This window comes from Ictalurus punctatus, chromosome 1 (genome assembly GCF_001660625.3).
Source record: "Ictalurus punctatus breed USDA103 chromosome 1, Coco_2.0, whole genome shotgun sequence".
NCBI lineage: Eukaryota > Metazoa > Chordata > Actinopteri > Siluriformes > Ictaluridae > Ictalurus > Ictalurus punctatus.
The window spans coordinates 23,104,095-23,176,183 of NC_030416.2; the positions used below are offsets into that span (position 1 = coordinate 23,104,095).

At 39.2% G+C, this 72,089-nt stretch overlaps 4 protein-coding genes across 9 annotated transcripts; 2 read left to right on the forward strand and 2 right to left on the reverse strand.

Moving 5' to 3' along the window:
- Nucleotides 1–3,085: 3,085 nt before the first annotated feature.
- On the reverse strand, nucleotides 3,086–53,915 carry rragca (Ras-related GTP binding Ca). Of its 3 annotated transcripts, XM_053679596.1 has the most exons (8): nucleotides 53,912–53,915; nucleotides 17,353–17,719; nucleotides 16,138–16,341; nucleotides 9,356–9,555; nucleotides 7,624–7,738; nucleotides 7,339–7,481; nucleotides 6,939–7,087; nucleotides 3,086–6,375 (listed from the first exon to the last, which is right to left on the reverse strand). In XM_053679596.1, the coding sequence occupies exons 2-8, from the start codon at nucleotides 17,530–17,532 to the stop codon at nucleotides 6,221–6,223; spliced, it is 1,146 nt and encodes a 381-aa protein (XP_053535571.1). In that variant the 5' UTR covers nucleotides 17,533–17,719; nucleotides 53,912–53,915; the 3' UTR covers nucleotides 3,086–6,220.
- On the forward strand, nucleotides 15,721–28,761 carry rrp15 (ribosomal RNA processing 15 homolog). Of its 3 annotated transcripts, XM_047157451.1 has the most exons (7): nucleotides 15,721–15,756; nucleotides 15,870–15,918; nucleotides 23,594–23,650; nucleotides 24,169–24,491; nucleotides 24,684–24,781; nucleotides 25,122–25,311; nucleotides 28,260–28,761. In XM_047157451.1, the coding sequence occupies exons 1-7, from the start codon at nucleotides 15,736–15,738 to the stop codon at nucleotides 28,413–28,415; spliced, it is 894 nt and encodes a 297-aa protein (XP_047013407.1). In that variant the 5' UTR covers nucleotides 15,721–15,735; the 3' UTR covers nucleotides 28,416–28,761. The 3 variants fall into 3 exon arrangements, with proteins under 3 accessions (XP_047013407.1, XP_017331720.1, XP_017331729.1); XM_017476231.2 differs by lacking the exon at nucleotides 15,721–15,756 and having other exon boundaries at nucleotides 15,825–15,918; XM_017476240.3 differs by lacking the exons at nucleotides 15,721–15,756; nucleotides 15,870–15,918 and adding an exon at nucleotides 22,889–22,990.
- LOC108269985 (uncharacterized) lies at nucleotides 18,990–22,999 on the reverse strand. 2 transcript variants are annotated; one of them, XM_017476206.3, is made up of 2 exons: nucleotides 22,873–22,999; nucleotides 18,990–21,693 (listed from the first exon to the last, which is right to left on the reverse strand). In XM_017476206.3, the coding sequence occupies exons 1-2, from the start codon at nucleotides 22,889–22,891 to the stop codon at nucleotides 20,204–20,206; spliced, it is 1,509 nt and encodes a 502-aa protein (XP_017331695.1). In that variant the 5' UTR covers nucleotides 22,892–22,999; the 3' UTR covers nucleotides 18,990–20,203. The 2 variants fall into 2 exon arrangements, with proteins under 2 accessions (XP_017331695.1, XP_017331686.1); XM_017476197.3 differs by having other exon boundaries at nucleotides 22,837–22,927.
- On the forward strand, nucleotides 33,624–55,476 carry tgfb2 (transforming growth factor, beta 2). Its single transcript, XM_017476217.3, has 7 exons — nucleotides 33,624–34,845; nucleotides 46,336–46,499; nucleotides 49,130–49,262; nucleotides 50,323–50,433; nucleotides 50,757–50,895; nucleotides 51,017–51,170; nucleotides 53,131–55,476. Exons 1-7 carry the CDS (start codon nucleotides 34,500–34,502, stop codon nucleotides 53,287–53,289), a joined length of 1,206 nt encoding a protein of 401 aa, XP_017331706.2. The 5' UTR covers nucleotides 33,624–34,499; the 3' UTR covers nucleotides 53,290–55,476.
- Nucleotides 55,477–72,089: the final 16,613 nt, after the last annotated feature.

The following is a 72,089-nucleotide window of genomic DNA, read 5'->3' on the forward strand; positions in this document are numbered from 1 at the left end:
GAGCAGGGAATACAGAATCTGATCTCTACAGTGGATATTAATTGTAAGATTACACCAGGGAAATCAGCTTCAGATTCTTGTTTTGAGCAAACTGTGGCCATGGAAGATCACTCTTCTACACTAGCTCTTGATGAAAGTTACCAGTGTGAGCTGAACATATTGCTGAACAGCAATCCTGCTTACCCTTCTCTTTACTTTAGCATGTAATCATTCACTTATTTGTCAAAATAATTATTAAGTTTAGGTTTGCTGTTTTTTTTTTGTTTTGTTTTGTTTTGTTTGGGGGGGGGGTCACATTATCACAGCCTTTACTTATTCCTTACTTACTACTATCTTTTATATATTGTTTTAATTTTGGTCATAATTTAATTGAATACTACTACTACTACTAATAATAATAATAATAATAATAATAATAATAATAATAATAATAATAATAATAATAATATATGTAGATTTTTATTATGTGCTGATTTTTTGTTTTGTTTTGCCAGAGAGCCAATGCTGGGTCTGAAAAATAAATGTAAATGCATATAAACTCAGCAAAAAAAGAAATTTCCTCTCACATTCCACTGCTTTTATTTCCAGCAAATTTTTTAACGAGAGTAAATATTTGTATTAACATAAAAACCTTCAACAACTGAGACATAAACTGAACAAGTTTCACAGATTTGATGAACAGAAATGGAATAATGAGTCCCTGAACAAAGAGGGGGTCAATATTAAAAGTAACAGTCAGTATCTGGTGTCCTCCAGCTGCTTTAAGTATTACAGAGCAACTCATCCTTATGGACTGCACCAGAATTGTCAGTTCTTGCTGTGAGATGTTACTCCACTCTTTCACCAAGGCTTCCACAATTTACAAGTTCTTGATCACGTCTGGAGGGTCACATGGTTACATGTAATTTTCCACTGCAAGGATGATCAGCTGTCCTTCCTGTCTCCCTGTAGCACTGTCTTAAGCGTCTTACATTACAGACATTACAGTTTATTGCTCTGAACACATCTGCACTCCTCATGCCTCCCTGCAGCAGGTCTATGGCTTGATCACGCAGGTGAGCAGGAACCCTAGACATCTTTCTTCTGGTGTTTTTCAGAGTCAGTAGAAACGTCTCTTTAGTGTCCTAAGTTATTGTAACTGTGACCTTAATTACCTACCGCCTGTACACTGTTAGTGTCTTAAGGACTGTTCCACAGGTGCATGTGCAATAATTGTTCATGGAACAAGCATGAAAAACATTGTTTAAACCCTTTCCAATAAAGATTTGTAAAGCTTATTTGGATTTTACAAAATTATCTTTAAAATACAGTGTCCTGAAAAATGGGACATTTCGTTTTTTGCTGAGGGTGTATTGTGTAACTTGCCAAACTAATAGCAACTCAACACCCAATCAGTAAGACAAGAACAACTGTTAATAAAATTAACTCTGAACTATAAATCATCAAAGACTTTGAGACATGACAACATACGTATATAAACACTTCATATAACTAACTCCATGACATTTGATTTAAATTGGTTTATTTCCATGCTTTAGTAAGAAATTAGTCATTCTAAGGTAAACAATACTGCAGGCAGGGCGAGACAATGTGCAGTGAAACAGCATGCTACTTGAGGGCAGCAGGAAGCCATTTAGAGGATCTATTGCTGAATATTTACCAGAAATTAGTAGCTTAATGAAGTGGATAAAATTCTGTCACTGTTTCATTGCATCTAAATTGTGTGGAAGTGGATTTTAACTGCCGTGCCTACTTTTCATAATGACTCGTGACAATAGCTGCGAGGCTTATTGGCTTCACCAGCATCTTACGTTCCAAATGCCAGGCTCGCATTAAAATATGCAAACTATTCTGTTACACAATGCAGTATACACTTGTGCTAATTCATAGCCTGTTAATATTATTAGTTGGAGAACGTTGAATTCAGAAGCGTTTTCTCTTGCCAGAAAGGTTTGTCCGCACTGTTAGAGCACACTTACAGGGCTTGCATTAAATCTCTGTGGTTGTACCACACAATTTGGTTTTAAAAAAGATGAAAAAAGAAGAAGAAAAGCTTGTGAATTCTGCATTGTCTTTTGTCAGATGTCTCCATTATCAGTGGGCTAGCTGAGATCAGCAGTGTTTCATTAACTCCAGACTGAAGAAAAGCCAGGTTCTCCAAAGAACATAGTCACCTCATAGGTCTCGACTCTCTCTCTCTCTCTCTCTCACACACACACACACACACACACAATCCTGATCTACATATTATGTCAGATAATCCCAGGAATGTGAGCAGTTTTTCCCCCTCAGGTGGAACCAGCCTGCCAGAGAAATGTTTTATTCTACATCACATCAGCAGATATTAGAATATAAAATCTTTAGTACTCAATGTTCTAAAGATTCTACAAGGTGTCCCAAAAGTCTCCATACATAGGGGAAATTAACACTTTTTAGCAAAATGTCTTCCAGAATTTTTTATACTTGGTTTATATCAGTTATTTTTATTTTATATATATATATATATATATTTTTTTTTTTTACAGATAGCCTTTAAGAACGCCTTTGACGAAGAACATATTGAAATCATTCTCGTGGCTGGATCGAGAAGCTGTTGCTCGATTGCGATGGACTTTAACAGGAAACATGGCGAGCACATCACACGCAGCACTGTTGCCAAATTTATTAACAAATTCAAAAACACTCTAAGTATTGCAGATTAAACGAGAAGTGAACGTCCATGAACATCTGCTGGAGACTTTGTGGACACCTGTATATTAGAGCCTAGTTATCTTTAGTCACGGTCTTAATAGTAACACAATGCACAACACCTACCTTAAATTCAGATGTTTTTACTAAAACATTATTTCATAATTAACATTAAATGTATAATTTCAATCTGTATATTTCATTACTAATATGGCTCGCTCAAAGCTTTTACCTCAACCCCTTCGCTTTTTTCAGTGTCCCCGCTTGTTTAGTTCTTGTTCTCGTGATGCTCTTCTCTGTATTGGATTATTCTCCTAATGTAGGGGTTCTCACACATTTTGTAGCCAGAGACCAACTACAAAAATACAACTACACAAAAAAAAAAAAAAATCCAGACTTTCTCATATACATATTTATTGAAACATTATTTAAAATTGTACAATAATTTGTCTATTTTTGAATTCATTATCAGAGTTTTATGATGAGAAATCTTTTCAACATGTCAAAACACAAGTAAGTACAAGGTGATATTATTTATAGCCTGCTTGTTTTTGAGATCAAGTGACTAATCAAACAGGCTAATAATGATAAGAACTCAATAATATCTAGGAGCTTTGATAATAGTGGGCTATGACTTCTACTGCTGTAACTAAATAAATAAATAAAAAATCAACCACTGATCACCTGGTTTTGCTTCATGGACCCCACAGTCAGTCATTCAACTAACTAATAGACAGGGTGTCCCAAACGTCTCCATACGTAGGGGACTATGTTTGCCAGCACCACGTCGATTGTGCCTTCATCAGTGGATATTCATGGATGTCCACATCCAGTCTTTTTGAATTCGTTAAGAAGTTTGGTAACAGTCATGTGTTTTGAGCAGGATGATCAGTGTAAATTGTTATTTTGTTTAAAGACCCCCCCCCATTTAGTACTGCCCTTCAGACACTAAATAAGATAGTTATATGTCTCCCAGAAGACAACATACTAACAATTTACACGATCATTCTGTTCAAAAGTTTACACACCCCTGGCTCTTAATGCATTATGTTGCCTTCTTGAACAACAGTGAATGTTTGCACCTTATGTAATAGTTGTGTACGAGTCCCTCAGTTGTCCTCACTGTGAAAAAGATGGATCTCAACATCATATAGTCACTGTTGGAAAGAGGTCAAATATGCAGAAGATGCTGGAAAAGCAGAGAATGTGCAGGACCTGGAGAATTTTTCTGAAGAACTGTGAGCAGTTTAACTGCTCAGGACAAACAAGTGACTCATGAACAACTATCACAAAAACAAAAACAGGCGTGGATCAGCCAGGTAAAAAGACACAGTATTAAGAATCAAGGGCATGTCAACTTTTGAACGGGGTAATTTTTTAAAAATAAATTCAGTTATTATTGTGGCTTGCGGACTATATGCAATGTGAAATAGCTTATTCAGGACAGTACCAAATAAAAAACAAGGGATTTTATGATCCATCTTATTTTGTTAACAATATTAAGATTAACATTAAGCAAGGGGTATGCAAACTTTTGGGCACAACTATATTTTATATATATATATATATATATATATATATTCGAGAAAGAATTTGCTAAAAAGTGTTAATTTCCCCTAAATATGGAGACTTTTGAGTCACCCTGTATGAATTTCCCCAGGTCTTCTACACTGCTCATTCATAACATCCAAACCACAACCTCCATAAAGTAAAAGTAAGGTACAACAGCCTAAGGAAAAGTATTATTGCCAGAAATCTGAGTGAACAGCACTCTAGATGGGATCATACATTTCATGAAGAGGCAATGGGTTTGCAAAGTGAGGATCTGTGTTTATATTGGTTTGTATTGTGTTCAAAACTGACACTGACCAATATATCTGATGTGCAAGGTAGCTACAGTACACCAAGCAGCATGACTTCAGTGCATGTTTTATTTCTTGTGAATGGTAACATTTGTAGCAGAACATAGGCCAGATATAATCTCATATGCAATCTGAAAAGCAAGAATCACAAGAGGTCTGGAGAAATACTCTGGTAAGGTTAGAATGAGAGATTTGGTTGTTCCTTCTTTGATTTCATTTATATTGGGTTAGTGCACATCCCCTAACACCTCAAAAAAAAATTTTTTTTACATGGATTCAGCAGACACGCTTGGAATGAGTGTGACGGATTATCGGCTACAACGTGGAATCTTATGATCAATTTTTACCCCAAATAAAATACTCGTAATTCTGTGAAAAGAGTGAAAGTGAATACGTCAGTGATAGAAGATACTGGCACCACACAACCCGGAATGTAGTTCATTCAAACGTTCATTCTGACTCGAACCACCGTGAGCGGAGATGTACAGAGTCTCCGAGACCAAGCAGCTAAACAAAAGTGAGTGCAATCACAGTGTCCTACCGCTTAACTGTACAATTATTTCCCTGTTTTGTAACATTCGGAGTGAGAGATGAGGGCTGCACAGCTAAACCGCTTAATAGCAAAAATAACAGCTTTGGACTCAAAGGAGTCATTTCATGACTCAGCTTTGGAGTCATTTCGACACAAAAGACTGTGATTCCACTTTAATTATAACGCAGCCGACTACTAAATCCTTATATCTATGACAGCACGACACTTTTAATGAGTGCTCTGTGAACATTCCATCATTGTTGTCTGACAAAGCATCAGGGTTTCTCTGGAGACAAGAATAACTTTATTTCAATTAGTTATTAATTTTTTAAAAATACAATTATTTTGTTACAACTGTGCAGCCCTGTGTGTGAGGTCACATCACCACTGTGAGCCTCAACAGGAAGGAAAGGAACGCACATACATAAATACACACGCGCACACACCTCCTTCACACAAACAGGCTACACAATGCACTTTAATCCCTTTTCACACTCCCTGGAAAACCTTTAAAAACGCAACAGCTTAGGAAATTGGATTAGGTAAATGTTGTAAGCAGGTACTTGCATCATGCAAGTCTCCTCTATATAAGGCTTCACAAGCATTGTTGTGTACACATAGCCAGCTCTACCATCGGTGCCCAATAGCAAGTACCATCACATTTTCTGCCATTGGATTAAACCAGATGCTTTGTAGAATCAGCTCATGAGGCCAGGAGTATAACAGTACAGGGTTCATTCAGCTGCTGTTGCTCAGGTAGCGGTCAGTGTGTGAAGGCTTTGTGCAGAGAGGGCCACACTGCGTTCCCCTCGGTTTGCATTTCTTGTCATTTGATTGCGGTCTAGTATTATTCTTTTCAACCAGTGTGTTAATGCCATTTAATAACACAAAAAGGGCTAACTTCTTGTGCATCTTCCCTTCTGTCCTATTGCTTACCCCGTTATGCTGCAAACGTCCACCCCATTGCTCTGTGTTCTCTTTCAGAGGCTTTAGAGTCCTTTGCTCTGTGTATAAGGCATTTGGGAGCAGGCAGAATGGTTGGCATGGCAGTGTGCCTCCCATTTATTGTCTTTCGGTCTCTTTTTCCACCGACTCCCTCTTCCTCTCTATTCTTTTCCTCCTCTCATCTTTGCATTCTCTACACGGTGCTCCGGGGGGTGCCATTCAGTGCCACCGTCTTCATCAAGCAGGGCGTTCCAGCAGCCTGAGCTCCCATCCTCGGTGTGGACAGACCAACCTCAAACACTTCATGAATCGCTTTCCGGAAACAGTGGAAATTGTAGTCTATTAAGCCTATAATTCAAAAGAGAAGCATGTGCTAAAATGACTTACAAAATAATTTCTGCCACTGTGTAGAACTAATACTGTATATCTGAACAGAATAGAGTGGGGATCAGAATCACAGTTGAATAATTCATTCAATTATTCAACTGTGATATTGGTGAGCTTAGCCAACGTTACACTTTCTATACGGTTGTGTAATAATTATTTATGCATAGATTTTTTTATTTAAAAAGACAAAGAAAATGTAGACTTTAAATCATGCAATAGGGGAAAAAAAATGCTCTAAAGGTACAATAACTGCAATAATATAATTCCAAGATTTAAGTCAAATGATTCAATACAGGGGAGATGGGATTCAGATCTAGAGGGCCACTTTATGGCAGAGTCAGCATTTTACTGCATTTAATACTCTGCAACGAATTTTGAGTGCTGGAAGTGTGAATACCACAATGGGCTGTGATCCTCCAGGACCGGAGTCTAACACTCTCATGTAAACCATTTAACAGGAATATTTAATGCCACTGGTGAACCTTAATTAAAGGGTTAAATGAGGGGGAGGAAAAGCTGTTAACCTTTGCGCTCGAAGCTCTCTTCTCTAAGAATACAGACAAGGGCAAGAAACTTGGTGACTTCTTTCAGGTAGAGGACAGTGGTGTTATTGAGTTTAATGATCGCCATTGACTCCTTGTCATAGGCACTGCCACTGCCATCTTCCTTTAATCTGTACAGATAAAACAAAAACCTGTTAGACACCATTACTACCAGATAGAAAATGCAACATACCGTAAATGTGAAACTGACATTTTAGTCACATATGCACATTAATAAAAAAAATATAGAAAGACAGAAATAATAAGACTGAGGAGAATACTGCAACACTGATGCACTACATGTGAGTATGCACACATATTTAAGCTAAAGCAGTGTATACACTATGAATTTATGAATTAACTCTGAAATCTGCAGTTTTACCCATAGATGCACGACACGTCAATGACCACGTCAATCATGTCACAGCACAGCTCATAGGACTGCATGTCTACCGGTGAACTGTCTGTGGCGATGTAGATCTTACTAACCACATCGAACAGGAAAGCCTTTTCAATCCCTGAATTCTGTCAGCAAGAAAGCAGAAGAGGTGTAGAGGAAGACTGTGAGACACAATGTCAAACAGGTCTCAATGCAGCATTTTCTATATGAAAAATAAAAAAAAGATTCAAAGCTTATATTTTATAAGGAGGATAATAAAGTACATACAGAAATAAAAATGTTGAGAAGGTTCTCCAGGGTTGGCAGCTGGGGAATGAGCTTCTGAACCACTTTACTGAACGCCTCAAATATAGAGTGGTCATAGATACTTGTCAAATAGAAGCTGCCCAAAAAAACAAAACAATCAAAAAACACACGGACAAGATAAGAATTAGGTTTGCAGAAATCCAGCACTTTCAAACTGATTTCTGATTACAGTTCCAATTACCCTTTAAAACGACTGCCGCTTGCAACAATAAAAGAATAGCAAAAGTCACGTAGTTAAACTAAAGCATGCATGTACCTGAGTGCAAGACCATGAAAACTAATACAGATGGAAAGCTATTTTCCAAAAGATGTGAAGTGAAAACAAAAGCTGGATCAAGTGAACACACTTCACATCTAATGCATCTAGGCTACAGAGTCATTTAACTCTCACACACCCAGATTAATTTACACAGAGCAAAGGGTTTGTAATGGCTTACAGTGCTGTGTAAATGTTTCAAATACTATGAGGATTGGATATGAAAAAATGACAAGCAGGCCTATCATCAGTTATTATTATTATTATAATTACTATCATTACTACTACTACTACTACTACTACTACAACAACAACAGCAACATTACTACTACTACTACTACTACAAAACATTAATTTAATTAACACATTAATTTAAATATACTTTAATACAATTTAATAATTATAACATAAGACAATAGGAAATACGAAAAATTATCAAATTATTTACTTTTTTTTTATACAAAAAAGTAAATAAGCTGAAATAATATAAAAGTAAAAACAATGCTAAACGAAAATGAATAACTTTTTCAATGAACAGCATTTGACAAATAAATGCATTAAATACTAAAGTACAGAACCAGGTTTGGAAATTGAGGTGCCCTTCTGAATATCGGAGGATTACAGTATCTCAGCAGCCCTACTGAAATCCCATTTTGAGCAGTTAATGTTTAACGCTCAGCGCTCACACACACACACACACACACACACATCCCATTTGATTCGGTTTTCTTTATTTGTAGTAAATTTCAGTTTGTATTTCAATCCAACTTTAGCCTGTTCATCTTGAGCCATCTTTGGACAAGGGCCTAAGGGGAATGTGGCACTGTTGATCAGAGCATGCAGAACATGTGGTATGTATTGTACTCCTCCCCTCTGGCCAAAACAAGCCATGAGCACACACTCCCAAGTCCTCGTCAATTCTGTTGCTGAGCTGTACTCACAGTGATGCCAAAGCACAAGAACTTCTGCGTTATCTTTGTGTAAGCTTAGCAAATGATAAATATTTGCTAAACCTACTAATCCATTACCCTGTTTAACATACCAAATAGTTTTTCTTTTCTTAAATTATATTACAAGTAGAACTGCAAAGCATTATTGGTATTTTACTATTGGTTTACGTAAAGTTTATACTGTGTTTCTCAGGAAAGACTTTCTTTTTTATTTTTACCACTGTGCAAACCTATGACCCAATGAAAGTAGCAAATTCTATTGCAATACACTATTTATGCAATAGCGGCACTGTTTAGCATGTATTAAATTTTTTATAAACTTAATATTGCAAAAGCCAGCATCACATAGGGCAGCTGGAAACTGGGGAGAAGGTGATGAAAAAGCAACAGTAATGCTTTTTGTGAAGACACTTGATTTGCTTAGTATTTCACAATTCACAGAAAGACAAATGCACTGCATTCAAGACAAAAAGAAAAAAAAGCTTACCTAAGATGCAGTTTCTCCAAGCTGGCATCAGCCAGGTCATCATTAGCCCTCTGGTGAATATCCCTCTGCGTCTCAATTTTGTGGTCGTCAGACAGGCCGTCAACTTTATGGATGAACACTTCAAAGTTGATTTCAGGGTTGACGCGATAGGCCCGAGATACCGTTAAGTGGAGTCTGCCAAGAGCCTCCACGTAGTCATCCTATAAGAGAGAAAACAGATATAAAACAAGACCATGTCCCCATGGTTTATTTGATTCCCAAGAACACAAAATGTGGTCAAAGCAGGGTGACAATAAAGCATATGATGTATGTGGCACATTTCTCAGTATGGCATTCTATAGGACTGGGAAACCTAAGCAAAAAATTTCATATAGTATTTAAAATAATGTTTGATGATAGAAAGTGTGTGTACATCATTTCACATTTTTATGAAAATGAAACCTCTTTTGGGGATTTCCTCAATCGTGGCCATTTCCCGATTTGATGGATGACGCTGGTCCTCGAATGACCTTTGTCACAATCTTATACGCAAGGAATAATGCATGAAGGACCGTGCTGTTATACAAAAATAATACACGTTGGGGTGGTGTGACACATTATCACCCTCAAGTGGATTTACATTCCACTCACACCACAGAAATTTGCCAACTGTTACAATTTTTTAATTTATTAACAAATGACTCATTGTGTTTTGTTGTTTTTTTTAAAACTGTTTATAGTTGCATTTAATGTTATGGAACTTCTTGAGACAAGTTAGTTCTTGCTATCACTTACAATATACACATCTAACAGAAAACTTCACAATATCAATGATTATATGTTTTTCTTTGTTCAACACCACCACACTTCTTTAAACCCATTCATTATTAGCCTTATGTGGAACATCAATCATATATGATTAGATATGTCCCTGTGAATAAGCTTAGACTGTAAAAACGCTAGTATTACGTTTATATTACTGCGCTAATTCTGTCATCTATGTTACAGTTGGAAGTACAGTCAGAGCTGTGCTGTTATTCAAAAACTAATGCACACCTCCTGATCCAAGAATGCAACTGTGCTGTGGCATAGATAAAAAGAGATAACTGGTGAAGCTTCATTATTTGCACTGTAGTCAAGGTGTCATAACTATTCATTGGCTATGGCTGTTTATTTGCTAGGATGCTCCGACTAGATATTAATTGGACAAGTATTACAAAAAAGGTGTAAAATGAGTCTCATAGCTCTCCCTTCCACATATAGAGTAAATAGAAATAGTTATTATTATTATTATTATTCATTTTTAGATTAAAAGTAATTAATTGCTATTAATTAATAGCTAATTAATTGCTAATATGAAACAATTGTGCTAAGATAAACAAGCAAGTTAAGAGTTAAAAATAAAAAGTATCCATCACCAAGACAGAATGTGACTGAGACACTCCTGCTTCACTCCTTTCTGCCAAAGCCACCAGCGTATGTGGAAAAGGAAACGCAACCAATTAGAAAACAGCTATGCTGTAGGGCAAAAACATGAGGTGCTTATCAATTAATTTTGAGGCACTAGTATTTTTGTTCTTAATCAGGAGATACACTGTACCAAACTGCAGAAGTAGGTGTGATTTGCAAGCATTACGTCTGTGTTGGTGCGATTAATGATTGCTGTGAGATGTTGCTAGATTTCAGGATTTACTTTTTTTTTTTTGTTTGTTTTTTTTTTTTAAAAGTCCTTAGATCATTAAATAAAGGTCATTAATCAATTATCAAAGTTTAGGTTTAGGCCTGCTTACAGACTACGTAACATGAAGACCACAAACACGGATGCAGAAAAAGGAAGCAGCAGAGAAGCATCTTTCACAACATACAGTACAACACCGGATTTGGTTAAGTTAAAGTGGAACATCTCATCCGTAAATACCACTGTAGGGAAGGACGTCATAAGCTGACCTATTCATGAAAACCGATTTGTGAGCATTCCATATGACAGGAAAGAAGTCACCGAGGGTTATATTTGGAAAAAGAGACATTTCTATAGTGGAACAAGAAGCTAGAAGATAAATGCTGACATCGGACAACGAATCATGAATTGCCAAGCCACAAGTACTTCTCAAACAGCTCTGAAGCTGCTACTCAAGATCAAATCACTCAAAGGCTGCTTCACTTTTCTTCTACTCATTTGTCTTCTAACTTAAGAAGTAATTTAAGGCAAAAGTCAGTATCTGCTAGGGCTGCACGATCGTTTTTAAACGAAAATCACGATTTGAAAGCGTGCAATTTCCAAATCGCAAGCGCTGCGGTTATTTCAATTAAGGACCATCAAATATGTTAACAAGCCTTGTTGACGGTTTTCTTCCGGAGCATTTTACGTTTGACACAGAGTTTAACCAATAGGGGGCATTAACACTGCACATGCTGAGTGAATGAGTCAAGAACGTCATTTGGAAAAGATGAGCAGGAGCTAGGCTTGCTGCGATAGTCTGTGTTCCCAGAGTTACACGGTGTTCGACTGCACACTGATCACCCACTGTCGTTTTGCTTTTTTATAGTAATAAAAATCATTTAGTTCAGTTAGAGAACGGACGCTACAATTAAAACCTGAACACGTCTGCTCAGTTCAGCATGAGCCGAAAGAGTCGCAGCACAGATCAGATTTCATTTATCACGTGACAAGTGTGAGGCGAGCTGACTGACAACACGACAGCCGAAGATTTGGTTTCAAAAGTTTTAGATTTAATCTAAGTGAGTTTGTCATTGTACTGCTTTGTTGTGTTAAGAATAGTCCATTAAGAATAGTAATAAACCCACCATTCAAGCAATTGCCGCCTCCGAATTGCCATTAATTTGAACGCGAAAGGGAAATGCGCACGGCAGCATGAGCATTCATAAGCGATTTAAAAGCGAGGGGGGAAAAGTAGGAAACACTCCAATGGGATTCATACTTTCCCACTGGCCATACAGGAGAAAACATCGCTTCTGGATTGAAAGATGCGTTAGCTGACTGGGATCTGAACGAAGAAGGCCAGGTGTGCATCACCACAGACAATGCAGCCAAAATAATACAGGCAGTGAAAATAAATAGATGGAGCAGGCTTCAGTGTTTTGGTCACAGACTCCTCTTACTATATATATAAATTTTATAATCTATATTCATATAGAATACATAATCATATACACGTGTCATTTTGAACAATTAGAATTCAAACTGTTAACATAGCTAATGTTGAATATTTAATTTATATATAACAACAACAGTGATAATTCTACAGCACTGGTTGAGCTTTGTTAACAGAATTTTCTGCATATACTATTATTTGTTTCAAATTTCAGTATTCAGCTTGTTTTAAAGAACTTTGTATTACGAACAAATATAAATTATTAATGAACAGTGGTGTATGTGTATAAATTAACATTAACTTAAATAAATGCTGGGGTTATTTGCTTGATTTGTCATGACAGATGGTAGCATCATGACAGCTTTATTTGAGGGAGGAGAAAAAAATTAAATAAAATTTGCCACAATGTTGAAGTGGTTTTAAATAATCACTAACACTAGAAACGGCATTGTTTTGTTTGTTTATTGTAGTGTTGGAAGATAAATTTGTGATTATTCTTTCCCAAATTTCTCTGTCTGGGGATTAATAAAAAGTATTATCTAATTATCTTATCTTTCTTTGATGCTGTTTTCCTTTTTTTTTCTTTTTTTAAATAGTCAATCGCATTTTAAATCGCACATAATTTTGATCATAAAAATCACAATTAGATTTTTTCTCTAAATCGTGCAGCCTTAGTATCTGTTAATTGTATCAAAACTGGATGTGTTGTTTTTGGCGTGCCATGTAATGGCAATGGATTAATCAATAGCCTTAAAATTAACCATCAAACCACCATCTATTTAATTATATTTTTGTTTCCCTCTATAAACAGTTACTACATTAGTCGGTCAGCAAAAATATATATGGGTTGTAGCATCGGTGAACATGTACATGCTACTAGGGTGAAATATTAACTGACAAAAGCAAAACAACAATCATGAGGAAAATGTTGTACAGTTTAAGGATAATGTATTGTTCAATGAAGCACTACTCTTAACCTAAGGAATCTAAAATATTTTTTATACCACATGACGCTTACACATAATATCATCTTAAGGTCACCTAAAAAACACAATACAATTATCTGTCATGAGATGAATGAAATGATCTTATTTCAGAACCACATGCGTTCTAATGCCTATTAGCTAATCAGACGATGTTCTCGAGCTTGAAATGAGTCATCAAATATAAGCTGCAAAACGTCATGCTCAAAGTAAGAAAATGGTACAGAGGCCGTGTCACATGTTTCAGCTTTATATATCAAGGCTTGAATTTCCAGGCTTTATATAGAGTGTGAATTACTGACCAAAGTCCCAGTTAAGAATCAACAGCTTGAGATCAGGTTTAATGTCAGTGTTGTTATTCTGTTTATTTTGTTATCAAGGCATTCATTTTGATATACTGATTTGAATAACTGTAAGGATTTATAGTGTGCAGTTTTTTTTTGTTTTGTTTTGTTTTTTAAGGGTTTTGTATTTTAAGAGCTGTCTCAATAACAAAATCTTTTGAAATGCACTGGAACATTCTCTCCCTAAAAAAAAAAAAAAAAAACACAAAAAAAAAACAAACAAAAAAAGCACAACTAAAGTCAGGGAGCATCGATGCTCACTTTGTTCCTTTACTGGAAATGACATCATATTTTTTGATATATATGAACTCTCATCCAACTTCGTCTACTTTGTAAGTAGTTTGTTATCGTTGTTGTAGCTCTCAAATGATTACTTACACTTGCAATTTTATTTGATGTTCTACATATGGTTTTTCTGAGTCTAACAACTTTTTAGTGTTTAATGATTTTTTTTTTTAAATCCACTAGCTAGCCTATTGGTACTTTTCCACTGCACAGTACGGCTCGACTCTGTAGTACTCACGATGGACGTATCGCCGGCAAATGTCTATTTAGAAGGTGTACAAATTGAACAAGTGCAAGACTTAAAATATTTGGGGTCCTTGGTCCAAGAGAAGATTTTGCCTTGGTCGCAGAAGTCCTAAGCTGAATCAGCCAAGCTACAGCAGCAGTTGCGTCGCTTAAATGGTGCCTGTGGCAAAAGGCTAACATCACCATTGTGACCAAAATGCACCTCTTCCGGACCTTGATTATTCCAATATTGCTATACACTGCAGAGACTTGGACCGTTCTCAAGTCCAAAATTAACAAGCTCGAGGTCTTCCAAATACGATGTCTCAGACAGTTCCTAGGTGTCTTCCAGCATGATCCACTTCGGAATGAATTTATTTGGCATGAAGGCGATGACCAGCTAACAATTGAAGAGGCGATCCAGAAAAGACGTCTGCAGTGATTCGGGCATGTTTGCCGAATGGACAATGACCGACTACCGCTCCAAATCCTCTGGCAGCAACATCCACAAACTTGGAAAGTGCACTGTTCCACACCCAAGAAGACCTGGGCGAAACAAGTTGAAGGTGGCTTTAGAAACCAGCGCCTCCGACTTCCTAGCCTCCTAACCACCGACTGATCAGCATGGAGACGAGTCATGAATGAAGTCTGTAACCCTGCAGCACCTACAGCAGCATACGTGCTCCGGAGGCGACCCTGGCATGATGCCAGCTAAGGAAGATAATGAACAAGTGTGCCTCCTATTTGGCTGGAATGAAAGCCTGCAATCACACTGGTCCTTTGCAGAGTAGTGTGAAGACACCTGATCTACTTTTCTTTTTTTTTCTACTAAAGTGGCTTTACATATCTGAGCATTTATCCAAAATTTATTTTCAGGCCTCTTCCGCACAAACATCTTCCTCATACTTGTGAATTTAAAGATCTTTACACTAGAAAACACCTAGAATGTTTTGAATATTCAAGGAATTTTTCATATTTCATAACAGTAGTTTACCAAGGCCGTCTACAGGTGATCCACCCGAAAATTGATTTGAGTTGGAGAAGCCAATGTTTCTCTAGGCAGACAGCAGTGCCGTTTTGTCTACAAACAACGCTGCTCGGAACAGCACTCTGAGCACCAAGGTGTCAAATAGAAGCAAAGTTCACTCAAATTCAACTTTGACCTGGTTTTCGCCATCTTTTTCACAACCAATAATATGAGTCCTCATGTGACATAGCAAGAACGCATGTTTTCTCCGGTCTTCTCCAAAGCAAATCTAAGCTGGACTTTAGAAACATTCAGAATAAGCCAAGCTTATGAATAATCTTTACCTAGTGGTGAAAATGCTCGTCATTTATACAGTGCACCTACCTGATCACATGAAAGCACAGTGTGCCATTTTTGTCCAATATCTGGACTGATGAGACGGTGTCCACTGGAGTTTGTTTGAAGGGGACGTTAGAGGATATACATGCTCATGATTTTGCTGGATGTAAGGTTCACAAAATTCTTAGCTTATAATCAAGTAATAGTCTTCATGGCCAGTGGTTTCATGTTTGATTTCCTGCTTTATATATGTATTCTTTTTCAATCATCCAACACAAGAATTGCTCTGGCCAACCACCAACTGACCGACCAGCCTTAGACCAGTGTGGTAAGTGTTAATGTGAACCCGATCTCTTAGTCAAGATGATCTTAAAACTTGGATACTTTTGGAAAGCCCAGGTCTGGTAAATTAAAAACATTAAAATTGCATCTCTTGTGCTACAGAATAGGCTTAAATAACAAGACAGTGGAACAAAAGTGAGGAATTGACAGATAGTATCAAGGGACAGAGTTTTAAACGTGTTTCTTTAAATATTCCTCACTATACCTGTGCATCAATGACAAATATCAAGGCGCCGGTTCCTCTGAAGATCATTTCATAATCAAAGGTCGGGTCAAAAAAGTCTACTTGACCAGGAAAGTCCCAGATCTGAAAGTTGACAAAGGAGCTGCTGGAGAGGTCATCCTTGTAGATTTTATTTGTGCTCTCCAGAAACAGGGTCTCATTAGGGGACATCTTATGAAACACGACCTGAGGAGGGAAACATTATTCACGTTATTTATATTACAGCACAGTTCAATGAATTCATGTTGCTGGGGGAAAAAAGGTTTTAAGTAGAACTATTGAGTAGTACTTTACTAGCAGATCATCAGTAGGTTGAGAAATCAGGCATAAGTCAGTCAAATGCACCGGGATTCAAGCCCTAAATGATTCGAGCGGCTCAGTCACGCACATTACAACGTCTGTCTTGAAGCAGGGACCGCTGATGTGAGGTTTGGTGGAAGGATGAGTGTTGGATTTTCTCAGGAGGCCAAATATTTATAACCTTGACTCCGACCGGCTTTAGGTTCAGCACCATTCATCTGAGGAGTGACCTTAGACATGCTTTTTCTATAATACGAACACGATACTAAGCATCGGTATAGAAAAATAACTAACAACTTACTCTACATAAAACAACTGCCCCCCCCCCCAAACCCTCACCCCACTTCCAGACTATTCCTTTATGAAAATGTTTTTTGGTGGTTGTAGTAGTAGTAGTAGTAGATAAGATAACATTACCTAAGCGTACTTCTTACTACTTTCAAATAAATAAACAAATAAATAAAAATAATAGGATTAGTGACATATCCTGGACGTCAAATGTAGAGACAACTAGCTAATACAAAAACAATATAAATACTCTTCATTAGCGCTTCATCATGGTAAGTTAAAGTATATTTTTTAGTTAGCTTGTCAATTTTAACCTTGAAATAAATCCTGAAAATCCATTTCAGAGAACCTTTAGTTGTTTAGCTAAATAGCACCTTTGCTAACTCAGCACGTCTATGGTGTCTATCGCTTAATCCCAATTGGCTGCTTGCTCCCTACATAAGCACACTACGTCGCGCATTAAGCAAAAGCTTTTACAACCAGTGTAGTGGACTATCTGTCCAATAGAGAGGCATTTGGATCTGAACTTTCGTCTGAACGCCTACAGCTGTTTGGCGGTAGGAGTTAGCCCTGAGGAATAAATCTGTCCAGTCTCGTTTTCACTCATACCTTCTGAATGGAGGACTTCCCGCTCCTTCGCAAGCCCATTAGTAGTATTCTCGGCTTGCTGTCGGAGGGTGCTGGACTGTCCTCCATGTCTGTCTCCTCTTCTCCATAACCGAAATCTTTGGGGAACGAATCAGCCACCCCATAGCTATCTGCCAGTGTTTCTCCGTACTGAATCGACATCTTGACCCAAACGACGCTTTCTCCCCGAAAATCCCCCACCCCTTTTACTCTACACTCATCTGCTTTAACACACAGCTGTCGCTCATCCAGCACACACACGGTGTAGCATAAACAAGCACAAAATGCCTCCCTATCTATTAATAGAGAACAAAGTCGTTCAGAGACATTCGTCTTCCCCAATGTTTCTCTGTAGCGAAAGCTTTACTTTAGTCCCGCCCCCTGTTTGCATATTGGACAAGCTTCTGGATAGTTGCGTTACCATTGGCTGAACCCGCTGTCAGTCTCCAAAGGAGGCCGAGGATGCGGGGAGATCCGTTAGAGTCATGTGCTTGACAGTCACCTGACTGCTCTGGCGTGCACGCGGAAATGCAGTGTTCAAGAAGCCAAACTGTCTGATTTTCAGTTTCCTGATGGGAAAAGCTTAGACGTATTACCACATTTATTCCATGTTCAATCCCCTCCGCTTTCCCCCTGCTCCAACACACCCACTTCAGCTCCTAAAAGGTTGTTAATTAGCTTATTAGCTTAATCAGGTATGTTGAGAGCAGATACTCCAGGCCCAGGGTTGGGAATCTCTGCTCTAGATTTGTGCAAGCTCATTAAAAATAAATAACAGGGAAATAAAATGGTTCTGAGCAGACTTTGAAAGAATTGAGAGCACTGGCACTCAAATATACAGAGGCATTGGTTCTTTCAGTCTATCTTTACACACACTCACATATACACTCAGGTTTAGGGGCAATTTATTTTTAGAAGGTCGGAAGCAACCAGAGAACCTGGAGGAAACCCAGGTGGGCAAGCAGGGGGAACATGAAAACTTGTATATTTTATCTCGTAATTATTTTCAGTGGTTCTTCAGAACTGTCATTGCTAACCACAAGATGGCGCTGTTTGGTAGTCTATGACAGTTCTGATAGATTACTGAAGATAAATAATAAATGCAGTGGTGTTAATTTAGGCACCGTCTATACTTCTTGACTAAGGCTTATTTCAGCCTCCATCTCGATTTTAACACTAAACTGGATTCGGACTCATGTGTATACAGTGGACTAGCATGACATTTTGTGTGTTCATGGGATAAAATGTGCTGCTGTCACATAGTAATGAGTGAACCCATGTAATGTTTAGATTTATACTGCAGTGTTGTCAATTTCTCAATTCTGATTTTCAGAAAGTGTTGAAAAAATTTCTGTAACAGCACAGCCTTGATGGTTCTGACTGTACGGAAAAAATCACGTTTTTATTTAAGTGCCTGTTCTAATAACTTATTGTTTCTATAGAAAAAAAGGCTGCCCATAAATGGAGATATATATATATATATATATATAATGTGTGTGTGTGCGCACGTGTTGTTTATTTAGCACTGGATGGTGTCCCAAATGTCAGTGCTTTGTAACAGGCAGAGGTAAACCTGAAACCTTAGGTTTTCCAGTATGGAAAGACTTCAGGACAGAGGACAAGATTAAATTTATATATTTTTTTTTTCATAATGAGTACATTTTGAAGATCTAAATAAAAACACAAGGAGTAAAACTCAAGGGAGGTTGGGGGTTTTTTTTTGGGGGGGGGGATGAAATTAAGTAAGAATACAAGTATTCAATGTCAATTTTACTCAAGTAAAACATGCATACACCAAAATAATACTTAAATATAGCAACCAAGTAAAATTACTTTATTTAAATATTTACATTTTGTACTTGGTGCATATTGTTCTAAAACAACATTTTATTTTTCGATAGCAAACACTGGCTAGCTTGTGACATGTAATGATTGTAATGGTTCAACCACCTGAAGCGAACTGTGGTGTTTTGGCACATTTGGACAAAACTTACAAATTTGCGCTTTCAACAGGGAAGTCAAACACACAATAGTCCCTGGTTAACATGCAGGACAAAAGCTACTTAATGGCTGAGGCTAGTAATTTATCTAACTAGCACATAATGGGTTACTGTAGTAACAGAGGATTGTATGAATTCTGGGATAATTAAAAATAAGTTTAAAAAAAAACATCTTGTTTGATGTATTTATACGTGTCCAACAAAAGGTGTTGGACACATCTGTAAATAAATGGGTAATACAGTTAAAAGATACAGAAACATGCTGCAATTACGAACTGAAAAAAAGGAAAAATAACAGAAAATTGTTGTCTTGTCAGTTGTTGAGTATCTATACCTCTATATGTCCAACTAATGGCACACAATGTGACCCTTGGTTCATATTCTCTCCTTCTCCTCATTGTCTCTAACTTCTTATGGGTCTCCCTGTGTGTGACAACTCATGTCAACTGTGTGTCTTTGCTATAGAAAATGACCATATTTTAGACAATAAAAAAGGTATTTAAAAATATTTAGTCCATACAATTAAAACTGTTTATAGATGTATTTAATAAAATGATTCTGCTGGTTAAACATTGTGCATCTGTTTAGCACACACGTGAAACAGTAAAGTGGTAAAAACGATATCTTTGAACATAGATTACTGAAAGCTGGTCTTTTGGTGGCTGAATTTGAAATTACGCTACTGGGGGGATTTTTTTTTTTTTTAATGTTTTGCATCAATTCAGAATTGCACTGGAACAGCATCGTGCTGAGCAGCAGTTGAATTATGTATATTTTTAAATGCCATTCATTAGGCTATGGTTAAAATCCTCAGTCCTAACAACAGAAATCATTCAGTAAGGATTTATAATAGCAAACATGTAGGCCACAAGCATCTGCAGTCCAATGTTAGTGATTTCCCAGTTTCCAATGGCTAAAGCTCCAGATAGCATCCCAGCTGTGATGCTTATGGTTCCTACCCATGAGGAGCACTGAAGTGCTAAAGCTGCAGCTGCCCCCATAGACACCCCAGCTGCCCCTAGTGCCCCCAGCAATGCCCCTGTCACACCACCAATCCCAAGAGCTATTGACGAGGTTTCAACTATAGAGAGAAGTGCTATTGTTGTAACAGATGCTCCCACTATAACTTTATCCAACACTTTCTGATCCAATAGACCTCCAACCATGGCACCTAAAGCAATCTGGAACATTTTGGATACAAAAAACCCTGATGCTATGGCTTCTAATGAAGATTTGTGGTCCATGCTGGCAGCAATATTCTCCTTACTTAGCAACTGTCCAGCCTTCCGCATTCTTACAGACATCTCCAGTACTTCCTGTCCTGCATGCACTGTGAGCACAGCAATGGCGAATGTGGCAAACATTCCTACACAAGCTGTGAACATCCAGAATTTCAAATGCATCAACCTCATTAACATGAAGGCCATGCAGAGGACTAGGGCTAATAGGACAACAAAAACAAATCTGTAGTCACCGAATCCAAAGATTCCAAAGCCAGCAGTTACAGCGGCAGTCACTGTCATTGGCACGCTGGAGAGAGTCAGTAACTCCAAATATTTTATTACAACATTGGTCAGACGCTCCTGAATGCTCCTTTTCTCCAATGTCATCTCTCTTGCTTTCCTTCGCTGTTTCTCCATTTCCTGTCTGTTCTGTCGCTGGGCCTCCCAAGCAACTCTGAAATCCAGCGCATTCTCTCCATTAACACTTTTTTCTGTCTCAAAAGCTATCATCACTTGTTCAATCTCTACAGTGACTTTCTCTCTCTGCTCAGCCTCCAAAATGTCCAATCTCTCGGAGTATTGCTGCTCAGTCTGAGTGGCAAATATGCTACAGCATTGCCGTTCTCTGAATGCCAGCTGTACAACAGTATGAATGAATGCTTTCAGCAAAGTGAATATCCCTAGAGCCCAGAGTAGTGCAACAACCCCAGAACTCATGATGTGTTTCTCTATAATAAACCCAAGTGCTGCTCCACAGGATGTTGTGGCAAGGGCTGCAGCTACCCCGGTTGTAATCCACACAAATCCACTCGTCAACTTGTTTTTCTTTTGCGTTATGAGCAGCAAAGTAACTAAAGCAGCTACAGTCACTCCTGCTGCAGCTGAGGCCATTGTTGTGGATATTGCAGTTGCCCCCAGTAAAGTCCCCAAACCCAGTGGCCCCACAGTCCTCACTCCATCCATGACTGGTTTCAATAGTGACCCTGAGATAATCTCAGTCATGGTCTGGTGTACTGGAGTCACAGTGGCTCCTAATGCACATCCTCCAACCGCTCCCAGCACAAAGTAAATAGCTCCTTCCCTTACTGCACTCTTGTGATCTGATAACAAAAGAAACCACAGTGTCAAATAGGATAGTATATTATATTTAATACAGTATATACTGTGATGCATGATATGTGTTATAACTCCAACACTAATTTCCCCTAAGCAAAACCTTTCTGTGGGTTTTTTGTTTGTTTGTTTTTTGGGGGGATTTACCTGTTAACCTCCACAGCAACACTGACTAACCAGCTAAACCAGCACTGGACCAGCATAAAACCTGTCATGCTTTATGGTTTTATTATTATTATTTTTTAAATAGGCATTAATGTTTTGTTTTTGCCTAACTCCCTTCCTTCAACTGCTAACTTCCAGGCTACCTTCTTTCCTACCTACATAAAGTTGTTGTTGTTTTAATTTTTTTTATTTTTATTTTTATAAATGTAACAAGTCACACAAACATACATTAGTCATGGGAAATGTCTTTGACTTTGCACAGAGAAACTGTCACTTGCTAGTTTTTAGTTTCTAATATAAACAAACCCGCCTGAGGTAAAGGGTTTCAAAGGAATTTGACTATCCTGTTCAACCTGTTGTCATGGACCTGATGTACTTGTTCACACACATACAGACAGTAGTTACAAAATGACTGTGAAATAGGAAACTGGCATAAGGTTACCATTATTATTTAAACTATGCAGGATGTGAATTAAACCAGGTTAAATGTGTGTTATGAAAAACATTTAGAAAAAGTGCCTCTTATATCTTCAGGATTAATTCATTCTGTTTAGCAGTGTTCATTGTAATTGTTTATTAGAAGACCTTAATCATCAATTAATAGATTTAATGATTTCCACCCAGGGATACTACACTGAGGTGAGGTCTACTAAAACAGATTATTTATTTAAATAAATAAATAAATAAATAAATAAAATAAAAACAAAACCAAAGATGTGACCTAAATTTAAATTGAGAATAGCAAAGAATTAAACACTGAAGGGTGAAAGGTGTAATAAAAAGGTACAATAATCCACAGCTAAAATAGAGTTGTATCACCACAGCTGTTCCCATTGGAAATGGAATTGGTATTTGCTGGTGCATTTAAAAATCCCACAGACCCACCCACAGTTTCACACACATCTGAGATTACCAGATTAAAAATTAATCTGTTTTTTAATTATTTATTATTATTTTTTTTTTACCTCTGATATATAAAAAAGCGATTTTTAAAATCTTACTCTTCCAAGATGGTGCCATAGTGCTTCAGGAAGTCACACTATGATCCAATGATTCCATCCACCCGTAGAGGACTGCTCAAGCTGAGGCAGCAGCCTTCTTTCTGACGCATGAGTGAAGGTGTACTCCTCAACACATGAGCCAACGTGCCTTTACCTGTTTTTCTACCCTAGTATTTGCATTTGACACATTATTGGGAGCTCTGTACCCTGCCGTGGTCACTTTATATATCTATAGCATGCTCACCTAGTGCAATAAGTGCTTTACATTTATTATTAATTCTAGCCTTAGTCATTGTTTGTTGTGAGCTCTTGAGTGCCTTATTCAAATAACCTTCAAGAGCGAAAGGTACCAAATGTACTAAATTAGCCTGTAATGTTACCCATTATATATATATATATATATATATATATATATATATATATATATATATATATATATATATATACATACATACTTTAAGCGATTATTTTTTGAATGACTAAAACATAATAAAGTGTTCATATTACAAAACATACAGCTCACAGAAGGGGATAGGAGTTCCTTCAATAATGAGATCAAGCGACTTAAGAACACTGCTAAGCAGGCTTTACTTTTCAGTGTGGCACATTTTCTACGTACCACTAATGAAAAGCAATGCCGTGTTCCATCGGTATGACACGGAAACCCGGAACCCTTTGTGCGGCGCGATTTTCTTTACCGAGTGTTTTTCATGTAACACAGGAGCGTTCAGAGAGATGGCAGCCACCGTGGAAAAGCCACATGTGAAGATTGAACTAGGTAATAATATAAATAATACTTTATTACGTTTATATTGTAGTGATTTTGTATGCGAATGATTTAAGTACAGGAATTAACTAATTTTGCTTAAATACGGTGTTAATTATAGTAGTTAATAAGCGTCCTTATCGTTTTACTAGCTGCTAAGTTTAGTAACAGACCTGTACCAATAGTTTTGAGTATTAAAACAGTGTCTAGCTGGCTGTACTATTCTAGTTCACATTAAAGTTTTAATGAATTAGGAACTTTTTAAAAGCTGGTTTTGTAACTGAGAACCAATAGACACTCGCTAGCAAGGTAGCGAGTATTGTTTAAAGATTATCTGTATAGAAACATTAAAACGTCGTACTGTAAATAAATTCTGTCTTCTTCGTCTTGTGGGGCGAGCAATCTATTTTTATATAATTTTCTACATTTTCTATAGCTATTGTTTTATCAACCTGAAAGGCCTAATGCAAACGCCTATTTTTATCCTAGCGTGCATCCGGAAATGTAACTTTTTGTTCTGTCCTGTTAAGACTCCGAGGAATATGACATGAGTGAGAACAGCGAGAATGAGGAAAGAAGTGAAGAAGAGGAATCTGCTGATGGAGGCGATGAAGAAGGATCAGGTGAGGAAGAGGAGTCAGCTGATGGCAGGAGTGAGGGAGAACAGGAAGAGAATGAGAAAGAACAGAATGGAGAGGTTGCGACGAATCCCAATGCCGGATGGGCAGACGCCATGGCCAAAATCCTGGGGAAGAAAACACCGGAGGACAAACCTTGCATCCTGCTAAAAAACAAACAGCACGACAAGCTCAACGCCAAGGAGAAGAAAGAAAGACAGGAGAAGAAGAAACAGGTACAGCTGTGTGTGTGTGTGTGTGTGTGTGTGTGTGTGTGTGTATGCATGATTTCTTTCATGCTGCTTAGTTCTGCTTCAGAGTCATTTATGCCCATTGTTTCAGCTCATTTTGAAACAATAACTGCTCATTATGATTGTCATCTTGGATGACAAATAAATGAAAAAGTGTGTATTATGTCTGACTGACAGGCAGATAAAAAGAGAGCGTGGGAGATGATGTGTCGGGTAAAGCCAGATGTAGTGCGGGATAAAGAGAGAGAGAGGAGTCTGCAGAGAACTGCTACCAGGTAAGTCATGGTCCGATTTCTTGAAATTTGCTGTGCTCATTGTGCCCATAGTGCTGTATTCTAATGTCTTGTCTACCTGATGAGTTATTGAGGTTGCTAGTAGATGCCAGATATGATATGGTTAATGCAGCAGTTGTTAATAAGGCTACTGCTTGTTGTGTTGGAAATATCTCATCATTTATTGTCCAACTGGCTTAGCAAAGTATTGACGGATGTATGCATGGGTCATTTGTCTTGGCACTTTAAGACCCAGCTGATATCAGAGGATGAATTTCATTAGTTCTTCTTTCATAAATTCTTGTCACGTATTATTTATTTTGTTATTTTGTTACTCACTCAGAGGTGTAGTGCAGTTGTTTAATGCAGTGCGTCAACACCAGAACAATTTGCACGAAAAGATGCAGGAAGTCGGGGGATCCGAGAGGAAGAAGGCGAAGGTCCTTTCCTCAATATCAAAGAAAGACTTCATCGATGTATTGCGAGGAACTGCCGGGTATAACATGGCAGCCGCGAAGACCGCAAAAACAGAGGTAAGTAAGCTTTTAGTTCCTCCTAGGAGCTGTTTATGAATGGGACCACCTTATTTTGATATATTTGCTATAGTTTGATGGAGACAGGAAACTTCAAGCTGGTTAAAACTTCAAATTCAATGTTAAAAATTGTTTATTTAATTGTTGCCCTCTGAAGCCGAAGATTCAGTGATGCCACAGATCATGAAAATGTGTACAGTAAAACCCCCATATCTGCTGTTTTAGTTACCAAGGTCTGAAAAATTTAATAGAATATTCCAGAACTACAGTACACATTTAGAATTTAAATTGCGTGCCATGCTGAGTAATGTGATGAAATCTCATGCAAACCCGCCTGGGACATTGTTCATCCCTTTGTCCAGTGTTGAAAAAGAATAAAGAAGAGTGAGTACAGTTTAATAAATATATTAGAGAGAGAAAACATTCATGTAACTTTTATCATTAGTTATTGTTGATGTCTTCTTATGCCTAATTTATAAATGAAACTTTATCATATGTATGTACAGTATATAGTGTTCGCTACTGTCCGCTGTTTCAGACAGCCGCTGTGGGGCTTGGAACCTATCCCCCACAAATACAGGGGTCCTACTGTATGGTTAATAAGTCAGAATTAATATTTTGTATGTTGTATGAAGAGAGGACTGATGCAGGTTAGATTTAATGTAGGGTTGTCATGGTACTAAAATTTCAGTAGTCGGTACCACTACCAGTAAAATTCCCTGGTACTCTGTACCGATTTTGGTACCAAAGCAAAACACAAAAACATGCTAAAAGAACACACTATTTTATTAATAAAGTTAATATAAAATGTATTTTTAAAAATGCCATTCTGTATACTTCAAGTATTTAATTATTAAAGCTACTACCGTTATCCAGCCAAGAGTAGAAATGTTTTTCTGACTTATATTTAAGACGTAAACACTCCTAGCCATACATCTATTATTTTCTAACACATACATTTCAGTTATATCACTTATCAAAAAGCCTCTGGTGTGTAAAATTAGTACACCCCATGTCCTCCCATTTATTTTACCCCAATAAAAGTTAAAGCATTAAATGGTCCATAAGGACTCCTGACCCTATTAGCGTTACACACACGTATGCTAACCATTAAGTAAGCAAAAATGAGGATGTTTTCTTGGAAATTAAACTATGCTACAACATGCATAATGCAACTGCTACCACCATTTTAAACTGCGTGAATAAATACTGCGGTTAGGCAGCGTTCTTCCTGAAAGCACGGTTAATCCATCCGCACATAAATTTTAGGGGCACAGCTTTTACACACTTAGCGGTAACAGCACCGAAAGCAGAAAACGAGCGTCTGAGACAAATACATGTATTTCGCCTACTATATCGTAGGTAAGTATGCAGTTTTGGACGCAGCCATGGTGACCGGCGGCACTGCTGCTTTGCCTAAAATGTCTTCTTGTTTCATGGTGCACCTATGAAAAGTTCCCGACTGACCACCTGTCAGACAGTGCGTCAGTACCGGTACTTATGAAAATCTGGTACTGTCAACATTTTTCCTTTTAGTACCGAAGTACCGGTGCTTTTGTCAACCCTAAATTAATGTCACACAGAGGTCCAGAAAAAAAACACACTTTTCTGTTCGTTTGGTTCATTGTGCTTGGAGCAGAATGATTTGTCACTGCTGGTGATCGGTCTGGGCCAGTGTATATAACACTTCTCTTAAATAGCATAAGAGAACTATGTGAAATAACCTTTAGCTTTAAAAGTGCACTTGGTTGGCTCAAACTTCTAAGAGTAGTGAAAGAATTGTTAATGATGCTGAGTGTGTAAAGAAGTATTATGAAGGTCATGATTTTGCACTTCCTGGCAACAGAGGGGGGGGAAATGGATGCAGTGTAAGTTAATGTAATTGCTCGTTAAGAATAAATATTCCAATTATGGAGTGCTTTCTTAGCTGAGTGGCCTGTTTTTACACACACAAACACAAAAGGCCACATCCTATATTCATATTGGCTCTTCTGAGACCTTGTCCATTTCTTTGCTCATTTCAACCACATGCTCAGCAGGAGCAGCTAGCATTTTACCTGTGAGGAAAAAATTATGAAGATTAACTTTGTAAATGGGGAAGTTAAGTACGTCCATTTGTTGTCATTGAAAATATTTCACTTGCATGTGTATCCGCATGAGTCCAAATTATATACAAAGTTTAATTTAGCAAATCTGCTGTATCTGAGGTCGTAGCTACCTCTTGCTAAGCTTGGGCCTTTTCTTGACTGGTTCAGTTGAGATCAGATCTAGTGGAGACCACTATCTTATATCCTTAACTATGTTTTCATTTCTGCCACCTCTGCAAGGCATAAGGTTTGGGCTTGCGCCTGAACTTGGACCATTTTCAAAAACATACTGAGGCTCGCTGGATGCTAAATCGTTTATACTGAAGTCATATTCAGGCTAGTGTGAAGGAAGATAATACCCAAGAGTAGATGATAAATTAAAATGGACATTAATATGTTTAAATTTCCTGTCTCACCTTTTAAATTGTAAAATAAAACATAAAGCCAGTTCTTGGAGGAGACAATTAAAACATCCCGTGACATGGGCAGTCAATTCTCTCATGATTGCATTATGGTGACTTAAGTTCTCCACAAGGTGGCAGTCTTTACTGTAAAATAATTGGTTGCACATTTTTGCCTTGTGGTGATGCTGAAATGTGAAGTCATGGTGCCAGGACTTGATACATGAAGACATTTCTTCATGCAGCAAATTTAAGGTTTCATCACCTGTTGTGATGGTTCTCTGAATTGACGAAGCACCTGAAATAAGTGCTGAATAATAATAGTGGTGACAGATTATTACGCCAGTCCAGTCACCTTGACTTTCTACTGACAGACATTTGGAATTCTTTGGACAGTGATTAAATCGAGAGTGCAATGTATTCTGTGCCTTAAGCCATGCTCTTGTGTGTTTCCTGGCAGTCTGAAGAGCAGAAAGAGGAGAAGCCAGCATGGAGTGTCCTGAGGGAGGATTTCATGATGGGCTCATCCATGAAGGATTGGGATAAAGAAAGTGATCCAGAGGAGAAACATAAAGAGTCAGAGTGTGCAGACGACTTCAACAGTGACTCAGACTGAGATAGACAGCATTTCCATGTGTCCATGTGGGAACACTTCCATACACCTATCCCTCACATGCCGTGTGTCTCATGTGTGAGGTGAACAGACCACAATTCGCAGACCCTGCTTTTAAGCAAGGGATCCTGTTACCTAGAGTTCTGTGTATTTGCTCATATAGCTGAGGTCGGATTGGTCAGACGCCAAGATGTGTGATGCTCTTTTGTGTGTATAAACACTTTTGGGGATTGTTCAATCTACCCAGATAATTCCATGATACTGATGTTTAACATTTTCTGCTTAAGCAATGTATATAGTTCTTTATGATTATAGGCCATATTCCAGAAATAAAATGATCTTTTGCATAGATTGTGGATTTTGGCCAGTGACCCAAAGCTGTTTTGACTCTAAATTAAAATGCACCTATTATGGTTTTTTTTTAATATTATGTGAATGTAAGAAGTCTGCAAAGTTTCAAAAATCAAAGTGCACAACAAATGGAGTTACTGACTCCCAAAAGAAGGAACTGATTCTGAACAGCTGAAACAAGTTTCAGTTGAAACAAGTAGAGAGGACTTACTTCCTGTACTAACCTACATAGGTTTGTAACAAGAAACCCTGCCTCTGGTCTTCATTGGCTGCTTGATGACAGCGGTAGACCAATCACAACAGACTGGGACATCTTACCAATCAGAGCAGCGTATGCTCTCTGAAAGGATGAGTTTATAGCATAATTTGTTCACTTTAAAATAAATACAGCCTTGTTCTTTAGTTTTCTTTCCAAAACCAAACCCCAGAAACACATGCCCAATCACTGCCTAGGCGTGCACACCTGACTGATGATGCAAAGGTAGAACTTTCTGATTTTATCAAGTAACCTGATTAACAGGCAAGTAAAGATACCGCCTTGGGCTGATTGGTTGGATGGTGATCGTTCATGATGGTTCATTTTTTCACTCGCTGTTAGAGCCTGGGGCATCACAGAGAACGTTTATAATTGAATCAAATGCTTTACTGACAACTGCTGGAGTCCAAATGTTATGAAAAATGTTCTGACTTAAAGATACTTAGATTTAAGGTTTTTAAATCTCCCTGTTTATGCACACTCACTGTCCATTTTAATAGGAACACCTGTGACCCTGCTTATTTATGCAGTTATCCAATCAGCCAATCATGTTTCAGCAGCACAATGCTTACAATAATGCAGATACAGGTTAAGACCTTCTCTTAATATGTATATCAACATCAAAATGGGGTGAAATGTGATCTCTGTGACTTTATCGGTGGCATGGTTGTTGGTTTGAGTATTTCAGGAACTGCTGATCCCCTGGGATTTTCACACACAACAGTCTCTAGAGTTTACACAGAATGGTAGGTGTGCAAGTGTTCCTAATAAAGTGGATGGTGAGTGTATGTGGCGTAGTGACCAACTTCAGTATCGACATTAACATTTCACCACAGAGCATGGCCTGTTCAACCAGGAGGAGTATACCTAGCTGTACTGGCATCAGTGATCTACTAATGAGGGTATCCCCTCTGGAGTGAGAATGCGGACTCATTACTTAAACTAAGGCATGGTTAAATTCCTTTCTCATTATATGACTATAAAAACCAATTCACTTTCTATATATGTATTTCTATGTAAATCTTTCTATATTGAAATTTATAGTGTTATGTAGGGCTGGGCTATATATTGATATAATATCGTGATAAATGATTACGTGATACACTTCTGAGATATTCTTGGTCTGATGGTGTATTTTTTATGTTTTTAATAATTACAAATGAAATGGTACTGAATGGATGCCTTTGATTAGATGTTTTTTTTTTTTAACTTCATCTTTGTTGATATTAATGAAGAGTAACATCAAAGTCAGTTTAACAAGGTTTGTTTATTTTACTGCTGTTTTACGGACAGTTTGTTAACTAAATCATATATCGTGATTAGAAGTAGGTAGAGTAGCCAAATATTGTACTCAAGTACAAGTATAACTACTTATAAAAGTAATTACTCAAGTAACTGTTAAAGTTATAATGTTAATGAGAAGACTACTCAAGTAGCAAGTTACTAGTTACTTCGGATCTGATTCTAATGAAGGGGAAAATCCTGAATGTCAGACTACATGGAGAACTGTAAGTCACGCCTCTCCTGGAAAGTCTGTCTGTTCTGTAAAAATGAACTGAAGTAAGAGTATAAGTATGGCCAGTTAAACCTACTCTTAAGTACTTTTTTTTTTTTTTTTCAAAAATGTTACTCAAGGAGATGTAAAGAAGTAAACGTAGCACGTTACTACCCACCTCTGATCGTGATACTTATCCTGTATCGTAAAAATGTCCAAGTATTGTGATGATATTTTTGTCATATCACCATGCCCTAGTGTTATGCAAATGAATATAACTTCTAATATAAAATATAATATAAAATGAGTATAGAAACATATAACTATAACATCTAAATAACATCTAACTATAACTACTGTAAAATTAATATAACTTGTATAGAAATATCTCATGCTTATACTCTTATTGAAAACGGGTCATTTAGCTCATAGCAGATGGCTACACCATTCATGAATTGTTTCTTGTAGTTAGTTTTGATGCTTTTATAATTTCATGATTATAGTACTATTATAGTTTTAAGAGTTAATTTGGTGAAATGCACTGTAGTTTAAGCTTGAATATATCCCTTTCTGGTAATGAAATATTACAAATTTGAAATACAGTACTAGTTGTTTTTTATTTTCATATTTCAAAATGACCGTAAGGTGGCGCTCTGGACAAACTGTAGAAGTAGGATTAAAAGTTGGTGTGTAGGACAGGGTGGTCAGATCACTTTATGACTTTATGACCTGGAGGGAAAACCCCATTTCAGTTAGCATAAACATACTTCACACCAGGAAGCTCTTAAAGACCCCAATGTTTAAGTTTATTTTAACATCTTGCAGTATGATAAGCACACTTAAGACTGTAAGACTGTACACACAAATATATATATATATATATATAAATATATATATATATATATATATATATATATATATATATATATATATATAATGTATATATATGTATATATATGTGTATATATATGTATATGTGTGTGTATATATATGTATGTATATATATATATGTATGTGTGTGTATATATATATATATATATATATATATATATATATAATATATGTATGTGTGTGTGTATGGTGCTGTGTGAGCTGAGAGTCCGTATACGTCTGTCTGGATGCCTCACTAGGAGGGTTGCCAGGAAATCTGTCTTACTCAGTGTGTGCCCTTTTAGGGAGCAGTCATGGTGGAATGAAGGTTTTTGCTGACTGCTCTTTTTTCACGTTTTCTCGTCTTCCTCCCAGCTCTGTTCACACATTGAATGGAAATATTTGCTGAGTGTCTTATCGCCCACAGAGGGCAAGGCTTTGCGTTTCAGTCGACCTGTCTCGCCATGTAAAGCGTCCATCCGTCACAGCAACACAGCGCCCTTTCACTCAGGAATGCCAGCCTTCTCCTGGCCTTGTTGACACTTGGCCTCAGAATGTGTCCCCTCTTAACAATCTTCTTTCTCCTGCCTGATATAGTGGGCTGACCACCTGTGTGGGTCAAATCAATTGGGTTTGAGAACTAGCAGGTGGCTGAATGAGTGCACTTTGTGCCTTTCCTGACACAATTTCTAATATGGAAACACTCGCCAATACACTGCGCACACACAATTAAAGACTTCTATCTGTTCCACATCTGTCAGTACTGAGTACTGATTTAGTGACCACATCTGGTTCGAACAGGTGGCTGGCCTGCCAGAACACTTCTGACAGCCTGTCATCGCTGACCGATCGCTGTGTTTTGGGTTGGGAGGGGATACTTTGGCAAAAGATGAGAAAAAAATCAACGGAATTCCCTGAAAGTGTAAATCAGACAGGTGTTGCTGGTGATGTGTGTATGAACGAGGGAAAGAGCAAAGGAATACATTACATTTCTTAAAAGTAGTGTCTCAGCACCACTACCTTTCATACCCAAAATATATCCAATACATTTATTCATTTGGCAGATGCTTAGACTTCCACATTCTTCTTAACACTACTCCTGCATTTCAGGTTCCTCCACTTCTCTTCAGTGGTGGCGTTTTACAATTGGTGTCCCAAAAATTTGTTTTATATATATATATATATATATATATATATATATATATATATATAAATACCTTGTATCATGTAGGAATAATAATTAGAAAAACCTAAAGTTGCTGTCTCTGTACTGATGAATGTAAACAGTGCTGCTGGAAAAACGAGAGCCATACTATTTCAAAATGAAATGCATTGTATGGAAGCAGCCCACTGAGACAGCGGTGCTAAAGCTTTAGTCAATCACCCAACAGTGGCTCCTGTCAATTTTGAGATTACTAATTCAATCCCTGAGATATCACACCAAAGAAGCATGTAAACAAGGTTAATCTAAATCATCTTCTATGATGTCTCCTAATGTGGTACAGTGGCAGTTGTTAAAGCTTTCATATAGCTTAAAGCATAATAATTATAAAATCAACTGTAAAAAATGGGAATGTGATGGTTCAGTGGTAAAGACTGAGCTAGTACTTGGATGGTTGTGAATTCAAAATGCCTATTGCCAGAGAGAGCCACTGCGGGGCAATCAAGTGATCCCCTTAGTTCTTTACAAGTGAGAAATGATACAACGTAAGTCATCTGGGAGAAAAGTATCTGCCAGACAAATACGTAAATGAATGAATAACCTGCTGAAAAAAACCCCCAAACCAATAGAAACCATCACAAAAATTCTAATGGTTTCTACCACAAATACCATAACAAACCATCAGCTAACCATCAAAACCATTACCATTATTGGCCCTTAATGGTATCCACTAGACGTTACATGACACCAGTAGAAGGCAACAAATTACCAGTAGAAACCCACAGGGACTATTATAGTTTCCATTAAAAACAATACAATTCCCATTATAACTATTAACGCCAATACAATTCCCATTATAACCATTAAAATCATTATAAATTCTATGAGGGTTTCTATTGTTTTTTTTGTTTTTTTTCCAGCAGGGTAGTCTTGCATGTGAGAGGGAAAATATACAACGACTGTGACTGGCGCATTGTAGTATAAGGAAATATAAATGAAGTGCGTTTGGTGAACTTCATCCAGCCGGCATTAGGACCTCGTGGATGTGGGTTTTCTCTCTTTTTGCACCATGTCAACACGCGCTGAAATATGGATAATAAGTGTCCGTGTACGCGTAGGTTGGAGTCTAGTCCGCTCAGTCTGAAGGCGATGACCACAAGCTCGGTGTGAAAGAGCACGAAAGCACGTGGTGAGGTGCGTCCCCTTTATAAAGCTGACTTTCCCTCCAGCCAGCCGCCAGGAGATGGTGCGCGCTGGCACGCGGCACTGGCGTTTTCCACAGGAGGGGATGGAGAAGCGCACTAACGCTCTTTCCGTCGCGCCGAAGGGAAAATAACTTATTTGCCTCGTTCGTTCCGTTCGTTTGACGTGTTCGCGTTGTTGTGAAGTTTCCTCTCCGACGTTATAACGCGCGCGCTCGAATCACACGCGACTCGGCAGGCGGTGGAGATGCGCGGCGGCGCACGAGCGGATCGTGCCGAGTTTTAAAGCGCGTGAGGCGCTCTCGCGGTGTTCACTGAAGGCTTTCTGGGCACTTGGATGCGCTGGAGGTGCGCTGACCCGCATATCATCACGCTGTTCGCTCCACGCAGAATTCCACTTCAGATGGCCGTGACTGCGACTCCTCGGCTTGAGGTGTGATCATATAGAAGATCTGCTCTCCGCTTCCAGGATTTTTTGTTGTTATTGTTGTTGTTTAAGCCATTTAACGACTTCTCAGTGCTGTCACGCCAAATGGATATCCAGCCACAAAAAAGATCAGTGACTAATCATCCTAATATAGCCTAAACTTTTAATGTCAAACTTTTATCCGGCGATAGGCTACAAAATGCATTGATCGTCTCCTTTTCTTCACTAGGCTACGTGTGCTTCATTCAGCAAACACAAACCTTACTGTAGCACTAAAACTGCTTTTTGAAAACTGTGGAGGAACACCGCCATCCTCCACCGAAAATGAACCTCTTCGTAGTGAGCATTCTCCTGAGCCTGGATCTAGTGGCCGTGGCGCTCGGCTTGTCCACGTGCAGCACCTTAGACATGGACCAGTTCATGAAGAAGCGCATCGAGGCGATCCGCGGCCAGATCCTAAGCAAGCTGAAGCTCAGCAAGCCGCCGGAGGAGTTCCCGGAGCCTGAAGACGTGTCCCGGGATATCATCGCCATCTACAACAGCACCCGCGACCTGCTGCAGGAGAAGGCCAACGAGCGCGCCGCCACCTGTGAGCGCCAGCGCAGCGAGGAGGAGTACTACGCCAAGGAGGTGCACAAAATCGACAAGCAGCCCTTCTACCCAGCCGAGAGTGAGTGATGCACCATGGCATACCTGCAGCTCAGTGTGTTCATATTCTGCAGTACGAGTCCCTCATTATTATGTGCGTGTGGATTGTTTATCGCGCACTCTGTATAGGTTAATCACGTAATTTTCAGTCTAAATTATTCAGACACAAATGGGCACTACTGAATGATCCAGCAATTCAACCCAAAAATTTCCCACTGCGTGGCTTTATATCCTAGTAATGCCAGCTGTGCTTTTTAGTTTATTAACACATGCAGGTATGAATACAGTTTAGTTTGAGTGATTCCAACTTTATGCATGATGGGTGGAATGACTTCACAATCAATATGCACTACACATAGCATTTTAACCAGAAATAGTCTCAGTTACACCGTGGTCTTTTTGTGGCATCTGATCTGATTTGAATAATGCGGGCAGTAATCTTTGGCAAGAATGAAACTATATTAAGGCTAATCCCAAATGGCTTTTTACTCCCTGCATAAATGTCTTGCATATTCTGAGCACTTCTCAGCTGCAGTTTAACAAAAATGTATAGATGACTTCTTTAAGCTGCTGTAAATGCTGGCAAGCACTCAAAGTTTCTGCGCTCTACAGTACAACAGCATAGCTGAAATGAGCACATGCTCATGCATCCATGTACTGAGAGAGGACACTTATAGCCTATGTGTTACTTTTAATCCCCAGCATGAAGCCAATTTCATGTGCTGGATTAGCTAAATCTTTTTACACGGGCCATTTCCACCACAATGTTTCAGTAAACAGGCCTACAAATTTCATTAGGACCCCCCCCCCCCCCCCCCCCCCCAATTTTCTGGAATAATACGCTACTGTGCACCTACACAGGCCTACTGTGCACGTTGGTGTTTGCAAAGTCATGACTGTGTAAGCAAAATAACAATATTCAATGGACGTATTGTGCCATTAATTCTGAAATGGATTTTCCCCTCACAGATCATATGGGAGCATATACGTAGCACAGAGGGGAAAATATAGTTACGAGATATTTTATATTCCCCAAGGTATAGTTTGCATTAAATATTATTCTTGGCCCGATCCGTTGTACAAATACCCTAATATGAATAGATCTGGCTTAGTGCCAACCTCAGTCTGGAAGGTATTTATGGGATATAAATAATACTGTGTCAACACACAGAGAAGAGAGGCAGGTTATTTTTAAAATTTGTCCGTTATTAAGCTTTACTTCTGCATCTGCTGAGTTAGGAGAGTTCACTGTAAGCTTGCCTAAATGCACAGGGTTATCAGCCTAATTTGGTTGGGCACCAGGAAGTCCGTACAGGCAGCACTGCAGGGCACAACGGTACTGGAAGGCGCACAAAAATGCAGAGCTCGGGAAGGGAGGGAGACCAAAAAAGAGAGGGCTAGCAAGGGTTGAGCTGTGCAGAGGGACAGAGCAGGCAAAACCCATGAAACACTCCTGGAGCGCAGTAGAGGTAGCGTGCATATATGCTGCACTGTGCCACATGCTCCATGGAAAATTCCAGCTGGAGACCCACTGTTGCTGGGGTGTGGAGTGTGCTAGTCACCAGAGAGGCTTTCCCTTTCCTACACCCCTTTCCCCCTTTACACGCTGTCCAGACTCTCTCAGGCCTTTCTGCCCCACACAATTCTCTCTACCAACTCAATACACCTCCTTTCTAATCTCTCTCCGTCTCACACACATACATTATATATATATATATATATATATATATATATATATATATATATATATATATATATATATATATATATATAATCTCTGCACACATACATACATACACACATGCACACACACACACACACACACACACACACACATATATATATATATATATATATATATATATATATATATATATATATATATATTTATATATTTATATATATCGCAGATACTCTCTATTCAGTTTTTGTGTTAGAAATGATCTCAAACCTAATATTTCCAAATGCAGCTATTTTTATGCTGAGTATTTTACTAGGCACACTCAGCAGGATTTTTTTCCCAGCATTCCGAATATTTGCCTTATTAGTAAGCACAGTGTGGCTATATCAGCAGTTCCAAATGTACTTGATGTCACTTACAGGCTCCATGTTTTGATACATGGTTTATTCTGCCACATATTTTAGACACAAAGTGGCAAGGTCAGGTATCCGAATAGAAACAGTAGTGTCCCAAAGGAATTCATTCATTAAGGCTAATGTAGCATTCACTTGCTCAGTTTCGTTTTCTGTGCACGTATGCTGAGCTATTAAATGTCCATGCATGCATAAACCTTACCATACTAATGTCCTGTCTGCGTGTTAGTGAATGCACATGTCCTGCAGCCAAGTATAGAGCTTCCTTGTGGCAAAGTGCAGATGAACACAAGGCTTCCACTGTGTGCATACATGGAGTTAGGGCTCAGAAAAGTTGCACTTGCAGTCATTTTTTGGGGTTGTGCATGTCCGTATGTGTGATTTGCTGTTGTGTGCACTGGTGAGTTGTTTGATGGGTGTTGCAGAAAGGATGTGATTTCTAATTGATTACACATACATGATAGACTTCTGGCCTGGATATAAATGTGACCATTTAAGATTGTAATTTGTTTGACTAAAGAGGAAAAAGTGGGCTCTTGAATGCATTGCGAGCTGTCAGGGGTACCTCTAAGTGGGATGTCAAATATTTATTAAATATATTGTACTTGAACCACTTAATAGGCACAAAGCACTCACATAGTTGTGGTTGTGCTAAGTGGTACCTAAATTATTCAAAACCCAAATTTGAGTGCTTGTTAAAAACATTTTAAGAGGTTTAAGGTCAGCATAATAAAAATGTAATATTAAGGCTCCTATTGTAAGCTCAGGTAAACAGAAACCAAATGCAGTAATTAGATTTTATTTACTTTTATTTTGAATTACACTCCTTTTCTTTATGCAGTAGTTTTCCATTAATAACCATGTCCTGCATAATACATGCATTTAGCTCTAACTCCCTGCAATTAAATGTGAGGTTAAGTGCAAACATAATGAAATAAAGCTCAGATGTCTTGTTAATACTGCAAAGACTATATAACTGTGTTGGAGTGTATAATGACCGGTTAGGAACTATAAAGATTAATTACTCGACGTGAACAACCTTATTAGGCGCTGTTAATCATATGTTTAGAATAACTACTAGAGCACATTATAAGTCAGTGTAATAGATAATTTAAGCAACCACATATTTCAGTAATGACAACGTGTTTATTGTACTTGTCATAGATAATTGGAATTTCTATAGTGGTCTGTACAGTGTTTACATTTATTGTATGTGTATAAATACAACTTGGTCATGTAGGTCATATAGATTTACTGTGAGGTCAATGTATCTTGCTTCATTTGTATGCATGTTGAATGTATGAATCTATGACGATCGTAAGTGTCACAAGTAACATGTCTGACCGATCTAAAACAGCACACCTCTTTTAACATCAACATTTGTATGGCCAAGTCTAAATGCAACTAAAGTAACCTATTTCCAGTGCACTGTCACTAAAGACATTCCTGATTACATTTACATTTATGGCATTTTGGCAGACACCCTTAACTAGAGAGACTTACATTCATCTCATTTATACAATTGAGCAGTTGAGGGTTAAAGGCCTTGCTCAAGGCCCAGCAATGGCAGCTTGGCAGTGTTGGGATTTGAACTCAAGACCTTCCTCTCAGTAGTCCAACGTTTATGGCCTGGTTTATAATTCGACGTCTGTGTATTTGTGAACATGTGAGGGCAGCGTTGTGGGCATCCACGTAGGTGACTGTTTTCGTACTTCTGGTCATTACATGAACGTGAACACTAGGGGGACGGAAAAAAAAACAAAATGGGAGTCCTGAGTTTCACTGTGGAAAGAATGAAGAAAAGAAGCAGATCTATACTACTTCCCTCCGGGGTCTAAATCACAAATACTGTACTAAAGTTGACCTTCTTGGGAACGGTTTAGGATTTTTCTGAGTTTCTGCACAGGAATACGTTAACAAAGATGACTATGCATATTTCATATTAAAGGAAACATAGGAACTATATAATAAGCCCCTACTGCATGCCATCTCACATTTGTACTAACAAACTTTTAGCAAACATTTGTCACCTACCCGAAAATGTTTAGCTCGCTCAACTAACCTCAAGTGAAACACTATTTTAGTGTTATTTAAAATGTAAATATGAGCATGCATTTCATGTCCGCATTTTCTCACTGGTCATCAGCAATTTGAGCACATTATGAAGTTTTTAAAGAATTGCACTATATGGCCAATAGTTTGTGGACACCTGACCATCACAGCTATGTGGGCCTTCCTCAAACTGTTGCCACAAACTTGGACACATAGAATGACTTTCTATGTTGAAGCATTGAACCTGTTCCAGCATACATACAGCATACAAGACATGGTTTGCCAAGATTGGAGTGGAAGAACTCGAGTGGCCACACAGAGCTCTGACTCCAACCCCACTGAACACCTTTGGGATGAACTGGAATGCTGAGTGCACCCCAGGCCTCCTCACCCAACAGTGATGCCTGACCTCACTAATGGTCTTGTGGCTGAATGAGCACATCTCCACAGTCATGCTCCAAAATCTAGTAGAAAGCCTTCCCAGAAGAGTGGAGGTTCTTATAACAGCAAAAGGGAAGTAAACCTGGAATGGTTTATGGGTGTGTAATGGTCAGGTGTCTACAAACCTTTGGTCTTATAGTGAATATAGGCAATATTGCTCTTGAATAAAATTTGAGTAAAAGTACACAATCAAACCAACCTGCCTCAGCCAATCCCTACTGATTGAATGTACAGTGTGGATTTGCAAAATTCAGCACATTTACCCTAAAGCCCATTCTATGCATCACAACACAAATAAGCTTAATAAACCAGCCATTAGGGCATCACAGGGTGCTGTTAGAGTCGACCTTTCTGTGCTCTTACACTAAATAGGCAATGCTCCTACAGCTAGAACACACTGCTCTCCCTGCCCATGAGCACTGAGAGAAACATTTGTCTGTCTAAATTTTCCTGGTTTTCCTGAGCTGGGCATTAAACTTTAATTACCACTTAGCACTTAGTGGAAGAATTAGTCATGTTGGAAAACTTAAGTGCCTTCTTACTCTCATGTGCCAAAATGGACATGAGTTTTGACAAATCTTTGTATACAAAGTGCCAATAACTGTATTTAGCGGCTGACGTGTTTATTAACCCATCAGTCTGTTGTCATTGCACCTTTTATCAATAGCCAGACCAGCTGTTAATATTTTTCATGAATATACATTGGAATGTTCATTTCTTGTTTTATATGTGTTCAGTGATGATTATGTATACATGCTAGCATTAGAAGAAGAAAAAGCAGCTCGAAAGAGGCTGAGGGAGGGAGCGAGAGAGCTTGAAGTGTGTCAGTGTTTGTGCAGCTTAGCGAGAAGCCTGGTGCGTGTGCATGACAGATTATGTTTAGTGACTCCAAGAGAACACTCGAGCCCCTCTTCCCTCCTGCACTGTAAATAAACACTGTGGTGTGGAGGGGCTCTCCCAAAATCAACCCAGCACACAGAGAGATGCCGAAGCCTCCACATCCCTGCACAAGACTGTGTAAGGGGAAGCCTTCTCTGCTGTGCAACCCATCTGTGTGATATCAGCGGAAACAAATAGAGTTTGATCTCCAGCAACCCGCAAGGAGCGAACATGCATGTGATAACACTTTATTAACACAGGCCTGGAGAGCATAATCGAGGAGATGTGTAGCCAGCAACTGCATTCAATCTGTGGCTTTGTGCTTCGTGAGCTGCTGCACTTCTTTTGGGAGTAATACGTTGCACATTGAAATCTGTGACTCGGATTTGATCTTCAGCCTCTTTTCTGTAGCTCTGTTTTGATTGTATGGGCGTGGGTGTGTTTGTGTATTGCAAGGTTGATGTGACGTCAGTATTGAAATGAAATGTGCCAAATCTGGATCAATTTCAAGGACCAGTTTAGCCCAATACAAGATTTTCTTTTAGTAGATGCATTACTAGATTGAGAACGTCTAGTTTGTTGCGTTCCAAATCAAATAGGAATTGTTTCTTCCACTCAAAGTAGGTAAGAAATCAGTCCACGGGCACACTGTGCATGGTGGAGTTGTTGTGAAAAGGGGGCTCAGTAAACTTACGCAAGATCTGGATGCGCTGCCGCTTTTCCAGCGGCCAAACTCGATTGCGTAACTTGGGAGAGAGTAACGAGTGAACGGGGGGGGGGGGGGGGGGGGGACGCAAAAGAATAACAACTTTTCCTCCAACACTTTCATACTGTTTACAGCAAGAGCACAGGTCCTGCGTAATATGATATTCTAACACAAGTAAATCCTAGTGTGGGAAAGAGATCTGGAGCCCATCTATCTCTCATGAGTCTGTAGGAGTGAGGGATTCACTGGGCCCGGGAAGGCGTTTTGAGTATTGTCGAAGATTAATTAAGTCAAACTTTGAGGAGGCGGTGTGTGCAAGAGAATCTTCCAACTGCCACCCCATTATTGTTTATCTCTATTGTAATTTCACAGTTCTGCAAATGGCAGTAGAGCAGGAAGTGACACTGTACAAACCATGTTTTTCCAGCAATGTTTCTTCACAAATGATCTGTGAGACCATGGCAACCATGCAGCAATTCTGAAATTTGATAAAGGAGTCAGCTTTGTCTATCTGGGCTGGTTTTAGAAGGGTCATTGGGAACACTCTTCTTTGCAGTTGCTTGTTTTCTGGTTGCCATACAACAGTTGAAGGGAAGCTTGAACAGAGTGCCAGCAGGACAACAGTCCCTTCCACATCAGCTATGTCTTAGCTCCTTTCCCCTTCGTTATTCTCTGTGTGTGTGTGTGTGTGTGTGTGTGTGTGTGTGTGTGTTCATTGGGCTGTTGCTGGGAAGGAACCGTGTTCAGACTGACAGGAGTTTATGCACGGGTCTTCAAAGCTTTGGGTATTTTTAGTTCCCAGGGATTATGCACAGAGTTGTTTTCAATTTGCTATTGGCAGGTGAGTGGCTGGGTGGAGGCATCCGCATGAAATGGCATAGGCAGGAGCACTCTTCTGTCTCAAATTCCTTCTCTCTGTCTGTCTGTCTGTCTCTCTCTCTCTCTCTCTCCAAACCTTTCTCCAGTTCCTTCCTTGCTCTAACCATTGCTTCTCCTACTCCCACTCCTCCACTGTTTCCCTGCTCTTTTTGCTAAGACTGGATTTGGTTCCAGTTCTCTAGGCCTTGACACAGCCAGTAGTGTTCTTAGACTCTGCAGTCTTGCCACGTAACAAAAGGAAGGATAGTCTGACCTCAGAGTGCTGCTCTACCTCTCTGTCTGTTCTCTCTTTATATGATCAGTGCTTTCATCTTGCCTTTTTCTCTCCGTGAGAAGGAGAGAACAGTGTGTTCTTCTGCAGAGGAAGAAGGGGAATCCGACAGCATTTCTTACAGAAGTGAGAAATGCTCAAAAGTAGGTCAGATACTTTCCCCTCTACTCACCCTGAAACGTTTTAGCCCTGCCATACCAATATTTGTTCTGAGTTTTCAATTTCAAGTGGTAAAAAAAAAAACCCCGAATAATGTCTTTCAATTTGAACAAACTCTGATATTCTACTCATAATTCAAAGCTTGTTTTAGCTATGAACATTTAATAAAATTGGAATGAAACTCAATTTCCATTTTGTGGGGAATGTGCTTTTAAAAATAAAATGTATACCTCATTACTTTTAAAATTGCAAGAGCAAAAACAGTTAGTTTGCTTTTGTTTGTATGGTTATGGTTAGGGCCAGACTCTGTACATTTGTAGAGTCTCTGTGTATGTATATATTAGGGTCTATATGTGTGTAACTTTATCTTTATCTCTCCTCCCCATTAAACAACCATAAAACTGTGTATTTCACTGTGACTTATATAAAAAGAGTTTGATTGCCTGCTCAGCAACAACAGTTATATATGCACACTGTATACTGGAGAGAATCCATTGCACAGGAAACAAATCTGGGGTCAGCAAACGAGTAAAGGACATTGGGAACGAATTCCTGGCACAGGTCTCCTGATCAGCGAGAAGACACTCTGGCGCAGATTGGGAGCTTGGCTCCAGTGTGCTGGAACAAATGTCTACTTAATGTAATACCCCCAAGATGCAAATCCTGCTTAGCGTAAACAGATCTCAGAGCTTCTATAGTATGCATATTATGTGCAGGGAAGAAAACATTACGTCCTCTGTTTGCGTGTGAATGTGTGTTTCTGTGAGGGTGAATGAGGTGAGGCTTATGTGTGTTGGGTGGTGCAGAGATGTGTTGGCTTAGAGCCGGTTGAGCGCAGGCCGAGCAGTGGTGGCTGATTATCAACAGACCAAGAGAGGATCATCTACTGCTACAGCACAGGCCTTCAGGCCAAGCAGGAAGAGGAGGGGACGGCATCTGCACGAGTGTTCTCCATCAGGAAGGAAGCTCTTGCTTGATGGTTTTAAGAGTTCACGTTTCCTCCTGTTCAGCACTAGTACTGCTCACTCAGGAAGCCATTCAAGATCTATTAACCAAATGTTTGTAATGGCCCGAGATGGAGAGGCTTATGAAGGAGAGCATGAAGACAAGCCATGTGCAAAAGCTGATATTCAGTGTTTTGGCAACTCTAAGAAATTTGTATGATTGTGAATGTATTAATCTTATAAATGACTTATATAAAATGTATATATATTTAAATTCATTCATCTTCAGTAACTGCTTTATTCTGGTCAGGGGCGCAGTAGGTCTTGAAGCCTATGGCGGGGCCACTGGGCGTGAGGCGGAAAACCCTGCATGGGATGCCAGTACTTTGCAGGGCATCATGCACACACACATTTACACGCTCATTCACACCTAAGGGAAATTTAACATAGCCAGGGAGGAAACACTAGAACCTGGAGGAATCCCAGACAGACACAGAGGGAGAACAGTAATCTGAGGACCTTGGAGCTATGAGACATATATATATATATATATATATATATAGAGAGAGAGAGAGAGAGAGAGAGAGAGAGAGACAAAAAATTTAGGCACCCTATTTTTTTTAGTACAAACTTTGCACTAAAACTTATTTTATGACTTCTACATAATCAAGTCAGTACATTTAGATTCCCAAACATTAATTTTCCATCACAAAATTAAATGTTACAGAAAAATGTTTGTATGTAATTAAAGAAAGCAGCACATTATGTAAGAGACACATTTGCTCAACAGCATTTCTTTACATGTGCCTAAAACTTTTGTACAATACTCTATATGTATATTTTATATATATATATATATATATATATATATATATATATATATATATATATATATATATAACACTTTATAGTTGTTTGGAGACCAATATGAAGTAATTTAGCAGGTGCATTCAGGTGTGGCTCCTGCTTGGTTGGAATGAAAACCTGCGGCCATACCAGCCTTTTGTGGATTGAAGACTGAAGACCCCTGATTTGGTGTATTAACCTTGTAGACTAAAGGTTAATGGAATAAATTCTTAAAACCTTGGCAAGTGCTAATTGATGAGAACTTACTCCTGAAAGGCAGCTAAAATCTCTTTCTGAGGCAGGGCAAGGGAGCATTCAGACCACAGTGGCGCCAGTTGTGGTATATCACGTTCATGTCACATTCATATAAATCAGCGGTAACGTGGTTACTCTCCTCTTTGCCTCTCAACCTCAGAAAATTGGTGGTTTGCTTACTGAGTCAGCCCAAATTCCCCAGCGAATCAGAGTGTGACCGGAAAAACATGGCATATTGGGATTAGAGGTCTCATTATTTCTTATTATGCCTGCATATGTGATGCAATTGATGTGTAAACACACAATAGTGTGTTCATCACAGCAGTGTGCATAGTTCTCAGCTCAAAGTCTCCAGCGCAAAGCTGAACACAGCAGAGTCATTCATAGAGTCAGGATGCTTTGGAGAAGTTTATATAAACTCTGCTCCTTAAGATGGCCTACTGGAGGTTTGAAGTGTACTTTTTTTTCTTCTTTTTCTGTTGATGGATGGGAAAGAAGCTAGCAAGAGCTTCGTTAGTCTTGGCCCATATGTCCTCCTGGTCATACAGTGAAAAGTTAGTATTGGCTGGCTGTCAGCAGGATCATCCGAGAGAGAGAGAGCGAGAGAGAGAGAGAGAGAGAGAGAAAAGGGCTTTCAAAATCCTGAGTTTGGGAAACAGTTTGATATTTTGATTAAACGCCAATTTTACTCCATTATATTGTCTCCACTAGACATTTTTCTGCCACACATCTATCACAAAATAGGCCAAAACTCATACTTTTCTATGTAGTTCCAACACCATACACAGTCAACTACTACATCTGACGTTGCAAATCCATGGACAAAGCAGCCTCAGTCTACTTCAGCCCCCCCTACATACACGCACACTCAAACACACACTTCATTCCCATGAAGTAGAAGTTAGTAAATGGGTTTTTCCCTGAAAATCGTGATTGAACTCACTGTCATGCTGACTCGAGAAGCAGCTGCTAAGCATTTTTTTTACTCTCTGGTTGGACATCCTGCTTGTGTAGGCTCTTTAAACAAACCGCCGCAGTTCCTTAATCCCTGGCTTCTGCACACCCTAACAGCCATCAATTTGGGGCTTCAGGCTGTGTCCGATACCACTGAGCAGGCTGTAGTACATCCCGCGTAACTACATACATGATCTCTGCCTGTCTGGCCATGCTTAGCACACACAGTTTACACATGGTTAGGGGCTAATTATGGTAGGGATAGAGTTATGTAAAGATTTAGGCTGTGGTTGTGGTAAACTTCTGTATATATAGATGGCTACCACGCAGCCTGCTGGTAAACTGCACTGCAGTGTGTTTCGCATTTTTACCCATTTGCAAAAAGATGTTCATATTACACAGTTTGACAGTTCACTTTACTGTTGCTACATGGTGTACAAGTCACAGTCAAAACACACAGCTGTCACACATGGTTTAGAGTATTATGCAAGTGTTGTTGTACTGCTGGGCTCATGCAGGCACTATATCCCCAGCTGTCTCTGATCTATTTACTAAAACCTCAATTTTCTAAGGATTTTTTTTTATAGTACCCTGAATCATGACAAATACATTAGCCTTTATACTAAAAGAAAGAAAAAAAACATTGACCTATCCTATCGCTAATGTGTTTTGTCAGAATGTCTGTGTAATATCACGTCTGGTTTTTACTTTCTGATATACACTTAAATGTTAATTAGGTACACTGTTTGAGTCACGCATTCAAACATCAATTCGTCCTCCAAGTAACCCATGGCTGAATAACTGATGAGGTGTGTACTACAGGTGCAATCCAGAGATCTTTTAGAACAGTCTGAGTCGTCCAACATATGGCTCTTCTATCAAGCCTGTTCATTTGGCAGAAGCCTCTAATCGCTAGTGAAAAAGCCCCGCCAAGAACATACAAAAACAGTGCAGATGGTGTTAAAGATCTCTACCTTGCACAAGCATGACTGTCTTTGTCAATAAGAGTGTCCTCTCCTCTCTATCTTACAGATGTCATCTCTCCGACCTATTACAATCCCTACTTCAGACGGCTCAGGTTTGATGTGAGCTCCATGGAGAAGAACGCATCCAACCTGGTGAAGGCTGAGCTAAGGATTTTCAGGCTGCAGAACCCAAAGGCCCGTGTATCTGAGCAGCGCATTGAGCTTTATCAGGTGAGCCACATGCATAATACAGTTCATTTTGAGTGTCTAGTAAGCAAGACTTGCAGTATAATCTTGAAGACGTATATGTCTGTACATAGCTATGTTTGTCAATACAAAGTACTAATGTTCACCCTTCCAGCAACTTAAACTGAACTGAATCAATTCGAAATGTTATAGAATCAATGAAATTCCACAAATATGTGGCAAAATATACTTGTGAATGTAACACAAGCCAGGTCACCTTGACTTATCATTACTAGACTCCCATCTACATTAGTTTACATTTGTGGCATTTTGGCAGACACCCTCATCCACAGTTTCTTACATTCATCTAATTTATAAAACTGAGCAGTTAAGGGTTAAGGGCCTTACTCAAGGGCCTAGCAGTGGCAGCTTGGCAGTGGATTGGCAGGATTTAAACTCATGACCTTGCCATCAGAAGTTCAATATCTTAACCACTGAGCTACCACTGCCCAGTTCACAATTTACCCCCAGTGTTATTGAATTATCTATGTAGAGTGTCCAAGACTATCCGAGACATATGTGTCTGTTAAGTACATCAATTATCCGTATCTATATCTGTATATCTGTATTAACCCGAAGTAGGCATGGAATAACTGGAATGGTTAGCACACATTTTCTAACAAATTTAGTTGGTTCTATTTCCTAAAATATAAACTAAGCAGTAGCCTAATTTAACCTACATGACCCTGACCAGACAATTTAGTATAACTAAGGATAAATGAATAAATGCTATAAATGTGTGTTAATGAACATGCACTTAATTTGTCTAGCATGCTTCATATCCACTGACCATGACCACTTGCTTGCAATGCATGGAAGTATATGCATATGCATGTAATTCTAGCTCATGCAGTTTTTTTGGTGCACCCTATGGGATCCCAGTCTCAATACACACCTCTAGTCTCAACCAAGTGCCCTGTGAACCTTTCTGGAAGATGTGCCTATTGGTGTCTGTATTTGTATCTGTTTAGGACTCATTAACTGTTCATTCTGCACAATGTATTCATATTTGGTTTCATCCCTTCTGCACAGTCATAAACCCAGCATTTGCAATGGGCCAATGCTTAACACTTAAGTGGTAGTGGTAGCTCATTGATTAAGACTCTGAGCTAATGATCTGGATGTAGGCAAGGTTGTAAGTTTTTTTTTTGTTTTGTTTTTTTTGTTGTTGTTTTTTTTTTTTTTTTACTGAGGTTGAGCCCTTGAAAAGGCTCTTAATCCATTTATTGTTCTAACATAAGCTTGAGTTGTAGCCTGTCACAAATAATTCATTAATGGTCTTTGCAGCTATCAAAAACCACAGTAATTAAATCACACACAAACACAGACACACACACACACACACACATACCATCATGTTGCACATTCGTCATGCTACTCTTCCTTTTTCTTTCAATCCATCCATGTTCATCCATCTAAAAAGAGTACAGTGTACTGATCCAAGAAACAGCTCTCATTCACACCAAAAGCAGCAAGAGTAGTATATTTTCCTTTAAATTGTGGAGGGTGATTGAAAATGCCAATTTTCTGTCTCTGGCTCCCACTTGCACTTCTCTGGAACCCTCAACACGATGGTGTTTATGCCTAAAGGCAGACATGACAGGTGCAGTAAACACTAGCTAAGCTGGGATTCACTCTAACCTTAACACACAGATTATGATGATGTATGTGGTATAGAAGGCGCAAACGGAGGACATTTTTCAGCCATGAAATCCCTTCATGATACAAAGTAACCCACAGGCTACTTATAGGACATATTTTATAGGACATGTTTTAGCCTGTCTTACTCTTAGGGGATAAAAAAAAAAAAAAAAAGGCAAAATAGGAGTTTATGGTTTCTTTCAGAATAAACCAGACACATCTTCCATCTTATTGTCTGTAAAAAGGAATGTCATTACATCATGACTCGGGTACATTTTTTAAAATTCCTTCCTTCTTCACTTTCTACAGTTTTTCACAACGTCTCGCCAATTAATTTTACTGTATCACTATCTCCTGTGGTGAAACCAAACTACAGGTCCCAAAGCACAGCTATTCTATGATTTTATCAGTACAAGGCCCTAATTCCTCCTTCAGATGCCTGTAGTGTAGCTGTGGGTCTCTAGTGTACACTCTCTGCTGCTTAGACCCAGCATGAGCCCCATGTCTAACATTTTGCCACGGAGGCGAGGCAGGCCGGGTTTCTCAGTGTTGCAGACCAAGCAATGTTTTACACATTAAGGAGTGCATGGTCCAACGTAAACACACAGCCATGAAGGACAGAGCAATAACAGCGTGGTCCGGCCAGCATCTGTTTCCGCCAGCACAGCTCCTCCGAGCCTTTTTCCCAGACCTGGCTAATCGATCAGGGAGCCTCCGACGGGAAGGGGTGGAGTGAAGAAGGAGTAGGTGGAGAAGGTGGTGGGATGTAGATGGGGGCAGGGGGCCTTCTCCAGACCTGTGCAGCTGAACTGTTTATAACTTTGGCTTTAACCAACAGGCACAGAGCCAATCTGTATTTTTGCGCTCACTGGGATGCTGCAGGAACGAGAAAGGAAAGAAAATTGGGAAAAGTTGTAAAGGGTTTGAGAGCTGTTAGTTGTGAGTGCTGAACTGTTTTCTGTTTCTCTTTGTAGATCCTGGGCCATAAGGACCCCACATCACCCACACAGCGCTATATCGACAGCAAAGTGGTGCGCACTCGTACAGAGGGCGAGTGGCTGTCCTTTGACGTAACTGAAGCGGTCAGCGAATGGCTACTGCACAGAGGTAAAGGGAAAAAGGGAGCAATTATATTTGCATATCCTTAACAAATACGTCGATTTATTGCCCTTCAATATGCTGGCTAGCTTTTCTTACTATTTAGTAGTCCCATTTCATCAATTGTGGTTGTGAGGGAGAACTGTGGTTGTGGTTGAGAACAGAATAGCACATCAGTAACTTTTAAGACAGCAAAATATATCATTAAAACATTTTTATATTGTAGGTACATTCAATTGCATTGTATAGTACATTGATAATAGTACATTGATTTTACAGTATATAGATTATGGCCACTTTTCCTAGATGGGAGAATATATGGATAATAGTGGCCTGTAAAAGCTTACATTTTACATATATTATAGTGTATAAATGCAATAATAATATAAGATATTATATACTGTATGTAAAACATACATTATAGGTCGGCTATTGCATAGAGCACTGCATAGGATTGTGTATATTTGTAAGTTAATCATACTTATTTGACAGTGAAAACAATAAATGGTATTTACAAGATTAAAAAAAAAGTTTAACACAAAACAGAAGGAGAACAGAAAGTGGGCACACATTATGAGATAAAATAGAAGAGGTTTAAACAAAAAAACATATATATGCATTTAAAATACACTGTAAAGATTTGTATAACAGTTAATATTTCAGTTTGCTGAAGTATACAGTAATATATTTTTGTTATGTGAGATGTTTTGCAAAGTATTTTTCTCCAACATTCGCCAAACATTCTGCAGAATTAAACAAACAAACCAAAAAAAAACACCACCACAGACATCTGTTTGAAAATGAAATCTCAAGCAGTATCATGTGTATTGTCAGAGTGAGAGAGCAGTGAGTGCACTGAGTATTAGTCAGCATTGTTGGCAGGGCTGTGATGAATGCAGGAGTTGGATCTGTTTGCATGGAGGGACTGGTGCCTTTAGCTGTACCTCCACATGGCAGAGAGTAGGAGTGAGTTATCTTAGTCACCCAAACCCTATGCCAGCGCTAGGATGAGCTCATCGATCTCCAGTAGGTTAGCTGGGCCTGACTTCTTCCCCATTCCCTCCCCCAGACAGAAACAATGGATTCAAGATCAGCCTGCACTGTCCTTGCTGTACATTTGTGCCATCAAATAATTACATCATCCCAAACAAGAGTGAGGAGCTGGAGGCCCGCTTTGCAGGTGGGTTGCTGTGTGGGAAAGTGTGCATGTGTGAGAGGAGAGGAAATTGAGTAAAGTGTGTCATGTCCTTCTGCAGTACAACAAGGGTTTTTTTAAAAAAAAAAAAACTTTTCTCTTTAATCAGTCAGAACAGAGTTGTCCAACTCTGAAATAATACATCTGCAGATGCTCTACATATTTGTTTCTATCTCACAGTAGGACACCTAATCTTCTAAATCCACCTAGCTGATTAAAATGCTTGCAGTAAATTCCATGATCACTGAATTAAATAAGTTTCTCACTTCCTGGCTTTGCTAATCAGTTTTGGGGATGCTGCTTGACAGGGATTGATGATAACTTCGGCCGCCGTCATAGTGGCCTGTCTCCACACTTGCTGCTCATGTTGCTCCCGTCCTACCGCCTGGAGTCCCAGCACAAGAGCCACAGACAGAAACGAGCCCTGGATGCTGCTTTCTGCTCCAGGTCAGAATCCTTAGAGTCTCCATTTAGATCTAGGATAAAAAGAGTGCTTAGGAAAACGCAGTGCTAGGCCAGTTGCCATTATGCATCTGGGCTATCAAAAATCTGCTCTTGAATTTTGCAGGAACGTTCAGGACAACTGCTGTCTGCGCTCGCTGTACATTGACTTCAAGAAGGACCTCGGATGGAGGTGGATCCATGAGCCAAAAGGTTACAATGCCAACTTCTGTGCTGGAGCATGTCCTTACCTCTGGAGTGCAGACACCCAGCACACTAAGGTAAGAATATCTAGTACAGTATAGTGTACAGTATAGTGTATAGTGTAAAGTTTTTGAAAATGGTTTACAAGAAAATTTACCATCCACAACCGCAGCACCACATTTTCTAGTCAAGGTGTATTATGGTAAATGTTCTGGCCCTGACAGTCACATAATATGGCTTCTCCGATGAGATTCGCTTGAGCACCCAGCAAGGAATGACATTAAGATGCCCTGGAGTGCTATAACAGAGCATACCTGCAAAAACTTATGTAGTGTTTATGTAGTGTTTATTTTTACATGTACACTTATTTTAATTGCTTCCAAAATTTTGGCCTGTAGCGTATCCTTGAAATCCCAATTGTCACTCTGGATCATATTTCTGAGAGGTCTATTAATATTATGCAATTCATGCAGACTTAATATCTCGTTCACGTTGGTTTAAATCATAATTGTAGCATTGTAGATAACTTAAGTAGAATCCCTTAAATATTAGGAATGATTGAGCAAATATGATTGCATTATAGTATTAATGTCATAATGTGGCCATTCACAAATGAGGAACAGATCAGATATTCATATATTCCCCTTGCTACTCCATAACTAAGTACCTTGGCCATCAATTACTAATGGTGCGTACGCACAAATATGTGTGTGAAAGGCATGTAGGAATTTTTCAGCGCATAATTTATCAAAAGATAAGTTTGCTTACATTTGTATATTTACCACTGGAACTTGTGAGCTCAGGAGTGCTTTACATATGGGGTTTATTTAATCATTGGTCTGGACTGCTAATAAACGATGAAAGTCTTTACTGCTTTTTGAATGAAATGTAATTAATGCTCAATGCAGTATATTTGTGGTTATGCACAAATCCCATAAATGGTTAAAAGAGTGGACATGGAGGATGTTGCATGTCCTGCCATTTGGATAGAGCGTATACACAATGCACATGCACAATTAGGACTTCCACGTCAGTCACTGGAACTATTGGCTGCACTCATTTTGCAATTAAAGTGTCATCAGAACATTAAATATGTTTATTGTAAGGGTTTCCATTCCTGGTGATTTGAAACACGTGTTAATGTAATATAGTTAATTTATAACATTAAAAATTATTAAACAGTACAGCATTTTTTTTTTTGTTTGCTTATCAAAATGTGATCCATGCGTCAGGTTTCTTTTGTTTGTATGTTGCTCTATGCACTAACAAAAATGTTTTCTTACCATATATGGTTACTTGTGGGCATGCCAGTATTTAAATAAGCAAACAACTGGAATTTATTAAGCATTCAACTTGCCGTAATAGTGTTGCATTCAACTTGACTAAAAGAGGGAAGTCAGAATTATGTCATTTTTGAGCATTCAAGGTTCAAAGTGGGGAAAAAAGGCACTTCCATGTTCGTCTTTTGTTAGCAACAAGCTAGACAGAAAGTTGTGATGAATGATGTATACTAACCTCCTCCGAACAGAGAACAGCATGTCAGTTAGTGATGTAGCTTTAACAAACATATTTGTTTGTTAATTGTATATTGATTGTTCTAAAGGACATACTTGTATATACAGTATGCAGTAACTCATTTAAAGGCACTATGTTGGCGCTACATTGTTTTATTCCCATGCTGTGAGCCGCCATGTTTATTTGACGTCACTTGCTGAACTCAGGGTTGATGAGACTGTCCCCAGTTCCAGAGTAAGATTTCAGATTTGAGGCTGGGTTTTCTTTGTTTTTTTCATAGTCAGACGATGGAAATTACGACTTACAACCTTTGGTCAAATGTAGAATTACACATGGGCCTATGACCTGATATTTGATGCATCCTGATTTATATACAATGCATACAAAATGTAATAAAATAAAAGTTTACGTATGAAACAATTTACAGATTTTCCTCTGTTTCTAAATGAATCACATATAAACACAACAGAAATGGAGTCTGTAATATGGATTGATAATGGAATTTGTTGTGTTCTCTCTCAGGTTCTTGGTCTATATAACACCATTAATCCAGAAGCATCAGCCTCTCCGTGCTGCGTATCCCAAGACCTGGAACCTCTTACCATCCTTTACTTCATTGGAAAGACCCCCAAAATTGAGCAGCTTTCCAATATGATTGTAAAGTCCTGCAAATGCAGCTAGGAACTGGCTAAAGCTGCACACACACACATACACAAACACACACACACACACACACACACACACACACTCATACACTATAAATTTTAATACAGTCACGAACTGTCTCATTCACACAGGTATAGAAATTGCTGTGCAGGCCAGGAACAGAAATGTACATTTCCTACAACCAGCGTATGTATTTGTACAAAGTGAGCACACAAAGGCGCACACGCAGAGTTTGCACTTAAGTGTGCACATACGTGTTTGTGTGTATGTGTGCTGGGGAAAAAAATGGCCCTTTTAGTACATCTCATCTCACACACTCATCACACCAGGACGTGAGTATGGCAAACACTGGAAGTACATGATTAAGTGTCTACATGTGAAGTAGTAGAAAAGAGAATCCCTCATTTCAGCAAGCAGTTATAGCAAACTCTGTCTCGTTCTTTATCTTTCTTTACCTATGCGTCCCTCCAAACTGTAGTAGCATTTGTTTTTCGTTATTTTTTAAAGCTGGTTTTGATTCTTGGAAATTGTTGAAGACCTCACTTATTTAATGTCAGCGGGGCCTGTTAGTGACTTTCCTGGCTAAGACATGACAAGAGGAACGGGGAAGGGAACGGTGAAGAGGTTTTTGTGATACGGGGAAAGACACCAAGGGACTGAAAATAGTTTCGCTAAATTCCATTGCAGCTGAACAAGACGTGAACCGACATGTGACCGACTGTGAGTTTGGAAAGCAGCAGGTGTGAAATCTGCCTCATGATATGCCCAGAGTTTATGAATATGCAATAAAATGATTCTTTTTGAACTCGGAAAGTATGCAAAGTGTAATGTCGGAGACGCTGTGAATCATACAGTCAAACCAAAACGTTGGCTCTCGGTTTATCATTTGTAATGCTGAGTGATCATGAGTACACACTACAGAACACATTATATACTACAGAACATCTGTCATGGTTCCAAAAAAGAAAAACTTTCACGCACATGCACTCCAACAGAATCATGCTAAAAGGCAGGGTTTTTGTTTTTGTTTTTTTTTACAAGAAATATAAATTTGTTCACTTTAGGGACTTACTGTATAATGAAGGAACGTAAGAGTTCCTATAAAGCCAATCGTGCTGATCAGGTTCAGCCATGTCAACATTGTATGAAGTAATGAGATGAGATGTAATTAGAGTGGGACAGAGATCAGGGTTATGGTAGGTGACAGTGTATTGTGGAAGGCTTGGAAAGGAGATCGTGTCAGAAAAGTCAGAGGAAGGACAGGACAACAGCAGAGGGATTTTGCCAAGTGATTAGAGGCATGTAGAGCAGATGTCTGACAATGTCTCTGTGGCTAGCTATAGTAATGAGAGTCAGTAAAAGCCTGGCACTTCCAGCTTATCGAGTTTCAACATGTGGCATGAATGGGGCCAGGCCAACCCTACAAGTGTATTTGAGTTGCCATTGATGGATATGTGCCATTGAGAAACTTTGTATTGCACTCAAATCAGAGAGCAAAGCCCCTCCTTTGCTTATTTTTCCCCTTCCAATGAACCGAGATCCTTTGATACAAAGAATTGCACTGACTGTATTTTATTATTACCTTTTCTTTTTTTTTATTTGTAACATTTGTTGTTTGTTGGATTTTTACTTGTAGTACATGTCCCCCCTTACCCCCCTCTCACCCTCAACATACCGCAAGTGTTAATGACATGACTCCAGTAAAGAAATTTGGCCAGGCAAAATGGAAACGGCTCCGATCAGTGTAGAACGATCTCTTCCAACATTGTATAATATGTAGGTGACAGTATACAGTGACACCCTACCCCCAGCCCCCTCATAGTGCTAGTGGATGTCCTTAAGATACAGGAAGTGGAAGGAAGCACAACCATTGTCACATTAGAACAGGGGTTTCTTTATTCCGTCCTCAAACACCCCCTGCCAAACCACATTTGTTGTTCTTTTCCAATTTCTGATCATATTAAACCATGCAAGAGAGAACCGTGTGATTCTGACTTTCTGGTTCTGATATGATCTGGAACAGAGTGTGGACTGGCCGAGGGTCCTCGAGGACCATATCAGTGACCTCTGCGTTAGAGCTGTATATTGTTATTGTTGTTTATGATGATGTTGATGTTGTTGACCCACTATGATGTATTGTAACACATTATTGTTGTGGTGCTCTAGTGGTAAATAAATTATTTAAGTAACAAGGGAAAAGAAGTGTGTCCACCTGTCTGTTCTTGTGATCCTTTTGTGTTACCTTTTGCCTGAAGATAATTAATATATATTTTTTTTATTCTTGCACACCATGCATCATCTGTTTATCTGTATTTTCCCTGTCAAACAGATGCAGTATTCCCAGTGCTTGCTCTTCCCAATACTCACTTCTGATTTGTACCTAAGAACTACAGTTGTAATCATAAAAACTGTCCTGTGTCAAGATCTTGTGATCTCCCTGGACAACTCTCTGAGTCCACCTTCAGTCATGCAACCTTGGGGTAACCATGGACAATCAACTGTCCTTTTCCTCCGACACTGCTAATCCGACACGCTTATGTCGATTTCTCTTTTACATCAGAAGGATTCAGCCATTTCTATCTACACAGGCCACTCAGGTGCTTGTTCAGTCCCTTGTCATTTCGAGACTGAACTACGGCAACTTGTTCCTGGCAGATCTGCCTCGGAGCGACATTCAATCTCAGTTTTCAACCTTCCTAAGTTCTCCCACACCACCGCATTGCTACGCTCCATCCACTGGCTTCCTGTAGATGCCCGCATCAGATTTACTACACTGATGCTTGCCTACAAAGCCAAAAACGGATAAAATCAACTCACCTCAAAGCACTTAGCACACCCCACACAGGTTCCTTCCAAACCTCTAGCACTGCTCGACTGGTCGCACCATCTTTCAGGGTACAAAGAAGGCATGCATCAAGACTCGTCTCTAGGTGATGGAATGAACTTCCCCTAAATGTCTGAACAACTGAGTCTTCAAGTGACGTCTAAAAACCTACCTCTTTCTGAAATACTTAAATGATCACTTTTAAAAAACTGTGTTGTCTGTGTGCCTTATTTACTATATTACTTCCCAACAGAGGTTTTAGACTTAGGTTTTATTCTTAATCCATGACCTAAAGACCCAGTATCAGGATGTATTTATTGATAGAGAATTCAAAGCACTTCTGTAAGTCGCTCTGGATAAGGGCATCTGCCAATCCAGAGCGACTTACAGAAGTCGACTTACAGAAGTCGACTTACAGAAGTCACTTACAGAAGTGAATGATATTTACATTCACATTCACATAAATGTGAATGTAAATATAATGCTCATCCCAGTACTCTGATTCACAATATGTTCATACTGAACATAAATTAAACATACGTAGTACTGTTTGCCTTTACTCTTTTACACTTAATGTGTAATATAATGTGATGACTTATAATCCTGCTATGCTGTATCACCCAAAAAATAAGTTCCTTTTTGAGTCTGGTTCCTCCCAAGGTTTCTTCCTCATGTCATTTAACACTGACTATCCTTGCTACTGTGAAAACTGAAAGACTGCAAAGCGAAAAAAATGAATTGAATCGCTTAAATCTTTGCTACGTAGACTTGCTGAATAATACCCAATGCCTTTGTGCTTATGCTGTATTGCTGGTTATATATTTAAAACAAATTACCACGTTCCTGTCCTGTGTTGTTATGTGAACCGTGTTGTATTGTGTATTTACCGTGGTCCTGGAAGAACAATAGTTCATGCCACTGTATACATATACAGTGTTTTGTAATGATGCAGAATGTTGCTCAGGAAGACTGAAAGCATCCTGTGAAAGTATTATGTGGTGCGTTTCTGGGCAATCGTTTGCATAAATAAAGATGGTGTGGTCTGTGCTCTGTGTGCAGGCCAAGGCGACTGCAGAACCTAATATAGACTCTGGCTCTGCAACAGACAAACAGCACTGCCAAAACAAATCCTACACCTTGCAAATTGATTCATTATTTACACTCCAAAAAGGCGGTGACTCTACTAATATATAAAGGCAGAGTTATGAAATCTCAAAGCAAACTGGGAAAGGTCACTGAATGGTGCGCTCAAAAATTCATTTCCGTTTACTTTTTCTTCTTCTGTTTCACATACACAAACAAGTTCTTACACACACACACACACACACACACACACACACACAAGCCTGCCTTATATGCCCTTTGGCTTATTTTGAGGATCCTTTGATACAGTATATCCTCCAGTGGCCCCTCAGTCCTGGAGTGGCGCCAGCCTCGTTAGCTGTAAGTTTGTAGTTCTTTATTTAGGAGCTAAGCTGAGGATTGGGCTATGCTCTGGAGACTGTCAATTTCTAAGTGCATGCACTTTGATTAACTCTGAACTCCACATTCTGGAGATAAATGCACCACAAGCAAATGATGTCACACATATAAGCTGTGTGAGCCTCGGTTTTTATAAACTTCCTGGAAGCCCTGCTTCCTCTGGTCATTTTCAGCTTACCATTAGAATCCTCAATGAGACTTCTTCCTAATTTATTAAACACAGCTTAGTAGGCTAATACACACTAAGAAGCAAATCCATAGCTACAAGAATTTAAAAACAAAATCTTGTGCAGGTGCAGGAAGTGGATGTGTTTTGTTAAGAGTCCTAGCCTCACTGTTTTAATAAGAGTCTAACAGCGCTGTCATTTTTGCTGGACTTCACTTTGCAGTTGTTGGTCTGGGGCTTTTCATTTGCAATGAGTGCAGTGGTTTCTCTCTCTCTCTCTCTCTCTCTCTCTCTCTCTCTCTCTCTCTCTCTCTCTCTCACACACACACACACACACACACACACACAGCCACTCACCAAAGGTCTGAGGAGATGAGTAAGTAGAGGGAGGCTTGGGGTGAAAATGTTGGCAATACTGCATGATCACAGTCATTTGAGGGATTTGGTAATTCAGCTGCAGCTGCCTGAACACAACAATATGAAATCAGAAAGAGGCATTCTCTCAAAGGTGATGTCACTTTGCAACAATTCAGGGAGCCCATTAGCACAGACAAAAAATTGGAGATGAATTAGAGATGACAAACTTTGTATGTATATGTGTGTGCATATACTTTGCTTTAGGTAAGGACCAAATATTTGTATCCCATAATAATCGGACTACATGACAGTTTGAATCTAGGCTTGTCCTCATGAAGAAAAGTGCTTTTTTTAATCATTATTATTTTAGAACAAGCAAAGAAAGTGCTGAAATATGTCTTTATGGGTACTGAAATTAAGGTAAGGTTTCAGTTTTTAATTGTTTTAGCTACTGTAACACAAACATTCATGGAAATGTCTCACAATGATATTAATACAAGGGTATGTGTTTGAGAGAGAGAGAGAGAGAGAGAGAGAGAGAGAGAGAGAGAGCATAGTGTGCACGTTAGTTTGAGTACTTGTATGCTTGATGCAATTTGTTTTCTCTCTCTCTCTCTCTCTCTCTCTCTCTCTCTCTCTCTCTCTCTCTCGTTCACTCTCTCATGTGTCAGCGGTAATTGCCCTGTAACTAGAGTCTTGTATTGTGTCTGTAATTACACAGGAAAGCCTGTTCTGTTGAACTAAGGATTAGTAACTCTTTGTGAGGGCACTGAAAAGACAGAAAAATCCACCTAAAATTGGCAGATTGAAGTATCAGTGCATCCAGGTACACAGTGATTCCCTCTATGCCCTCCACCTTCCTTTTGAGTTCCTCTTGACAGGCATGTTGGAGATGTCACGATGGAGAAAGTTTGGAACAGAAATGCAGGGCCTCAGGAATTCAATCCCTTTGGCACTCAATTGCGTGCCTGTAGTTTGGGCAAAATGCACCAAGCACTCTGCCACACATGCCACACTCCTTGCCTGCCCTACTCTCTCTCTCTCTCTCTCTCGCTCTCTCTCTCACATACACACACACACACACACACATACACACACACACACACACACACACACACACACACACACACACACACACACACACACACACAAGTATCTTATTGTCCTTGCAAATAGAAATAATTATTATTGCCACTAACTAATACTATACCCACATCTAAATCTGACCCTAACCTTATCCTCAGTAAAAAATAAAATAAAATTTTTAAAAAAGGGACATATTTAGGCTCTCTTTGTTTTCCATCCATCCATCCATCTTATACCGCTTACTCCTTTTCAGGGTCACAGAGAACCTGGAGCCTATCCCAGGAAGCATCAGGCACAAGGCAGGGTACACACTGGACAGGTTGCCAATCCATCGCAGGGCACACTCCCTTTGTTTTATTTTTTGTTTGTTTGTTTGTTTTAATAAAATCTTCAATTTTTATAAACAGCTAAATGTCCAAACAAGGTCAAAACTGTCAAATATTCCTGTCCTCCTCCAAGATATAAAAACATTCCCATCCACACACACACGTACACACGCACACACACACCCACACAGCTTCTATACAATGGTCCTTGTGCTGAAAATGTATACATGTATACAGTATTCATGCATACAGTATTCAAGATATGCTGTATATCTAGGAATTAAGCTTTCAACATTGCTACTGGTGTAGTTTAGATGCAACTTGGTCATAGATGATTTACTGCTTGGGCTTACTGTATCTGGGCTTCAGCTCGGGGGTCCTGAATACCCGTCATGGGTGAGGAGTGGCTGTTTTGTTTATATGCTTATTCTTCTCCAAACAGCATCCAATGATTCTTTCTTTTTCACATGCATATCTGTACTTGCTGGTTGGCCAGATTTAAAAGACCTGCCCTCATGTTTGGTAGCCATATCTGATGCATGTTTCACTTAAAAGTTCACTTCACAGAGAGCATGTACATATTCAGAAAGAACTGCAGTTATAATGAGTAGGATGAGGCATAGTAAATGTTCTTTTGTTGTTTGTTTTCTTTCTTTTTTTTTCTTTTTTTTTTTACTTAATTGTTTAATTGAGAAATTGTGAGGCATCAACATCACAGCTTTAGTCAAGATATCCCAGTGATAATCAGTAGTGGACAGTGGTCACTTTTCAAACTTGCCATTGTGAAAAATTGATTGCAATCCAGAAAAAAAAAAACCATCATACCCTAATCTTTCTTAAAATGTCAGTCTTGTTTGACTTCGAAGGCACCATTAAAGAAAAGTTCAAGCAAGAGCTTCCAATTGTAAACATGCACAGCTAGTTCATTCCTGATTATTTTAATTTTGCAGTGTTTTGAAATGATTGGCTGATAAGTTATCACTTACTATATACCTGGACTTGCTATTTTGCTTAGCTTCATGGTTTTACTGAACATGTATTTAGCCATTGGTTTTGCTGATTGTTTAGCCTGGGGCTTACCCCCTTCATTTTTCATGCCTATTAAAGCTTGTTTTCTTTGGTAATATCAGGCAGGGGGGAGCTTAGGTGTGTTGTGTTATGTCATTCTGATTTTATGCCCCCCCCCAACAGGCCCAGGGCCTATGGCAATGTTAATTCAGCTATGACCATACGCATCGCCATATGAGCAACTCCTACATGGACCTTGATGGAGATAATTAGTACTTTAGAGGAAAATGTAATCAGTCCAAATACTGTATTTTCAATACTTATGTACCTTAATACTAGCTCTGCTTAATCTTACTACACACTGAGACACTGAAAATAATAATAATAATAATAATAATAATAATAATAATTATTATTATTATTATTATTATTATTATTATTATTATTATTATTATTATTATTATAATGCTAATCCCTCCATCCATCTTCCATATGGTTTATCCTACAGGGTCATGAGGAACCTGGAGCCTATCCCAGGGAGCATCGGGCACAAGGTGAGGTACACCCTGGACAGTGTGCCAATCCATCACAGGGCACAGTCACTCACATTCACACACCCATTCCTATACTACGGACACTTTAAATATGCCAGTCAGCCTACAATGCATGTCTTTGGACTGGGGAGGAAACCGGAGTACCTGGAAGAAACCCCCAGAGGATGGGGAGAACATACAAACTCTGCACACACAGGGCAGCAGCGGGAATCAAACCGCCAACCCTGGAGGTGTGAGGCAAACATGCTGACTACTAAGCCACTGTGCACCATATAATAATAATAATAATAATAATAATAATAATAATAATAATAATAATAATAATAGTAATAATCCATCCATCCATCTTCTATACCGCTTTATCCTTTTCAGGGTCACAGGGAAACCTGGAGCCTATCCCAGGCAGCATCGGGCACAAGGCCCGATAATAACAATAATAATAATAATAATAATAATAATAATAATAATAATAATAACAAGGTCATCCATACAATCACATCTCATATATTTTGGGCATAATGCATTTGATCTCTCCTGGGACAGTACTTAATGACCTCAGTATACTTGAGTATGAACTTAACTCTATAACCTTAACTCTGTCACCTAAATTTGACATCATTGCATTTTTCAAACCAATGGCTAATTTTACCCTGATCAGTTTCATCAGCTGTCCTTATTACCTACTGCAGTATTCATTGTTTCATGCTGCCCATTCTCAATAAAAAAAAAAAAAGTGAATAAAAAAATTCTGATGACTTTCAGCCATTATTTCTCAGTTGTACAACCTCAATTATATTGCACTCTGTGTTTAAAATTCACTGTATTTTAGATTACTACCTTTAGCCTCAGAGATGCATACAGCCTCTGTAAAAGCCACTGCATTCACCTCACTATCTAGTCCTGAACCTGGTGTGAGATTACAGCAGAGAAAACATTCCCCTATAATGAAAATTTGTCTTTAAGCTACCTATCTAATGTTAGCTGACTAGTTTGCTGTGTTGTATATGTATTATTTATGAGACTAAACCGTGGCATCAGCAATGCTCAGTCAATGCTCCTTTCACACATTCACAGTGTGAGCTAGCTAGATGCCTATCTTTTTTTTTGTTTGTTTTTAAAAAGCCTCTTCTTGAAATGAGAGGTTTTGCTCTTTTACCTTATAATTACCTTAAATTAAACATGATAGTCCCACTGATGTGCACAATAACATTTCTATTCCCATAACACTTCAGTAATACCATAATGGCAATGGTTTATTTATATCCTCAGAGTTGTGAAGACTTGGGCTGCATCCCAAACTGCATACTACTGTAGTAAATAGTATGTCAGTACAGCTTTGGTGTCCTGACTATTTAGATGTACTTCTTATGTGCAGTATGCTGTTTGGAACACAGCCTTGAATTCTCATTAAATGTGTATTATTTGGCATTTGCAGCCATGTGATTAACCTGCATGCTACAAAATGTTGAAAATAAATTGCAGAAGCTATTTTTATACCAAAAAGGGAGATATTTCTAAATCCTACATCCAGCACTGGATGTAAGATGTAGGAGTTATAAGGAGTATGAGAGGAGGTTTGGAGTAGCCTTGAACCACATTTTCCAGTATGCACATGTGCATTGACAAACACACACAAACACCTACACTTTACATTTACATTTATGACATTTGGCAGACGCCCTTATCCAGAGAAACTTACATTTATCTCATTTATACAACTGAGGGTTGCAGTTGAGCGTTAAGGGCCTTGCTCAAGGGCCCAGCAGTGGAAGCCTCCAATCATTAGTACAATGTCTTACCCACTGAGCTACCACTGTCCTAATAAATACAGTACAGATGGTATAGAGCCATAGTTATTAAGAGTAAGACAGGAGGTTTGGAATCATCTTGAAGCCCAGACTGTTCTTTCACAGCAGGATTTCTATTTCACAAATCTGTTGGTGATTTCTCAATAACTGTACATAGTGTGGATTGCTATGAGGGGGACCTTTCTCAATGCACACACACACACACACACACACACACACACACACACACACACACACACACACACACTAACCCACACAAATGAAGTGTCAAACTTTATCAAAGTGTATTGCTTGTTGATCCCTTTCTGGGGCACACTTGATACTGGTAATGTAGCATTTCACTGCAGTGTGGCCTTTATAGGAATGAGCCATCTCATTCTCTGACACTTCACTGTGCTGTGAAGGAAAAATCCACAAATTGCAAGACAAGCAGGCAGCGGTGGCCACTGAACAGAACTGGGAAACATTTGGGATCCCGATGGGACATTCAGACTTTACATATAAAAACACAACCCACCATAATAGCAAATAACAATTAAAACTCAACAGCCCCTGAAAGTAAGCAGGCTTCCTATTGGATGCTGCTAAGGGAGAAGTGTATGGGAATGAGGAGGGTGGATGCTGGGCATTCATATTGCTGGTGATAATAGCAATCTGGTATTGTCGTTATGGGGGAACTGCCAAGACATTCAGAGAAAGCTGTATAAGGTTTAACTCTTACCTCGGACTGTACAGGGCTGCTGGCTCGATCTCTCGCTCTGTACCTTTTGAGACATTCCACACAACCATGTTACTTACTAACACTTAACATGTAAGCAAACACTGCAGCTCCTGTGTGTGTGTGTGTGTGTGTGTGTGTGTGTGTGTGTGTGTGTGTGTGTGTGTGTGTGTGTGTGTGTGTGTGTGTGTGTGTGTGTGTGTGTGTGTGTGTGTGTGTGTGTGTTTCCGTGGCAAAGAGTACATTTTCCCCAAGTGTAACAGTTGGAAGGAAAGTGAGGATTGTATTATAGGTCAAATGGGCTTCTTTATTAGAATCACTTATTTGGTGCACACATATGTGTTCAATTTAACTTGTGCAAAGGGTTGTCCTAAGTAAGCGAGACTGACCTAGACCCCCTGCAAAGGTTAAGGGGGGATGAGGGGGCTGTGCCACTTAGTTCTTTAGCTTAGGGAGAAAAAGTGAAAGAGAGAAAGAGTAAAGGGGATATGGAAGAGAGCCTTTATGGAAAGTATGCGCATGGCTCCTCTTCTACTCACGTCTTTACCACAGTGGTTCCTGCAACAGATTTTTCTCGCTCTCCCCCACTCACTCTCACTTTCTTTTTTTTCTCTTTTTTTAGAGGCAAATTACCTATCCAGCACTTTCTTGGGCCCTCAATAAAACATCTGTGGAGGTGGGAGCAGGAAGAGCAGAGCCTGGAGCATACAGTAGTGCACTTCACTGAGATACTCGGCAGCTACATGATTTTCCCATGGTTCTGTACTCCAGGTAGTAGGCAAGGTTCCAGAGGCATCCTGTGCACTTCTGGAAGTCATGCAAATCTCTCCATGGGGTGCTTTTACATCTGGGAGACTCTTATGTTAAATATTAATATTCAAAAAGAAAGGAAAAAAAAAGGAAAGAAAAAAAAAGAAAAGAAAAGAAAAGAAAAGAAAAACTTGCAACGGAGAGTCATTTCAGGGTTCTTCATCAATAGGGAACTTTTTACAGTAAGGTAGACCATTAAAGCATGTTAACAACTAGAAACAAATTTGAGAAGATTTTTTTTTTTCACTGTCACAAAAGTGTGGGATTTGTTGATTAATGTTAGAATTGCTTAGTTGGCAATGTCACACTGTGTTCATGTTCAAGTTGCTGCATCAGCAATCCCTTTATGAGAGATGGTGAAAGGCACTGCAGGCTATTTTTTTTATTATTATTATCCCATGTGCACATATGGATTGTTATTCATGAAATTTCCAACGATTGTATGTTACCCAACTCTTCACTCTGAAGAACAGTACTGTATCTGAGAGGGGAAATATTATTGGGGGCTAACTCCCCCACATATCTTTATTTAATACAGGTGGAGGAAAGGCTATGCCAGCAGTAACAATAGTGCTATTTATGCTCTGCTATCTTTAGTGGATAAGCCATTAAACAGCACTTGGTGTTTTCAGAAGGTGAGTTTTTTTTGTTTGTTTTTTTTGGTGTTTTTTTTTGACAGTCCAGTCCAGTCTGACCTGTGGACCAGTGCAGCAAGCATCCAAGCCTGACTCCTAAAGATTAATGATGCATAACGCGTCACATCCAGCTAGCAGAGATTAATAGTGCATAATGACTTGCTCCAATCTGCAAGATTGATGGCACATAATGGGTTGCAATGCTGAGTATAATCGAGCTGTCATTAGCTGCTGTGAGCAATAACAGGGTCAGTGTTATTTTTCACACATCCCTCAAAACTCACCAACTTTCTTTCTTCCTCTCCCTCTTTCCCACTTATCAGTACAAAGGTTAGCCACATCTCCAGAGACCTATATGACCTTGGGCAAGCTCAGCTACCTCCTCTCCATGCTATCCAGGGGGCATACTGTCTGCAGGCAGCACAGCTGCATAAGTATCCTTTGTGTGTGTGTGTGTGTGTGTGTGTGTGTGTGTGTGTGTGTGTGTGTGTGTGTGTGTGTTTGTGTGTGTAACCATGCACATTTTTGCTTTGATGTAAACAAGTATCTTTATTTATTTTTTATATCTAAATTAGGGCGCACCGTGGTTTAGTGGCTAGCACATTTGCCTCACACCTCCAGGGTTGGGGGTTTGATTCCTGTTGCCTCCCTGTGTGTGTGGAATTTGCATGTTCTCCCCTTGCTGCAGGGGTTTCCTCCGGGTACTCCGGTTTCCTCCCCCAGTCCAAAGACATGCATGGTAGGCTGATGGGCATGTCCAGAGTGTCCATAGTGTATGAATGTGTATGTGATTGGCACCCTGCTCAGACTGTTCCCTGCCTTGTGCCCAATGCTCACTGGGATAGGCTCCAAGTTCCCCATGACCCTGAAGGATAAGAGGTATAGAAAATGGATGGATGGACATCTCAATTACAAACCCAGATTTGATCATTTTCATATGGATTAATGACTTTTTCCTGAAGTCCAGCACATGGCATGATAGAGGCCATTTAAGGTCACAGCATCAGACCATTCGCATTTCTTTCAAGCACTGATAACATCACTCTGAGCCTAAACCCAAGGCTATAAAAGCAAATGGAGAATGCCTTGCATTTTTTTTCCATTTTGTCGAGAAGGGAAAAAAAGACTGTTGGCTGTAGAGAGTGCCAGAGAAAATGCTTCCCAAGCCACCATGACTCTACATCATACTGTAAGTGGCAGAATCACTTCTGATGGTTAATCACTGGAACATACAGCACTACTGACAACTGTTGCATTTGTTACATTTTATGAGAATCAGTACATCAGGTCACGGTACAGAAGCACAAGGCTGCCCATAAATTCCTGATGCCAATTCACATTGCATGTGCTGTCAAATCCATAGGAACACAAAGACAAACTGACACATCCTGTACACAAAGTTAAGTTCATTGTCAGGAACACAACAGTACTTCATAATAGCACCAGACACACACACATACACATACAGCATCAATTGGCAAGAGTTTGAGCAAATGAAACAATGCTATATTGAAAAAGCAAGGCTTCTATGTGAAGTGGGCTCTTTATTGAACAAAGCGGCTCTCAGGCAGAATGCGAGCCTTGGGCATTAGCCAGGAAACTCAACTGTCCCTGTCCATCAGTCTGATGAGTCTAATCAGAGGTAAACCCACCGACCCGGCCACAGTGTGTGTGTGTGTGTGTGTGTGTGTGTGTGTGTGTTGAGGTTGTGTGGCAGCCTCATTAAGCTCACTCACATTATCAACAATGCTGCCTCATTCTGTACAACAGTCTCTCTTGGTATACACTAGACAAGAGTTTTTTTTACCACTGGCCATTTACAGTGCACCAGTGGCCTTAACAGTGTAAAATATGATGACCAGAATATACAGTGTAGGAGTGCACTCAAATTATATTCACTATTTTGGAATAAATTGTATTATATTCAGTTTTGGAACTGACGTGTATTAAAGGAGAGCTTTTTCACATACTAAATTTGTGGACTCACATTTAATGCATTGGAAGTATGGTTCATTTTGTTCACTAGAGAGTCTTTAGTTTCACCCAATAAATGTTGTCACATTAAGGTCAACTGTGGCTCAGACGGATACATTTATGGGAGAAACTAGTGATGAGTGGGAGAAACTAGTGGGAGAAACTAGTGTTTTGGCAGAGACTGGATATCTCTGGACACATATTGAAAAAGAATTTTGCTCCCAGAATTAGACTTCTGAAGTCTTGCAAAAACATGTTGTGGTAAGTCAAAATTCCATAGGAAATGTATATGGGTCATTTTGACCCGCTTTATGAAGACTTGGGGTAGTGATATGAAAATGTAGCTTTTTCTTTACCTATGACCAAAAATATGGAAATCACATTGATGAAAAATTTTGACTCAATTTGTCTCGATTACATCGAATGGCTTTAAACCCCCCATCGTTGCTTGTTCTGATCCTGTGTAATGAGTCACATGATACCTTTCACGAATATTTCCTAACTCTTACTCATGTAGTTGCTTAGATTACTAGTTGAACTTGAGGCATTTTTTAAGTAGCAGTACTTTTACTTGAGTAGGTTTTTTGGCTACACTCTCTATCTCTCCACCTCCCCTAAGTCTAATACATCAGCAGCTGCTTTATGTACATATGATTGGGTACACTGGTTGTATATATAAGGAGGTGTTTTACACTTGTAATGTAATGGCTTGCTATTCTTCAACATATTGTTTATTAACCAATATGAATTATTCAGTAACTATAGTGTCACTAACAGAAAACATAATTACAATATGAGTAATGTACAGTATATCTAGACCAGCTGGCAGGTCCTGGGACTTTAGGGGTTAAATAAAATGAAGACTTTGCATGTTACACATACACTTCCAACCCTTTAATTAATTGCTGATCATATTGCACTTTGTGAGTGAAACCGTTATGCAGCACTTGTTCATTGGTGCTCTGTATTTCTTCCACAGTCTTGCTGCTTTAACCGTGCCATAACTCACACTGTGCGCGAGACATACTGACTCCGGCTCTGACAGACTCGAGCACTGCTTCCTGGGTGGTTTGAACTGGGTGTAGTACCTGCTGGCTGTCTTCCCTGCCTGCCCCGAGCCGACAGTATCCCTCCTGTTGATGATGTAGTGTACCTGTGAGTCTCAGTGGGTGGCTCATGAAGCTCAACTCCTGACCTCAAACACAAGAGGTACCGCCTGTCAGGAAGCTGGAGTGTAGAGCTACAAGCACTGGTGAACAAAGAAAGATAGAAAATGAGACTAAGTGTATTTATGCATGGAGATACAAAGAGAGCATGAAATGACTTTTATGCTTTTATTTTGGTTAGTGGTTAGCACGTTCGCCTCACACCTCCAGGGTCTGGGGTTCGATTCCTGCCGGGGCCGTGTGTGTGCGGACTTTGCATGTTCTCCCCGTGCTGTGGGGGTTTCCTCTGGTTTCCTCCACCAGTCCAAAGATTGGTGTGTCTGTAGTGTATGAATGTGTGAGTGAGTGTGTATGTGATTGTGCCCTGCAATGGATTGGCACCCTGTCCAGGGTGTACAATGCCTTGTGCCTGATGCTCCCTGGGATTGGCTTCAAGTTCCCCCATGACCCTGAAGAAGGAGTAAGCAGTAGAAGATGGATGGATGGATTTTGGTTATAAAAAAAAATTGAGTAATTACTTTATCCAGGTCAGAGTCACCAGTATTCCAGAGCTTAAGCTGGGAACACTGGATATGAGACATGAATATACCATGAATGGGACACCAGTATAGCATTCATGGTTATCTATATAGAATTATATTTCACCATTAAATCCATTAAAACCATTATCGCATTATGTTTATTGGAAACCAGTAGGCAAATTTTCATTGAAATAATTTTTAACATTCTTTTTCAGTAGATGATAGTGATGATGATGAAGAAGAAGATGATAACTATGAAGAAGAAGAGGATGATGATCACTATGAAGATGAAGGGGATGATGATGACTATGAAGAAGAGGATGATGATGATGGACAAAATGACACCAAGTGTATTCCTGTGATTTGTGTGACTGTAAATGCCTCTGTGATTTGTGTGTGTCATTGTCTCTGAGTAAGCCAGGAATGTCCTGTTTGTAGTAAGACATGAGTGTTCCGTGTATTTCACACTAACTCACAGGAGGCTCATAGTCTGGCAGGGAAAGCCCCTCTCCTTCCTATCTTAAACAAACATACAGTCCCATGTGCTGCGTCTCAGCGTATATGCCATGGCGAGACCCACAGACAGAACATGCATGGGAATCAGGCAGACAAGAAAGAGAGGTTGTGTGATAGACTGTGTGTGTGGGCGTGTTTGCTCAGAAGTGCTGGTGTGTGTCTGCTACACTGTCAGCAAGTGCTTTCTCCTTCCTTTGTGAAGAGCTGAGCCTAGCTCTGCTTTCCTGCAGCTAGATTGTGAGTCAAGGGTGGCATGAAAAACACATACGCCAACAGTGTATCTGTCTCTCTCTCATGGTCATGGTTATGGGTCTCTCTGACCCCAGTTGCTTACCTGAGAGCCATGTCCGGGTTTGAGAGTGAGACGGTGCTCTTTCACATGATGCCACATGATTTGACTAAAAAGAGACACAGGCTGCATCTTAAAGCGCATTCAATTCAGTGCCTACTGCTCGGCTGGTGATACAGTGCGTGCCGATCAGTATCAGCAGCTGTGGCTCAGGTGGTAGAGTGGGTTGTCTACTAATCGCAGGGTTGGCGGTTTGATTCCTGTCCCACATGACCCCACAAAGTGCCGAAGATACTGAACCGCATGGCAGCTCTGCTATCATTGAAGTGTGAGAGTGTGTGTATGAATGGGTGAAAACGCACTGTGTGTTTCTACACGCTTTGTAGTACCGCTAAAGTCAAAAGGTGCTATATAAGTGCAGACCATTTACCATATAAGTGGTAAGCATGAGTACAATCTGACGTACTATGCAGCAGGGATTCTGACAACACAGACTGTGTGAGACACACATCAAGTTCTTACTTGACTCCTTTCTTAATTTTATTTAATCAGATGTCTTTTTTGTGGCTACCTGGGTCCAGCACAATGTAATCTCTTCTGTTGTAACATGCCACAGCCTCTTTTTCTTTTTCTCTCTCTTTTATTTTATTTTTAACATTTTCTGAAATAAGTACTTGTAAATTAACAAAAGAAGGGCATTATTCTTCTGGTAAAATTGTGTCAATCCTGTATAAAGGGAAATATGCTGCGCCATAAACATACAATGTCCACCATGCTTTGATCCTTGTGGCTAGAAGCAAAGTGTTTCTCCATTGACAAGTACGAATTTGTCTGCACTTATTTGAGCACACAGACTGATGCCATCAGAATTGTGTGTTTCTATGATGTGCTCATGCCCCAAGTTTAGGCATTACAATATTTCCATTTTTGGAAATTATGAGGCTCAAGGCCTATTAAAGACTCATTTCATCTACTCAATTGCATCAAGGAGGTTGTAACACAATGTAGAATCCAGCTCCCTTAAAAAGCTCTGTTGTTCATTATCTCTATATAGCAGGTTAATAGTGTCAGTATTTTCAAGCTGTGCTCTCACGCTCACCCCCCCCCCCCCCCCCGCTCCCACACACATACAAAGAAAAGCTGTTTTACCACCACCCACTATCTAAATCACCTTACTCTCCCTCACATGAGCACTCACACATAGAATCTCATTCCCACACAAATTAATAGACTTTGTTAAATACAGAGCTCCTTTACACTCTCTCTCTCTCTCTCTCTCTCTCTCTCTCTCTCTCTCTCTCTCTCTCTCTCTCTCTCTCTCTCTCCCTTGCTCCCCCTCCCCAACCCCACACACACACACACACCTCCAACCCAATACACTGAACCACTGGTGAACCCTGTAACTTCAGAGGCTGTTTCTGGCCCAGCCGAGCCAGTGGCTCCCTTCTCACTTTCTCGGAGCCTTATGAAAACACAGGGAAAGAATGTAAAAAATCTGCAGCATTTCAGCAGAAGACAATAATCTTCCAGGTATGATGGGGGTGTGGGTGATGGAGCAGACCGTCCACAATGGAAGAATCTTCACTATGTGTTCTCTAAAGTGGATACCAGAGGTGTCATAACTCATACTGCACCTTGTCTTTAAGTCTGGAGACAGAGTATGGCTTGTTTTTTGTTTTTGTTTTTTATACAAGGCAATCCATAGCAATTGGCAAAGACAAGAGAAAGAGAATGAAGATCCCCAGGGATCAGTTTACTAAAGTCCATCATGTGACTCAGAGTTTGTGGTCCAGGCCAAAGTCAGCTATGATTTCCTAAAAACAACATTATAGTTTTAAACAGGTTTTTTTTTTTTTTTCTTTTTTCTTTTTTTTTTTTGCTTCTCCCAGTAAAGCCACAATTTTCCTATTAAAATAACATTGTTCAGTGATTCACTAATTGTAATATCAAAATGTTAGTCATTAACAAAACGTTTCTTTTTTGACACTTTGTGTATTCCTGCAGAAATTCAGAGAACACCCAATCCTTTTATATATATAGATATATAGATATATATAGATATATATAGATATAGATATAGATATAGATATAGATATAGATATATATAATTTTTGTATAGATGGATAGATAGATAGATAGATAGATAGATAGATAGATAGATAGATAGATGGATAGATAATTTATACCTCATTTTGTCTATGCATTTTGGTTAATGCTTTCATTTTTCTATACAAATGCTGTACTTTTTCAAAGCTGCAGAAATTTCTGTGCTAGCAGTGCTACTTTCATCCTGTGACTTCCCAGATATACTGTTACTGTTATACTAGTTAATATTTGGTAAATTTTTAGCATAACCTGTCCGTAAAGATTCAGAATGTCCTACATGCTATTTATTCTTAATACTACTTGCAGCTTGTTTGAAAGCTCTAGTAGTGCAGGAGTATAAACCCTACTTTTCCATGACACACATTTGGCTAATAAGTTGAAAAGAATACTACTACTACTACTACTACTACTACTACTACTAATAATAATAATAATAATAATAATAATAATAATAATAACATTTAACTAA

Excerpts from the sequence above, each read along its gene's own strand:
- rrp15 (XM_017476231.2), top strand. The coding sequence starts at position 15,840 with ATGTATTCTTTTTCAATCATCCAACACAAGAATTGCTCTGGCCAACCA. Across the intron at positions 23,651-24,168 it reads ACATGTGAAGATTGAACTAG|ACTCCGAGGAATATGACATG; the intron begins GTAATAATATAA and ends TGTCCTGTTAAG. Across the intron at positions 24,782-25,121 it reads CTGCAGAGAACTGCTACCAG|AGGTGTAGTGCAGTTGTTTA; the intron begins GTAAGTCATGGT and ends TTACTCACTCAG.
- rragca (XM_053679596.1), bottom strand. The coding sequence starts at position 17,532 with ATGTCGATTCAGTACGGAGAAACACTGGCAGATAGCTATGGGGTGGCT. Across the intron at positions 16,342-17,352 it reads GGAAGTCCTCCATTCAGAAG|GTCGTGTTTCATAAGATGTC; the intron begins GTATGAGTGAAA and ends TTCCCTCCTCAG. Across the intron at positions 6,376-6,938 it reads AGAGAGCTTCGAGCGCAAAG|GCTTAATAGACTACAATTTC; the intron begins GTTAACAGCTTT and ends TTTGAATTATAG.
- LOC108269985 (XM_017476197.3), bottom strand. The coding sequence starts at position 22,891 with ATGGCACCATCTTGGAAGAGTAAGATTTTAAAAATCGCTTTTTTATAT. Across the intron at positions 21,694-22,836 it reads CGCTTTTTTATATATCAGAG|ATCACAAGAGTGCAGTAAGG; the intron begins GTAAAAAAAAAA and ends TTTTGTTATCAG.
- tgfb2 (XM_017476217.3), top strand. The coding sequence starts at position 34,500 with ATGAACCTCTTCGTAGTGAGCATTCTCCTGAGCCTGGATCTAGTGGCC. Across the intron at positions 50,896-51,016 it reads GATGCTGCTTTCTGCTCCAG|GAACGTTCAGGACAACTGCT; the intron begins GTCAGAATCCTT and ends TGAATTTTGCAG. Across the intron at positions 51,171-53,130 it reads CAGACACCCAGCACACTAAG|GTTCTTGGTCTATATAACAC; the intron begins GTAAGAATATCT and ends GTTCTCTCTCAG.